The sequence below is a fragment of the Phoenix dactylifera genome, chromosome 3 (genome assembly GCF_051530095.1).
Source record: "Phoenix dactylifera cultivar Ajwa chromosome 3, Ajwa_hap1_PhDact_Kaust_v1.1, whole genome shotgun sequence".
Lineage (NCBI taxonomy): Eukaryota > Viridiplantae > Streptophyta > Magnoliopsida > Arecales > Arecaceae > Phoenix > Phoenix dactylifera.
Window position 1 is genome coordinate 34,837,484 of NC_143192.1, and position 56,062 is coordinate 34,893,545.

The 56,062-nt window shown below is 42.6% G+C and overlaps 1 protein-coding gene across 1 annotated transcript; it reads left to right on the forward strand.

Moving 5' to 3' along the window:
• Positions 1-31,525: 31,525 nt before the first annotated feature.
• On the forward strand, positions 31,526-33,295 carry LOC148714347 (UDP-glycosyltransferase 86A1-like). The gene is made up of 2 exons (XM_088718109.2): positions 31,526-32,170; positions 32,240-33,295. The coding sequence occupies exons 1-2, from the start codon at positions 31,660-31,662 to the stop codon at positions 33,157-33,159; spliced, it is 1,431 nt and encodes a 476-aa protein (XP_088574235.2). The 5' UTR covers positions 31,526-31,659; the 3' UTR covers positions 33,160-33,295.
• The last annotated feature ends 22,767 nt before the right edge of the window (positions 33,296-56,062 follow it).

Here is a 56,062-nt window from a genome sequence, read left to right on the forward strand (position 1 = left end):
TGAAGCAATGAATGAAACTCTCTTGGATTTTCTTTTCTCTTGAATGCACACTTTAATTTCCACCAAGATTGCTTTCTTTGATGAATAATGGCTCTTAAATACTTCTCCAACCTCCAAAGATCACTTCCTAGCCGTTGGAATGGAGAAACTAGCCATTTATAGCCGTTGGGGACTTAAAAAATAATTCTGCAGAACTAGTCGTTGGGCTGTCATCTGTGTTGGGGTCGACCCAAGCTTTTCTGGGGTCGGCTCAAGCTTTTCTGGGGTCGGCTCTTGCTATAGTGGGGTCGGCCCCTGCTACAGTGGGGTCGACCCCTGCTACTCAAAATCCAGTAGCTTGTTTTTCTAACTTTTTAGGCTGGGGTCGACTCATGCTTTCGTGGGGTCGGCCCCTGCTACAGTGGGGTCGACCCAAGCTACAGTGGGGTCAGCCCTCTCAGGTTTCCGGAGATATATTTTTTGAGTTCTCAATCTGGGGTCGGCTCATGTTCTTTTGGGTCGGCTCCATTTGGGATCGGCTCAAGACAGAATTGCCCCTTAACAATGAAACTTCACTCTTAACTTTGTCAAATTGAGATTTAGGTTTTTCTTCAAGTTCTTCTAATAAATTTGTCCTTAGATGAATTCTTGAGAGTTGTTTTAAATGCACAAGAAGAGTGTATCAAGAATGTATTGAGTATGTATCGCTTCTTTCTTCCTTGAGTGTTTATATAGTTGATCAATTTAGTTAATGACATTAGCACTTCCATATGGCCTCAATGGCTTTGTTATTATCAAAATAATACTAGGATCCTCAATCTTCCCCTTTTTGATTATTAGAAAATATTGAGTATAAGCAAACTGATATTCATGTGAGAAGTAAGATTTAATATATAGAAAATGCTTTTGGTGCAAAAGTTTCAAAATAGTTCAATTTAGATAATGTATTAATGAACCAAAAGCTCCCCCTATTTTATCCAAATGGATGTCAAAAGAATTTTAGCTTTGCTCCCCCTTAAAGCAAGAGTTTCAAGTTATGTATCGAGACAAGAAAAATCTTTATGATTATGTGCCAAAATTCAGATTTTTCTGTTTGTCAAAATTCAGATTTTCTTTTTGTCACATATCTCCCCCTTAAGTATATAATATATGTCTCTTAGTTTAAGTATGCAATATATACCTTTTATATTTTCTCCCCTATTATATTTTCTTTTCTATACAGTCTTTTTTATAGAATTTTTTTTCTTATAGAATTTGCTTCTAGTTTATCTCTTATATTTTCTTCCCCTTTTTGTTATCATCAAAAATAATAAATAAAAGGGATAGCATGGTAATGAACATCACAAAGATCATAACTCAAGAGAAGATATTGTATTTCATCCAAACCAAAGGTACAATATTTTAGAGAAGAAATACAAACAATAACAGAGAGTAAACATTTTAAGAACATGCTTTATGATAATACTTTATAGTTAATCAGCTATAACATAATCAACATATTTTAATCTAAGAAGATTTAAAGGATTATGAGCATATACTCAGATATTTCTTTCTCTTTATGATAATATCAAAAAGGTTGCAAAGTAATGAAACATTAAGCACATTAAGGCAATAATGTCAGGATAAGATAATGAGTATAGAACAGAGCCAATTAAGATAGTTTCAAAATTATGATGAGATCACATCAAATTTGATGATTTTAACATTCTTTTAAAGTTCTTTTACTTCTCTTTCAAAAAGAGCAAATCTGAGACAATTTTAGGGATAACAAATATCATCAAAATCAAGAATAAAAAGTTTACCTTTAAGAATGAGACATTTGAGATACGAACCAGAAGAGATCTCGAAATATAGATTCCAAAGATAGTTTTCAAATCAAGTGTAGATGGAATCTTTTTCAAGTTATTTCAAGGAGTATCAAGAATGATATTCAATGAAAGCACGAATGAAAATCCAACCTTTTTTTTTTGAAAGATCATTAATATCATATGAAGTCTTTTTCATTTGAATTTTTTTTAATATATTAAGTATAAGAGCAATCTCATTAATTTTCAGATTATAGTATAAGAGTAGATAAAGATCAAAACTTATATACTCGAAAAACACATGATCATGTTGAATTATTAATTCCTAATGATTTCAAAATTCTTCCATGATATAAAAGCATTGGGGCATAGAAACCAAAACATGAATTCATGCAATTTATGATACATCTTAGAGCATATATAAAATCCTAAGCTTTAAAAGTTCTTTTAGGGCTCTCTTGAAGACTTTCTTTTACTCCTTTAAAGATCATAGCATCAAAATCAATTAAAATAAATTGGCTCAAGATTGACACACTAAAGTTTAAGCCAATGAAAACTCATTAGTAGATTCCAAAGTAAATTTTCAATATTAAGACAAATAGAATCCTTTTAAATTAGTTTTCAAAACAAATAATTTACCAATTAAGTATTGGTGAAAATCCAACTTTCAAAAGATATTCAATGAAGCACAAAGTCTAGTACCAAAATATGCTTAGATTGATATCAGTTTGAAATCAATTAGACACTAAAAGCATACTAAAAGTCCTTTGCCAAATTTACATGGAGTAATCATTAATGATTTAGCTTTAAAAAAATTTATTTCTCTTTCATTTATATAAGGCTCTTGATATCAATTCATGCTTTGTAAGTAAAATAGTTAAATTCAGAAATTGACAATAATGATTATGAATCAAATATAAAACATTCAAGGTATGCATCAAATAAAAGTGACTTTTGAATAAGATGCAGAATGCAAAGAGATTAAATATTTAAAGTTCTCCACCAAAAGATGCATTCTTCTTAAAAAAAAAATTTATTGAATTTTAGATTTTAATGATAAGCATGAATAAAACTGAAATTTTATAATATTAAGAATGTAGGGTGATTTAGAGTTTTTCAAAATTTATAACAATCACTCTTTTTAATCTTTCAAGAGCAAATAATGCTTTCTCTTATTTTTTGAGAATATGTACTGAAATATTAATCAGAAAATAATTCTCTTGAAGCTCAAATTTGTTTCAAAAGTAATTATATTTTCTTTTCTTTAAGAATTATTTGAGTGAGTAGAAATATTTCAAGCTTTAGAATCATTCACTCTCTTCTTAAAAATAGCTTTATTTTTAATAATAGAAGCAATTAATTATGCAAAAAAAATATATAGAAGATTATTCAAGTGTATATTTATAAATTTCAATTTCTTAGTCATAGTTTTTTAGCAATGTATACATGAAGCACAATAAATCTTTTTAATATCAAAATAAAATCATATGTTTAGAAATATTTATTCGCAATCAAGATTATTGAAAAACACATCGTTTAAACCAATTTCAGTATATTTATAAGATAAAAAATGATATGTTTCAGATGCGTATCGGAGCAAAAACCAAAGCATTAAAATTAATTCTACTTTTCTTAAATTATAGTTTTCATCTAGAAATCATATTGAGTTATTCTCCAAAATGATGCAATAATTGAAGATAGAAGTATTTTTAAATTAAGTTTAAGCTTTTATACAAAATTAGATTCTGAATTTTATAAAAATTTTCAGCGAAGCTTTCAAGATTATAATTTGAGATATGCATCTTTTACATTGTAGCTCATCTTAAATTAATAAGATTGAAAACACATATTTCAAAAATATCAATGCACATCCAGAATCTTTGTAATTCATATTGAATTTTAGTACAAATTGGAGGACATTATGTACTAATATTAGGCAAATTGAATGATAAATTAGAATCAATATATTCTGCAAATTTGGATTATTCTTTTTTTATTTTTCATAAGATATTCATTAAAATAGAAGTGTCCTTCTCTTCTCCTTTTTGCAAATATATTCAACTTTTAGATTTCAAAGGTGATCATGAACGACAAATCTGAAATTTCTTTCAAAAGTACTTTAGAAGAATTCTTATGTAATTTTTTTTAAATATTCAAGCATTTGAACCGATTTAATAAGAAGAGTTTTGATCATAAGGGTATAAGAGAAATCAAAAATATCATTGATAAGTATGGAATGCAAGTGTAAATAATTTTCATTCAGCTTTGGAATACAAGTTATTTCGAAGTCAAATGTAAAGCAAAAACTTGTGTGCAAAGTTAGAGCCTATTTCAAATTATGAATGTCATAAAATGAAAAATGAAATTGCTATTAGTAGATTCAAATAGATTATTCAAGCATGGAGCATTACATGTTATTTTTAAAGAAGATATTTGTTATTTGAATACATAATTCAAAACATCATATCACATGCAAAACATAATATGCATTTCATGTATCAAAATCAATTCTTTTCAAGTAAACTCTCCATATTTAAATATAATTCTACATTGATTTTATCCTTAAGGTGTGTTTTCAAATGATTGAAACTTCATTTGAACTTCATTTGATTCTTTTTATATACTTTTATTTACCTTGTCATTCATTTTCTATTAGTTTTTTTTTTATTTCTTTCTTTAACCAATCAATGAACATTTCGATTTTCTTCATTTGTTTTTCGGTTTTACTTTCTTATGCTCTATACTCTATTTGCTCCCTATCTGGTGGAATTGGAAGGGGCACGCGGTACTACCACTAGCCTCCCTCTTGTGCCATCCCTAATATGTCCTACATCGAATAGTTGGGTCAAATAGTGCCGGGTACTACTACTAGCCTTTCCATTGGCACCATCCCTATGATGAGCAATATAGAAAGGTTAAATCGTTCTCTTTAAAAATGTTCACTCCAAGCTCTCCCTGTTTAAATATAGTTTATTACAAATTTTATCCCTTCCACAAGAATGCTCACACAAGTCTGACAAATGTTTAGAATATATTATGCTTGTTTTGGTTTTACTTAAGATTGGAGTATTTACTTAGTTTTTATTTACCTTGAACAATGTTCTTTTTCTTCTTATTTATCTCTCCCTCTCTCTTTGTTATTTTCAAGTAATTTACATGAAAGAGCAGAATAAAGAATTAATCTAATATGATGTATATATATGTATATCATGCAAACAACATTTTCATTATGCTCAAGGATTCATAGCTTATCACAAGTTATTTTACATCAAAATTTGAAGCATAAACTTGTGTATTTCATGGTTATGCATCACATAGGCAAGGGTATATTTCAATTTAGGCAAACCATAAAACAATTTTCAAAAGCATAAGTTAGTCAAAATATATGTAGACATGATATCAAGAAATTAGTAATTAAAGACTTTAATCATGCCACAATATGACTTTGTTCAGCTAATTTATGAGAGAGGTATTTGAAATTACCGATTTATTCTACATTCTTTAAGTCAAATACGTACTAGATTTCTCATGTGTAAACTTTTGGCTGAAGAAGATACTCTCTCTTGTTTGCATATGAATGTTTATTGTACCTTATGTGGAGGTGTCCTTCAAGTCGAAATCTCTCTTTTTTTCCTCATAAATCTTGCGTTATTAGCAACATTTTTTTCTTTCTTGAAGGAAAGTCATTAGTTTCTTCAAGGTACAGAACATTCATACAACATATTTCTTAACTAGATGACTCAACATAAGATATGGCAATAATTGAATATTGAGTCACTCTACTCAAGAGAATGCCTAGATATAAGCAAACACAAGTCACTTGAACTAAAGAGATAGTCTCATTAAGCAAGATGGTTCAAGGACAAGCATGTGAGGCAATAGGAAGATTAATCAAGGTCAAATCAATTTTTTATTTTCAGAATCAATTTAGCTTAGATTCTATTTGCTTAAGATAATTATCAATAAGATATACAAGTTAAGTTTTAATCAAATTATCTTAAATAGTTGTTTCTATCAAAATTCTGATTATTATTTAGCTTTCAACACAAATAATCATGTTTCAGGAAGATAAGCAATATTCTTTTAGAGCAAATAAGATTTTTATTTTTGACTTACGAGAGATAGTTCAAAGGAATTAATATTCATTCTTTACAAGATTTTTGTGCTTAAATTAAGCATGATGAGTTACAGTTAATTAGCAGAATTCAAGATAATTTTAGAGAAAGATATTAATCATGGATATAATGATTATGCACAATAAAATTTTAACATTGGCATGAAATCAGCATCAAACATTTATACTCGAGAGAGAATTTAGATTTTGAGAACTTTAAGAAGAAAGTTATACATATTTATTGATTGTTTCATCATGCAAGCACAAGAGAATTTCATGCTAAGATCGTTAAGATAAAATTTAACATACATATAAGGCATTTAAAGCTTTGATGCAGAGAGTATCATAGTTTTAAACAAAAATAATCTCAATACACGATGTAGAACATTAAACCTTATACTAAATTTAATAAATGAATTTAGACTTATCTTTAATTTTGTGTCGACGCACCCATTTGTATGAAAGTTCCATTTGTTTCATGGGTAGCTTGGCACACCTACATCTACATCCTCATATTTTTATTTTAGGTACCCAAACTTGTTTGGGTCTTTGGGGGTTAGTGCGTATGGTTCCTTTTGGAACCCAAATCTGTTTAATTGTAATAATTTTACTATTTGATTTGTTTGTATTGGGACTATAGGTAAAGTTTTTATGCCTATACTTTTCATGTTTGAGATAAGTCATCTTATTTGATGGTTTGCTTGGTGAATAAATAACCCTTTTATTTAAAGGTTTATTGTTAAGTAAAGAAGTCCAGCCAAGTCTTGATTAATCAAAAACAGCATATTGGCTTTCAACCATTGTTTTTAATCTTTCTGAACTTACAGTAAATTTGTTAATTAAAGATTTCAATTGGTTAATTTCTTCACTTAAGTTTTGATTTTTTTTAATTCAATTCTGATTTTTCTGAATCAATTCTTCTGAATTTAACTTTAAGCATTCATTCTTAGAATTTAATTTATCTTTTATTTTAGCGGTAGAATTTCTTTCTTCTGACATTTTCAGATTTAGCTTTTTAAGATTTTTGTTTTTCATAGCTAATTTTCTACATTCATCATACAAATCATGAAAAGCATTTAATAGTTCATCATAAAAGAATTCTTCTTGAAATTCATTCAATGTAAAATCAAATTCAGATTTTACCTTATCTTCTTGTGCCATAAAACACAAGTTAGTTACCTCTTTGAGTTCTTTGGACTGATGTTATCATTGTTGCTCCTAGCTTTCTTGCTTGACCCTCCCTTGGTCAAGACTTTCTTGCCTTTTATTTCTTTCTTCCTTTCTTCTTGCTTCCTCTTCTTCTTTTTCTCTATGAAGCTCTTGAATCTCTTGGAGATTGACGATAAGTCTATGTCTTCATCCCCAATATTTTCTTTTTCTGAGCTTTCTTCCTGATTTGAAGACTTTAGAGTATTTCCTGCAAGCTCAATGTTAGTCTTGCAATTATGCTCAAATAATCCAATATGGGGTTTCTCGAAAATATCATAAGTTGCTTCAAGAGAATCCCATATTTCTTTGGTAGATAAGTATGTGCAAATTTGATTAAAATCATTTTCATTAAATGCACAATAAAGAATGTTCATTGCCTTAGCATTTAGCTCAGCAAAATTCTTGTTGAGCACATTCCATTCGTTTTCATGAACATTTTCAATCAACATAGTGGGTGTGTGTAGGCCATTTGTTAGGATATTTCATAACTCATAATTTTGTGATTGAACAAAGATTTTCATTCTAGCTTTTCATTGAATATAGTTAGTTTCATCAAACAGTGGGGGTCTGCTTGTGGAAAGTCCCTCAGAAAATAATACATTATGCGGGGTTGCCATGATATTTGACTCTAGTCGGTTAAGACTATAAATAACAAGAGAGCACTTGCTCTGATACCACTTGTTGCCCAAGGTGACAACCCAAGAGGGGGGGATGAATTGGGTTTTCTAAATTTTAAGACTTTAAATTAATTTTTAAGTGAAAGTAGTTTGGCCTATGTGATAAATATAGGTGTAGTGGAAGCAATAGTAGTAAAGCTCTAAACAATTGTGACTAAATCATTTTTAGAATTTAAGCTAGAGCAATTTCTTATAAATGAACAATTAATACCTAAGTCAAGTATGCGTTAGTACAATAATGAAACGACAATGCAAGAGTCCTAAAATTAAGCACAACACAAATACAAGAATATATAGTGGTTCGGTGCAACCCAAAGCACCTACGTCCACTTTCCAAGCGTTCCCTTGGAAATTCACTATAACCCCTCGGAATACAGTTGGATTGTTTTATCGGGCTCACAATCCAAAAACCCTACAATTGGTTTTACGGGATCATCAATTAAACCTAACCGTTGGTTTTACGGGCTCACCAACAACCTACGTTGGTTTTACGGAAACACCAACAACCTACGTTGGTTTTACGGGAACACCAACAACCTACGTTAGTTTTACGGGCTCACCGACAACCTACACCGTTGGTTTTACGGGCTCACTAACAAACCTTACAATAAATGAGAAATAAAAGGTTTAAAGCTCCTAAGTGAGCAAATAATACAATAATGCACTTAGAGAAGAGTTAAGGAAATATTTATCGCTTTGTAGGTTGTTCTTCTCTTCTTTGCCAATGTTGCTTCACTCCTCAAGGGGTTGGTAAAGCTCTTTTGAATTCACTTGAAGACTGCTCAACCACCTTCTTTCAGAATTTGAATGAAGCAATGAATGAAACTCTCTTAGATTTTCTTTTCTCTTGAATGCACACTTTAATTTCCACCAAGATAGCTTCCTTTGATGAATAATGGCTCTTAAATACTTCTCCAACCTCCAAAGATCACTTCCTAGCCGTTGGAGTGGAGAAACTAGCCGTTTATAGCCATTGGGGACTTAAAAAACAATTCTGCAGAACTAGCCGTTGGGTTGTCATCCGTGCTGGGGTCGACCCTAGCTTTTCTAGGGTCGGCTCAAGTCACTGTTCATTAATCTGGGGTCGGCTCAAGATTTTCTGGGGTCGGCCCCTACTACAGTGCGGTCGGCCCCTGCTACAGAAAATCCAGTAGCTTGTTTTTTTGACTTTCAGGTTAGGGTCGACTCATGCTTTCTTGGAGTCGGCTCCTGCTACAATGGGGTCGACCCAAGCTACAGTGGGGTCGGCCCTCTCAGGGTTCCAGAGACATATTTTTTGAGTTCTCAATCTGGGGTCGGCTCATGCTCTTTTGGGGTCGGCTCCACTGGGGTTGGCTCAAGGCTTTCTGAGGTCGGCTCCACCTGGGGTCGGCTCAAGAAAGCTTGGGGTCGGCCCTCTCAGTAATTTTCAGAAAGCTGTATTTTCAAAAGGCTGAAGCTGGGGTCGGTCCGAGCTTTTCTAGGATCGACCCGAGGGGGTCGGCTCCAGCTTTTCAGATTGTGCCAGGATCGACTCCAATTCTTTGGGGGTCGACTCTAGCTCTGATTTTCTGCATCTTAAATTTAGTTTCACACATTAGGCCAATAAAAATATTGCAATTGATTTTGAATGCTTGGCACATAAAAAATTTCATCTCTTTGACTAGTAAAAAGATAGAATTGCCCCTTAACAATGAAACTTCACTCTTAACTTTGTCGAATTGAGATTTAAGTTTTTCCTCAAGTTCTTCTAATAAATTTGTCCTTAGATGAATTCTTGAGAGTTGTTTTAAATGCACAAGAAGAGTGTATCAAGAATGTATTGAGTATGTATCGCTTCTTTCTTCCTTGAGTGTTTATATAATTGATTGTTAACCCCCTAATGGATTTTGATGAATACAAAACACTAGAGTAAAATTTCATTATATCTTAACAATTCAATTGAGAAATTCATGTGTTTTATTTAATTCATGAATATTGTTAAGAAATGTCTAGGCAAGTTTCCATAATTTTTATGAATTTATTGAAGAATATTTTGAGCTAAAGAAAAAGTTCAGGGACAGCCGAGACGTCTCCTGATAGTTTCAGAGACGTCTCTGGCACAAACAGGAAGAACTGGCACACTTGGAGACGTCCCCGGCTCCTGTCGAGTCGTCCCCGCGTTAGCGGAGTCGACTCTCTCAGTAGCGGAGTCGACTCTCTCAGTGGCGGCAGAAAGACGCTTTTCAAGGGATATGCGCGAGACGTCCCCGCTGTACGCGGAGTCGTCCCCGCAAGCAAAAAGGAGACTTCCCGAGTCGTCCCCAAGATGGCGGAGACGGCTCTCTCAGGGTTTTCCAGAGAATTTTTTTTTCGGTGATAAGGAAGCGGAGTCGACCCTGAGAAAGCGGAGTCGTCCCCACGCATAAAGTGCAGACAAGCGGAGACGTCCCCTGAAAGAGCGGAGTCGACTCTCTCAGGGAATTCCAGAGGACATGATTTTTGGAGATAAAGAAGCGGAGTCGTCCCCAAAGCAGCGGAGTCGTCCCCACTCAAAAAGCGCTAACACGCCGAGACGTCCCCGTAAAGTGCCGAGTCGACCCCAGATAAAGTAAAAAGTAAAATCCTATAGGCGAGACGTCTCTCGTTATAGCGGAGACGTCCCCGGAGCGCCTGGGACGCGACTGACAGCTTTTCAGGTTTGATTTGAATTTCAAATCTTCTCTACTTTATCTCTAACGGCTATATTTGCTTTTTGGGCTATAAAAGGAAGCTCTTAAGTGCTTCTCAACAACTCTTAACCAACCAAAAAGCAAAATCAATCAAGAGAGAAGTTAGAAAGAAAAGCTCAAGGGAGTGAGTGCATTCAAGAAAGGAAATCAAGTGCTTTCAAGTCTCCCAAGCGATTTCAAGCTCAACCACTCTCGTGTGCTCGGGATTCAAAGCTCACACCCAACCCTACGCGTCCCACATCGGAAGAATCAACATCTCCCACGCTTCCAACGGCAAAAAGATTCTTCCGGGTTTCATTGTTCATAAGTGCTATATTTGCTTTCTAGAGCTTTTATATCCTTTTGTACACTCTTTTATTATGGTGCTTGTTCCAGTCAAGGGACTTGGAACAAGGGAAAGGGCGTCCCAAGCCTAAGAGAAATTGGGGGTTTTGGGTTTGTTGTGAGCCCGGTGTAAAACAACGAGTTGGGTAGTGAACTCGCAAAACTACCGTACTGTAATCTTGGATTATAGTGGAAATTCCCAAGGCGCTTTGGGGAGTGGATGTAGGAGCGGTGAAGGCTCCGAACCACTATAAAACCGTGTGTTTGTGGTTGTCTCTTCTTATCGCTTTATCTTTGCTTTAGTTCATATATTTGTGTGTTTTATTTTTAAATTAGCCAAAAAGTTTTAAAACACCCAATTCACCCCCCTCTTGGGTGACCATCTCTGGGCAATAAGTGGTATCAGAGCCGGTGCTCTTATATTCCTTGAAAGACCTAACCGTCTTAGCCAAAGATCTAGATGGCAACACCCTTTAACAATGTTCCAGCCGAGGGGCAAGCAACCAATAGACCTCCACTCTTCAATGGGACAAATTATACCTATTGGAAGACTAGAATGAGAATATTCATTCAAGCACAAGACTATGCTTTGTGGAGGGTTATAGTCAAGGGACCACAAGAACCATCACATGTGGTCAATGGCATTCGAGTTTCCAAACCTGAGGAGGATTGGGATGAGAATGATGATAGGATGGCTCAACTCAATTCTAGAGCCATGAACTCATTATTTTGTTCCTTAGATGTAAATGAGTTTAATAGAGTCTCCACATGTACTTCCGCTAAGAAAATATGGGATAGGCTTGAAGTTACCCACAAGGGTACAAATCAAGTCAAAGAGTCCAAAGTGAACATTCTAGTTCACAAGTATGAATTGTTTAAGATGGAACCTAGTGAAACCATCACATGCATGTTTACACGTTTTACCGAAATTATTAATGGCCTAAAAAGCTTGGGCAAATCTTACACTAACCCCGAACTTGTGAGTAAAATTCTCAGGTCACTGCCAAAAGCATGGGAAGCAAAGGTCACGGCGATTGTAGAAGCCAAAGACCTCAACACCTTGGGGCTAGAACAACTCTTGGGCTCATTGATGACGCATGAGCTCACGATGAAGCAGCATGAAGAAGAGCTGCCAAAGAAAAGGACAATCGCACTCAAGGCCACCTCAAATGTATGTGAAGAAGAGAGCAGTGAGAGTGAAGAAGAAAGTCAAGATGAGGACTTGGGTTTGATAGTAAGGAAATTTAAAAAATTCATGAGAAGAAAGAAACCATTCCCAAGAAAGAAATTTGGAAGGAGAAATGATTGGGAGAAAGAAAAGGAAAAAGAAAGAGACCCAATCGTATGCTATGACTGCAAGAGACCGGGACATATTCGTTCCGAATGCCCTCAACAAAAGAAGCACTTTGGAAAGAAGAAGAAGAAGGCATTGAAGGCAACATGGGATGATAGTGACACATCATCCTCCGAAGAAGAGAAGGAAGAGACCGCCAATCTATGCTTCATGGCGTTCGAAGATGACGAGGTATGTCAAAACCCAACTATAAATTTTACTTTAGAAGAATTATATGATGCTTTTCAAGAACTTATGGGTGATTGTAGTATGTTGGGAGCAAAGAATAAAGAATTAAAAGCCTCCAATCAAAAACTAAAGGAAAACATTGAAAACCTATTAATTGAGAAGGAGAGCGTCAAAAATATGAACACTACTAACCTAGAAATCGAAAATTCAAGGCTTAGCACTGAAAATGTAAAGGCAAAAACACTAATCAAGGAATTAAATCTAAAAGTAAATTTCCTACTCAAGAATAATACCTCACTTGCGCAAACTGTTGAATCTCTTAAAAAGGATATGGAAGAACTAGTTAAAGAAAATGTGAATCTTAAGAATGAGATACATAAGTACAAGCCAATTGTTGAAAAATTCACACAAAGCTCTGAAAAATTAAATCTTATCCTTTCAAATCAAAGAGCTGTTTTCAATAAAGCCGGATTAGGATATAAAACTAATAAGCAACAAAAGTATCTAAAGAATTTCTTTGTAAAAGCAAAAGATGTAAAAACTGAAAAACCAACATGCTTTCTTTGTGGAAAGATTGGACATAAAGCCTACTCTTGTATTCAAAGAAAAATCCAAACTAACAAGAGTACATTTGTAAAAGCTAAAAACATAACTAAAATATGGGTGCCTAAAGGAACCAACTACACTAACCACGAAGGACCCAAGAAAACTTGGGTACCTAAGAGCTTCACATGATCATTTTGCAGGTATGCCTTGCAGCCGGGAATAAAAGGAGAATGTGGTATCTTGATAGTGGCTGCTCAAGGCATATGACCGGTGACAAGAGTCTCTTCGTCACCTTGGAATCGAAAGAAGGAGGGTTAGTCACATTTGGAGACAATGCTAAAGGCCGAATTATTGGTGTTGGTAAAATCTCCATATCACCCTCCTCATTTATTGATAATGTATTGTTGGTTAATGGACTAAAACATAATTTGTTAAGTATAAGTCAATTTTGTGACAAGGAATTTAAAGTATCATTTGAATCATCACTATGCATAATTAGTAGTCCATTTGACAATGAGGTCATACTCACAGGACATAGGCATGGAAATGTTTACATGGTAGATCTTGATGATCTCACCATGAAGGATGGCCAATGTCTTGTAGCTATGAATCCCAAAGTCAATGAGACTAGTTGGTTATGGCATCGTAGGTTAGGGCATGCTAGCATGGATTTAATTTCTAAATTGATTACAAAGGATCTAGTCAAAGGACTACCGAAAATAGACTTTGAAAAGAATAAAATTTGTGCGGCATGTCAATTAGGAAAACAAACAAGAAGTTCTTTCAAGTCTAAGAACATAGTCTCAACATCAAAACCCTTAGAACTAATTCACATGGATTTGTTTGGACCCACTAGAACTGCTAGTCTAGGGGGTAAGAAATTTGGTCTTGTCATTGTTGATGATTTTTCACGTTTTACATGGGTTTCATTTCTTGCACACAAAGATGAGTCCTTTCCCGCTTTTATCAAGTTTCATAATAAGGTTTCAAATGAACTTAATCTTAAACTAAAAGCAATTAGGAGTGATCATGGTACCGAGTTTGAAAATCAACACTTTGAAAAGTTTTGTGACGAAAATGGTATCAATCACAACTTCTCGGCACCTAGGACACCCCAACAAAATGGGGTGGTAGAAAGGAAGAATCGCACACTAGCAGATATGGCTCGTACCATGTTGTGCGAATCGGATCTACCAAAGTATTTTTGGGCTGAAGCAATAAATACCTCATGTTATATTTTAAATCGTGCTTTAGTTAGATCCATCTTAAAGAAAACACCGTATGAATTGATGAAAGGTAAGAAACCAAATATAAGTTATTTTCATGTTTTCGGTTGTCGATGCTTTATTTTGAACAATGGAAAGGACAATCTCAGTAAATTTAGTGCTAAATCAGATGAGGGGATCTTCTTAGGTTATTCCTCATCTAGTAGAGCATACAGGGTCTTCAACAAGAGAACTCTCGTTGTTGAAGAATCCATTCATGTTGTGTTTGATGAAACTAATGGAGATTCTTCTAGAAAAGAAGAAGATGGTGATGCAGGTATACTTGAAGACGGGATCAAGGAATTCTCCATACAAGACAAACAACATGAGGATGAGATCAAAGAGGATACAAATCAGCAAGATGAAGAAGATCAACCTCCATCAAGAAATCAAGATCTTCCTAAAGAATGGAGGTATGCACATGGTCATCCAAAGGATCTAATCCTTGGTGATCCTTTACAAGGTATAAGAACTAGATCCTCTTTAAGAAACACTAGTAATTATCTTGCTTTCGTTTCACAAATAGAGCCTAAATCACTAGAAGAAGCTGAAAAAGATGATAATTGGATGAATGCTATGCAAGAGGAATTAAACCAATTCGAAAGAAATGAAGTTTGGACTCTAATGAAAAGACCCCCTAATGTTTCAATTATAGGCACCAAATGGGTATATAGAAATAAACTAGATGAAGATGGGATAGTAATAAGAAACAAAGCTAGGCTAGTGGCCAAAGGATATAATCAGGAGGAAGGAATAGATTTTGATGAAACTTTTGCTCCTGTTGCTAGGTTAGAGGCTATTAGACTGCTTTTAGCATATGCATGCTTCATGGATTTTAAACTCTATCAAATGGATGTAAAAAGTGCATTCTTAAATGGCTACATAATGGAGGAAGTTTATGTAGGACAACCTCCAGGTTTCGAAAATCACTTACATCTAGATTATGTGTATAAATTGCATAAAGCATTGTATGGACTTAAGCAAGCTCCTAGGGCATGGTATGAAAGATTAAGTAATTTCCTAATTGAGAACAAATTTAAGAGAGGAAATGTAGACAAAACCCTCTTTATTAAAAGAAAAGGAAATGACTTATTGCTTGTACAAATTTATGTGGATGACATAATTTTTGGTGCTACTAATGATAGTCTCTGTCAAGAGTTTGCCAAGCTTATGCAGGGAGAATTTGAAATGAGCATGATGGGTGAGCTCAACTTCTTTCTTGGGCTACAAATAAAACAATCAGAGGAAGGCATCTTCATCAGTCAGTCCAAATACATCAAGGAAATGCTGGAAAAATTCAAGATGAAGGATGCAAAGGAAATCAGCACACCCATGGGCTCAAGTTGCAAGCTTGACAAAGATGAAAAAGGTAAAAGTATAGATTGCAAATTGTACAGAGGTATGATAGGCTCTCTACTTTACCTTACTGCTAGTAGACCAGATATATTATTCAGTGTTTGTGTGTGTGCTAGATACCAAGCATGTCCTAAGGAATCACACTTGCAAGCTGTTAAAAGAATTTTTAGATATCTAGTAGGGACATCTAATGTAGGCTTATGGTATTCTAAACAATCTGATATAAATTTAACTGCTTATTCTGATGCTGATTTTGCTGGGTGCAAACTCGACAGAAAAAGCACAAGTGGCACTTGTCAATTCTTGGGTGCCAATTTGGTTTCTTGGTTTAGCAAGAAACAAAATTCAGTTGTCTTGTCCACAGCTGAGGCTGAGTACATTGCAGCTGGAAGCTGTTGTGCCCAAGTTCTCTGGATCAAGCAACAACTTGAAGACTTCGGTATTAAAATGGACAATATACCAATTAAGTGTGATAATACAAGTGCAATCAACTTAACAAAAAATTCTGTCCAACACTCTAAGTCAAAGCATATAGAGATTAGGCATCATTTTATTAGGGATCATGTGCTGAAAAATGATGTGATGATTGAATATGTATGTACTGAAAATCAATTAGCTGATATCTTTACAAAGCCCCTTTGTAAAGACAGATTCAATTTCTTAAGGAATGCTTTGAGCTTGTATGATCCTAGCAAATGAATTGAACTTGTATTGCATTGCTTTGCTACTCGAACTAGTAATCCACCTCAAGGCAAACATAAGTGAAAGCATGAATTCATCTAAACTAAATGACGAACTGGTTGACTTTCCGGAGGATGGTTACCCTCCCTTGGACTCTTCATGGAGATATTTTCAGAGCCTATTTCATAGGTATTCGAAATTTGGTCAAACGTTCCTCATTTCAATATTATTAATTCAAAAATCATTATCAAATTTTTATAGGATGTATCATTGAGGGGGAGGATCACAAACAAATTCACTCTAAGCTTATCAAAAGAGATCATATTGATTGGGGTGATTAAACAAAAAAAAAGGAAGAAGATAGAATACAGTCTGAAATTTTTCAGTGCCGGAGACGTCTCTGGCAAATCGCAGAGACGTCCCCCCAAGCGGAGACGTCTCACCTTAGTCGCGGAGACGTCTCGGGGACCGAATGAGGCCTTTTTAAATAGGTCGAAATCGCTCGAGCCGACTCGAGCTTTCTCCCTCATTCCCGACCAAAACGGAAAGCCCTAGCCTCCATTTGCCCTAAATCACAAACCCTAGCCTCCATTTGCCCTAAATCACAAACCCTAGCATCCATGGCACCAAAGAAAGCTAGGACGACCCGTGGGAAGCGACCTAGAGTAGCGGGCGACGGTGAGGAACGGCGGGAAGAACCCTCCGCACCTTCTCCTCCGGTTGCTCTGCCAACCACAACGATTTTCTGTGCAAATCGCACAGTCACAACCGGTAGGTACATAGACTTTGCATTTTTAGATCATGAGGGGTTCTCTATTGGAGAGAGACTCCGAGCCCAAGGGTGGGAGCATCTTTGCACCCTCAATACCTCGACCTACCCCGGCCTTGTTAGAGAAATGTTTAGTGATATGGCTTTAGGGGACTTAGGGTTCACCGCACATGTCCGAGGGACATTAGTAGAAATTAATGAGGACATCTTATCCACTGTTTTGCAAATCCCTAGGGACGGCGAGGCTCCAACCTCACATCCCCAAAGGGAAGTAGCTCTAAACTTAATTTTAGGAAGAGAGGACTGCGGCCCTCTTGATGTTGTCAACTCCCAGGACCTAAATGCAGAGATGAGACTCCTTTTAAGCATTGTCAACCGGGTCCTATTTCCTAAAACCGGTCGCTTCGATTTTGTTTCGGAGCGAGACTTAGTTATAATGCATCACATCCTACTAGGGATCCCTCTAAACCTTCCTAGACTCATGCTAAATTACATTGCCCTATGTCATAGGTATTCTAGATTTAGTATACCCTATGGCATGATCTTTACCTTAATCTTCAAACACTTCAAGGTTTCCATTCCATCAAATGAACCTGCAAAGCCCTTAAGAAACACCGACTATTACAATGAGGGCTCAATGAGAAGAATGGAATTTCACAAGATAGATGGGTCTTGGGTCAAGGTTCCAAAAAGAAAAGCACAAACCATAGAGGCTGAGATCCCACATCATGAGTCTGACCATCACTCTCCTCCACCTAGCAACATGGACATCCCTGATATTCCCTCCAGCTCAGCTGGACCTTCCACATCCATGCCACCACCTCCTCCAGTCAGTGGGCCCTCCTTCCTATCAGAGGAGCAGATGCACACCTTAGCATCTGTTATTTGTCAGCAGATGAGGGAGGAGATGAGATCCATGATGTCTGCAGAGCTGGCCCCCATCAGACAAGAGCTGCAGGAAATTAAGGCTCAAATTGAAGCCCAAGAGCAACAAATAGTTGGGGTGGGTACCACCCAAACCTGCAGATCATTAGAGCTCAAGGACAGCTTGAAGGCCATTTCCAAGAGCCTCAAAGAGTTGACAAAGCCAGATGGCAATGTGGGCACCTTAGTTGCCCAACTTAGAGGCAGAATTGAGATGGCAACCTTAGAGTTTGAAGCACTTGTGGCAGGTTTCCACAAGTCACAGGGAGATCACTTTAAGACCCTCATGGATTCTATCAATGGTTTCATAGATGCAGCCTGTAAGGCTTATGCACAAAGTACAACTGGTAGGCCCCATGAGCAACGACGCCGATGATGGATATCCTGTAGGATCTTCTTTTTGTAAATCCTAGGCCATTTTGAAACACTTTTGTATTAGAAATCAATACTTGTAATGATTTCTTCTTTTGACTATGTACTGACTTCAAAGATCTACAATGACATATGAATGAATACAATTTCTTTTGAAAACCTTGTGTACATTGCCAATTCTGTGTATGTGTTTCTGTGATTGTGTATGTGATTGTGTGATATGCCATAAAAATCCTACCACATACCTTGAGTATTCAAATTTGATACAAAGAAACAATGCACATAAAACAGGGGGAGCACACCTTGAATATGCTGAATTTTACTAAAAAGGATAATTTGTCCCCTTCATGTTGATGACAAAAAGGGGGAGTAGATATTTGTATATTGAAAGGGGGAATAGAAATTAGATATTGTATATTGAAAGGGGGAGTAGACATGGATATTGAATATGGAATGCAAATTTTTTAATCATACTCCAAAGTTGATTTAGAAAAGATAAAATTGAAGAATATTGATTTTAAGATAATTGCCCTTCTGGAAAAGAAAGGGGGAGTCAAAAAGAATCTAGCTTTCAATTATCTTCAGCATCAATATTTCATTCTAACTTGATTCAAATTCAGTTCATATGATAAAATCATTTAAGAACTATAAAGATCAATCTTATGCACAAGGAAAGAACTGAAAATTGAATATTTTGAGTGATGCACATTGTATCTAGTTCAAATCAAAACATTATACTTGTATATCTGATCAATACTGTGTATATGTTTAAATTTCAAATTTTGCATATACTCAGTGTTTTGTCATCATCAAAAAGGGGGAGATTGTTAACCCCCTAATGGATTTTGATGAATACAAAACACTAGAGTAAAATTTCATTATATCTTAACAATTCAATTGAGAAATTCATGTGTTTTATTTAGAATATTGTTAAGAAATGTCTAGGCAAGTTTCCATAATTTTTATGAATTTATTGAAGAATATTTTGAGCTAAAGAAAAAGTTCAGGGACAGCCGAGACGTCTCCTGATAGTTTCAGAGACGTCTCTGGCACAAACAGGAAGAACTGGCACACTTGGAGACGTCCCCGGCTCCTGTCGAGTCGTCCCCGCGTTAGCGGAGTCGACTCTCTCAGTAGCGGAGTCGACTCTCTCAGTGGCGGCAGAAAGACGCTTTTCAAGGGATATGCGCGAGACGTCCCCGCTGTACGCGGAGTCATCCCCGCAAGCAAAAAGGAGACTTCCCGAGTCGTCCCCAAGATGGCGGAGACGGCTCTCTCAGGGTTTTCCAGAGAATTTTTTTTTCGGTGATAAGGAAGCGGAGTCGACCCTGAGAAAGCGGAGTCGTCCCCACGCATAAAGTGCAGACAAGCGGAGACGTCCCCTGAAAGAGCGGAGTCGACTCTCTCAGGGAATTCCAGAGGACATGATTTTCGGAGATAAAGAAGCGGAGTCGTCCCCAAAGCAGCGGAGTCGTCCCCACTCAAAAAGCACTAACACGCCGAGACGTCCCCGTAAAGTGCCGAGTCGACCCCAGATAAAGTAAAAAGTAAAATCCTATAGGCGAGACGTCTCTCGTTGTAGCGGAGACGTCCCCGGAGCGCCTGGAACGCGACTGACAGCTTTTCAGGTTTGATTTGAATTTCAAATCTTCTCTACTTTATCTCTAACGGCTATATTTGCTTTTTGGGCTATAAAAGGAAGCTCTTAAGTGCTTCTCAACAACTCTTAACCAACCAAAAAGCAAAATCATTCAAGAGAGAAGTTAGAAAGAAAAGCTCAAGGGAGTGAGTGCATTCAAGAAAGGAAATCAAGTGCTTTCAAGTCTCCCAAGCGATTTCAAGCTCAACCACTCTCGTGTGCTCGGGATTCAAAGCTCACACCCAACCCTACGCGTCCCACATCGGAAGAATCAACATCTCCCACGCTTCCAACGGCAAAAAGATTCTTCCGGGTTTCATTGTTCATAAGTGCTATATTTGCTTTCTAGAGCTTTTATATCCTTTTGTACACTCTTTTATTGTGGTGCTTGTTCCAGTCAAGGGACTTGGAACAAGGGAAAGGGCGTCCCAAGCCTAAGAGAAATTGGGGGTTTTGGGTTTGTTGTGAGCCCGGTGTAAAACAACGAGTTGGGTAGTGAACTCGCAAAACTACCGTACTGTAATCTTGGATTATAGTGGAAATTCCCAAGGCGCTTTGGGGAGTGGATGTAGGAGCGGTGAAGGCTCCGAACCACTATAAAACCATGTGTTTGTGGTTGTCTCTTCTTATCGCTTTATCTTTGCTTTAGTTCATATATTTGTGTGTTTTATTTTTAAATTAGCCAAAAAGTTTTAAAACACCCAATTCACCCCCCTCTTGGGTGACCATCTCTGGGCAACATTGATCAATTTAGTTAATGGCATTAGCACTTCCATATGGCCTCAATGGCTTTGTAAGCATCAAAATAATAATAGGATCCTCAAATTTCATTTTAGATCTGATATTAATCATGCAATAGTTTTTAGCATAATCGTTTAAATGATCCCGGCATATTGATAATGAGTTCTTGTAGTGGTGTTTTGAGATTTGATTTCTTATGCATGCTAGCATTAAAATGTTTAATTCAATTTTTTCGCAAAAGAACTACGTATGGCTTGATCCCCCTTATGAAGGGGTACGTAGGCAACCCGAACAAGTGCAGCCATTGAATTTTAAATTTCAGCATGCTATCACTGCTAGAACTCATAGGAATCTTTCATTACCGTAGTTGGCGCAGAGCTTCGAGCAGCCTATGAGGATATATCATATGCGAGGCGGGTGCTCGATACCGAGCGGGTGTACATCGAGGGGGACTCATCTATGGTGATCGAGTGGATACGGGGTGCAGACTGGTATGGAGATGGTCATCCACTTATTCGTGAGACACACAGGCTGGTTGTGGAGCTGGGTGAGCACCAGGTAGCATATATTTTTCGGGAGGCGAACAGGGCAGCAGACTGGGTAGCCTCCTATGTTGCACAACATTCTGGAGAGTTCTTATGGACACCCACAGTAGAGCTCCTGCCTCCATTGTACTTTTTATATTCTTCTGACTTGGCTAGATGTACTCACATTAGAGCTATATGAATTGTCGTTTTCACCCAAAAAAAAAGGAGGAGAAGGGGCCAAAACCGGTGACTCCTTCTCGCCCAAATGGTGGCGGCGGCCGTCGGAATCGCTTGGACAGCGGCCCGCCGCCTTCTGCCCATGCATCCGACCGTCGGGTCACCGTCGGTTCTTTTCCTTTCTTCTTGAAGGCTGACGGGAAGAAGATCTCCCCTTTTCACGGTGGTGCGGCCGCTAGGCGGCTCACGGACAGCGTCCCCCACGCGGCCACCTCATGAAAAAAGGAAGACCAACTACCCCAAACCCCTTTCTCCTCTCCTCATCTTCTTCTTACTGTCTTTTTTTTTTTGGTAAAAGCGGCTACTCATTTCATATAACTCTAACGTGAGTACAACCTGCCAGATCACAAAAAAGTAAAAAATACAAAAGAGGAGGGACGTCTGATGCGGACGTCCAAAAAAAATTTCTGGAGTGTCGGGCAACAAAGGAGGCGACCCAGTTTGCTGCCCTATTCGCCTTCCTGAACACGTGTACTATCTGAACATCGCCCATCAACTGAGCCATCCTGTGAGTCTCCCGGATGAGGCGATGACCATCACTATACCGATATGCCCTCCGGAGCCGATCGATAACCACAGATGAGTCTCCCTTGAGGCAGACCCGCTCCATGCCAAGTACCTGCCTCGCATAGGATATATCCTCCCAAGCTGCCCACAGCTCTGCCCCGACCACTGTAAGTCCTGGCGTACGCCGCCTTCCTGCTGCAATCATTCTTACTGCCTTTCATCCGAACATCTCAAAGAAGAGAAAGGAGGAGCGATGGGTTACATTGGGAAGAATTTAATATTTAAGAATCAAAAACAGAGAAGGCTGATTCTCTGACTTTCCAATTACTTGCATGTGGGGCCTATGGGAGGAGGTTGGTTCTCCTGGTTCCAAGTTGGGCAGTGGAAGCAAAGGGATGGGTTATCACGGGTCTTGGTATAACCAATGGCTCTAACAACACACTCTTCTCCTCTATTCTCAAAGAGGGCCCTGTGGGGTGAAGAGTTTAGTCCCACAACGCTGAACTAAAAATACTTCATATGTTTAAATAACATGTGTTGTTAAATTTCAATGTCTTTTAGATATCGAAGGTATAATTTATTTTAGAATCTACCCGTTCGGTAAGTCCATCTTGATATTCTAAGATGTGTGCAATCTGATCTAAAGAGATCTTCTGGAGAAAGAGCTCTTAATGCGTGATCCCGTAAAAGAGTCACCCTTCTCCCTCTATCAAGATAACTCTTTACTACTGCGAAATTACTTTAATACCCTTAAAATCATCAGAATTTATAAATGACACTTGTCAAATGTGGGCCACGAGATCAATTCTTAATTAAATAGGATCCAACATAGATAAGTAAACCCCATGGCAATAACTGGGGTATGCCATTCTTGTTACAAATTCGAGTCCAACGGACAATTTTTCTGTTTCTTAGGTTGTTGTTTCACAGTGAACAAGGTAGTAGTCTATATAACTCAATAAGACAAGGTAGAAGGATTAAAAGCCCATCATCAATCCATTGATGCCCATAGATTGGGCCTGAGTTTTTAATTGACCAAAAGGCCCAGCCTGAGCGCTGCAAAAATCCTAGGTTTCTCACGTTCAGATCCGCCTTATATAAACTGGCCCTTCCACAGTATTTTTCCACTGAATGTGCACATTTACATTTAATTGGAACTTCCAAAGTAGCCCTGGTATGGCATTCTAACCAATAATGAACCTAACCATTGAAAACTTGGTCGCACCCAACTTTAACATTTTGAACTGAAACACAAATTGGCTTGGATTTGGATAAATCATTGTGGATTGATCTATGCAAGGCTTAATTTCCATTGGGGGTTCTTTTAGAAATGAGAATTTACATTGTTGGAGAACAGCTTGGATGATGCATTCTTGTATGGTGCAATTTTTCTTTTGGTATGTATATTTCAGAGAGTTAATAACAAAAAATTAATTCATTATTTGGATTTAACAGGGGTGTATTTGTGAATCTTCTAAAAACAGTACAAATAAAATTTTCATTTATTCAAATCAATTTACTTTATCTATATTTAACTTTCCTTTTTTTTCACCATGTGACATGTTATAATTTCATACAGCCATCATCAAATGCTTCTAGCCGAAAACAGTCCTCTTGCTGTGTCGTTTGTTTGGTAGTGTCTTGAACGTGGAAGGCAGGCAGTGGCAGCCAAAGAGCCTCAGCCACGCCTCTTCTTATCATACTTTATCAGCATTGGAACGATGTTCTTTGCTTGCATTTACGTCCATTTTTGCTTGCATATGCTGATATAGATTGGTCATTGACGTGGCAATCTTGAAATGGGGAAGCGCAGTTGTGGCAGTTGTCGTGTCCCCAAAAGTTAACAAAAGGCCACTCCACTAATCGAACACTTGAGCATAACTCTTGATAAGATTTCTATCATGCCAGCATCACTCAAGAAGTAAGCCAACTTCGCGGCTTCCTCTTCTTAAAAATAGTAAATGGCAAGTGGAACCTGGTAAAAATTGTCATGAAAGAGGAGACTTAAAAACGTATATTTATAGAAGACCATAAATGTGATTGACTTAGCTCCATTGATAGAATTTTTAATAGGCTAGGAAGCTTTTTTTTAATTTTTTAAAAATAAAAATATTTGATAAAAAATAAAAAAACTATTTTAATTTTTTTTAAAAACTAAAAACAACTATTTGAGATAAACTCCAAAATAAAGCTTGTTTTAAGAAAAATATTTTTAGCATGCATTGAAAAGCTGATTTAGATTTATAATTTTTTAATCAAAATATCCATAATAAAATCATATAATTATAGAAAGTGTGCTTTTATATCATAATGCACGAAGAAAGAAATCTACAGAAACTCCGGCAAATAAGAATTTCTAATTAGTTTTAGCTCTCTTTTTTCTCGCACATTATCAAAATATTTTATTTGTTTATTCATCATTTTAATTCTAACGGGTTAAGGCAGCTGTTATGCGGGTCGTCTCCGGAGCCAATGCTGATGATGTTCAGCGGGTTAGCATTTATCCCGAGGTGGAGATGGCTCCTAAGGCCCAGGGGGTAGACGTGCCTGTGGCCGACCTCTCGGACTTTTCTCCATAAAGATTCTAGTATGGAACTGTAGAGGGGCGGCAAAGCCGTCTTTCATGTCGTCTTTCAAGAGGTTGGTGTAAATCCACAGACCAGAGATCTGCTTCCTCTATGAAATGCGTCTGCCCGGTAGTGGGCTCTGCCGAGTACAGCGGCGCTTAGAGACAGACTGGGAGATCTACGTAGTAGAATTCCAAGGGCTATGCAGGGGTATTTTGGCTATGTGGAAGCAGGGTGTGGCGTCAGTAGATGTTTTCCACAACTGCTCTCAACAGATTATTATGGTTGTCTCGAAACTTAATGTAGAACTGTGGGTTTTAAGCGGCGTATATGTGAGTACTGAGTCTATTGACCACAGGACTAGGAGAGTCCTGTGGGACGAAATCACCCATTTAGTCGCCCAGTAGTTTCCGGTAGCGGTGGTGGAAGATTTCAGTTGTATCCAGGATGCTAGCGAGAAGAGGGGTGGAAGGGCTTTTACTGATACAGTAGATAGGAGGGAGTTCCGTGACTTCCTATTGCAGAATGGCCTAGTGGACCTAGGCTTCTTCAGACTGCAGTTTACTTGGTGTAACAACCAGTCCGGTAGAACTAGGATTTGGAAGAGGCTCGACAGGGCCATGGCGTCCACTAATTGGATTATCCAGTTTTCTTCCTATCGAGTCAGCCACTTATCTCGGATTGCCTCGAATCATTGTCTACTGCTAATCTCGACGGCATCCGACTCTAGTCACCATTGCCCCTTCTGCTTTAAGAAGGTTTAGTTATCTTACCCTCAGTCTTGGGACATTGTCCAAGGAGCTTGGAGCTTGCCGGTGCGCGACGATGCTATACAGAGGGTTTCTCGGAAGTTGGAGCTGACCAAGAGGCGGCTGTGCCGCTGGAACCGTGAGGTTGTAGGCGATATTTTTAGGAAGTTGGAGGAAGTGGAGGTCACGATAGCTAACTTTCAAAGGAAAGAGGATCTAGAGGGTGCACTCTCGGAGGCCGACATGGTATGCCTTCGAACTTGCCACTCATCACTCGATCTTGCGACAACATGAGATATTTTGAAGACAGAAGTCCAGAATCCAGTGGGTCAGGGAGGATAATCGAAACTCTAGTTTCTTCTACCGGACTGCAGTCATTAGGAGATAGAGGAATATGATCTGGTCCCTGCGAGACGGGACGGGTCAGCGGGTGGAGGGGGACTCGGCGATTAGACAGGTCTTGCTTGATTTCTTCTGCTCAGATGGTCAGAGGATAGTGAGGGTGACGAGGTCGATTAGCTCTCGAGGGCCGACATGGGAATTGGCATTATAGAGAATGCGTTATTGTTCGACCGGTGGTGGAGGGAGAGGTGCGGGAGGTGATCTGAGCCCTCAGAGAGGATAGGGCTCCTGGTCCAGATGGGTTCCCACCCTTCTTTTTTCGGAAATACTGGGGCATTATCCGGACGACTGTGGTTGAAGTGGTTCCATATTTTTTCAGTCGGGTAGGAATGCCTGATGACTAGAAGGCCACATTTGTCATGCTGATATCGAAGCATCAGGATGCGGCGGAACTAAGTCACTTTAGGCCTATCAGTTTGTGCACAACTTTATATAAAGTTGTGGCAAGAAGACTGGTGGAGTGGATGAAGCCCTTGCTTTCCAGAATTATTTGTCAGGAACAAATAGCTTTTTTAAAAGATAGGAGCCTCTCCGACAATGTCATGCTGGCCTAAGAGATGATGTGGGATCTTCAACAAGCCCCAATACGGCGAAGCCTGATGGCTATCAAGCTGGGCATGGAACGAGCTTATGATAGAATCGGATGGAGCTTCTTTAAGCGAGCCTTGGAGAGTCTTGACTTCCATGAGACGTGGATTGGTTGGGTGCTGGGGTGTGTTCGGGGACCGAAGTTTTCTATTCACCATCCCTCTTTTTCAAATCCACCATGGGGCTTCGGCAGGGATGTGCCCTATCCCCATACCTGCTTATTATTTGCTCTGATGTTTTGTCTCGGGCACTATGAGCTACGTGCGCCGCCAGAGAGCTGGAGGCTTACGTCCCAGCTCTAGGGACCCAGCCACTATCTCACTTACTCTTTGCCAATGACTGTCTCTTCTTGACGAGGGCACGAGTAGAGGACGCATGGACCCTCAGGAAGGTGTTGGCCGACTACTAGGTTGCATCGGGGCAGAGAGTGAATGCCCAAAAGTCCACCATCTCCTTCAGCCCTAGCATGTCGTCTGGGGTTCGATGGGGGATCCGGAGGATTCTAGGGATACCAGAGCAGGACGAGATCTGGAGCTACCTGAGTGTATCGATCATAGGTAGGAGATTGCGGGTATCTAAGTGTACCGGGCTGTTGCAATGGGTCCAGAGCAGGCTGGAGGGATGGCGGGCAACGTCTCTATCTATGATGGGTCGATTGACGCTGATCAGATATGTACTTGGCTCCATGCCCATCTATCTCATGGCAAACACGGTGGTGCCAAGGACAGTGCTACTAAAGATTGAGCGGCTACTTCGAGGCTTCTTATGGGGCTCGTATGGAGGTGGTCGGCGGGGTGCAGTTGGTGGCTTAGGAGAGCATTTGCTTCCCATTTAGTGAGAGTGGCCTTGGGATTCTATCTCTCCTAGAGAGATGAGAGATGCTCATTTCCCGGCATGCAGTCCAATTTCTTTGGGAGCCGCAAGAGATCTGAAGTCGAACCATGGTAGCCCACTATGGGCAGGTGGGCCCTGAGGCACTGGCACGAGGGCGGAGATGTTTCTTCCTGTGACGAGAGATTGCAAGGTATCTGGTTACTGCTATGATGCACACTAGATGGCTGATAGGCGATGGGCGCATTATTGATGTGGTTGGGAACTCGTGGGTAGATGCCCTCTCCTTGTGGCATTGGCCGACTATGGTCTGTGTCGAGGATGCAGAAGGCTCGCGGGTCTGTGATCTCCTTGTCCCTAGAAGGGCTGCATGGGACGAGACTAGATTGGTTCAGCTTTTCGGGGGACACCCAGCGGAGAGGGTTCGATCCCTTCCGTTACCTAGGTGTGCAAATCTTGACGTGCGGGTTTGGAGCACCTCTACCAGGACTAGCATCAGGGTGGATGACCTATCCCGCATTCTCCGGCGGCAGTATGAGCCTGGGTCAGACTGCACCTGGATCTGGTGCTTGGGACTCCATCCGAGGATAGCCCTGTTTCTCTGGAGGGTGGTCTGGGACTGTCTTCTGACGAGGGCAGCACTTAGTGGGCGAGGACTGAGAATTTTTTTGGTATGTGGGGATTGTGGTGTGGACGAGACGGTAGACAATGCCTTATTTCAGTGCACATGGGCCAGGGCGACTTAGTGACTGGCTGAGATCCCGCAGGAGGTTCGGGGCTGGAGGGACTAGTTTTTACAAGCCATCCGCTGATGTTTGGAGTCCCCACTGCTTCGCTAGGAGGCAGCCTGAGCGATTTGCACGTCCTACCAAATTTGGCTAGCTAGGAATGCTCGTACCTTTAGCTAACGCAGTATGTCGCCGAGACTTGTAGTGGAGAGTACCTGTGTGCAGGCGGCAGAGCTCAGTCATATCATACATGTCGAAGGGACCTTAACAGCTTAGGACATCTGGAGTTCCCATTTTGCTTTGGCAGTATTCCGTACAGTGTTTTTCACCTGGGAGCTCCTACCTCCGGGTTTCCTCAAGATCAACTTCGATGGGTCTGTCTTGGACGGAGGTACATGGGGCGGTGCGGGTTTCGTTATTCGGGACCCGTTTGCCAGGGTCGTGGTTGCAGGGGGCAGTCGACTCCTCGACATTTCAGTTTCGGTTGCAGAGCTAAGGGCCGCTTGGGCGGGCTTCCGTCATGCCCTGTGTGTTTTATGGGTGAGTTCCATTGTTCTAGAGGAAGACTTGGCCACAGTCATCAACTGGATCCGGGGGGCCCAAGGGGTAATGGTTGCGTCCACCCTTTGCTCCGAGACATCTGGGCATTGGTGAGGGACAGAGGGGCCTTACAGGCCAAGCATGTTTTTCAAGAAGCCAATGGGCTACGAGCTAGGTGGCTGATTATGTAGCCAGACACTCTAGCAGTAGTACCCTGTGAGCTGGAGATGGGAAGATGCCCGTGGCACTCCAAGGTATTTTGTTTTTTAATTTTATTGGGTGTATCTGTACTCGTCAGGTATGATCCATCCGCCTTAGCAAAAAAAAAAGAAAAAAAAACCATACTGAGTAATTAAAGGCGACAACATGAAACATCAAAAGGATGGTTCGAGGAGGAGGGCTTGGACAGTGGTCTAGCCTTCCCTCGCCCGAACACGGTAGTGGGGTCGTCGAAGAACGCAGTGCTGACGAGGAGGTGACAGAGGTAGAGATCAGGAGGACGGTCTGGGCCGTGGGGGAAGACAAAGCCCTGGGGCCTAATGGATTCCCCCTTTTTTTTCTTTAGGAGATACTGGGGCATTGTCGGGAGAGTGGTGGTAGAGGCAGTCCAGCTCTTCTTTAGTTCAACAGTTATGGCAGATGACTGGAAGGCAACCTTTATCACCCTGATACCGAAGAGATGCAATGCGATGGAGCCCGGCCATTATAGACCCATCAGCCTTTGCACCACCCTTTACAAGGTGTTGGCAAAGATCTTGGTGGGCATGATGCAACCCCTTTTGCCTCGTCTCATTTTCCCAGAGCAGGGGGCTTTTGTTGGTGGACGGAGTATTACCGACTATGTCATAATAGCCCAGGAGATGATGTGGGACTTGCAACAAGCTCCGTGGCGGAGGTGTTACATGGTTGTGAAGCTTGACATGGAGCGAGCCTACGACAGGATCCGTTGGCCTTTCTTGCAGAGAGCGCTGGCGAGCCTTGGTTTCCACGAGACCTGGATCTCCTGGGTCATGGGGTGTGTGTAGGGGCCATCTTTCTCCATCTTGGTCAATGGCACGCCGTCGCCTTTCTTCCGGTCGACTATTAGGCTGCGCCAGGGTTGTCCCCTATTTCCATATCTTTTTATCATATGTGTTGATGTTTTATCCCATGCTTTGCGACAAGCGTGTGGAAAGCGGGCGCTAGAGGCCTATGTCCTTGCGCCTGGTGCCCTGCCGATCACTCACCTTCTTTTTGCAGATGATTGCCTTATTTTGGCTAGGGCCAGACCCAGGGACGCCACTGCTCTTTGGAGGGTCTTGGAGGATTATTGCTTGGCTTTGGGCTAGAGGGTGAATCTCCAAAAATGAACCACTGTTTTTAGCCCGAAGACTGAGGTGCGGGTACGACAGGAGATCAGGGGTCTTCTTGGTATGAGGGAGTAGGAGGGTCTGTGGAGCTATTTGGGTGTTCCTATCACGGGGAGGAGGTTGCAGTTCTCGGACTACCAAGATGTGGTGCATCGAGTGCAGCAGAGGTTAGAGGATTGGAGGGCGGCCTTGCTTTCTATGATGGAGAGGGTCACCATAGTCAGGTATGTTCTCTATTCCATGCCTTTGTACCTGATGTCGAACACCGCGGTCCCCAAGACGGTGTTGTTCGAGATCAAGAGGCTGGCTCAGGTCTTCATTTGGGGGTCGCAAGGCGGTGGCCGTGGGGTGCACCTGGTGGATTGGGAGCCGGTTTGCCGACCGACTAGGGCTGAGGGCTGAGCATCCAGTTCTTGCTGGCCAAGAGGGAGGCTTTGATTCTCGGCATGCTGTCAGGGTCCTCTTGGAGCCGCAGTCTCTTTGGAGTCAGATGATTGTTGCCCGGTATGGCCCCGTTGGGAACGGTGGGACCCCATCTGGGGGTAGGAGGGCTTCTCTAGCGTGGCGCGAGATCAGCAAGTACATGCCTATGGTCCTTTCGAGATGCAGGTGGTTAATCGGTGATGGCCAGAGGGTGGATGTGGTGGGGGACGCATGGGTAGACGAGTTCTCGATGTTGCGTTGGCCGACCCTAGTTACCTTGGAGGCTGGGGACGGAGTCCGGGTTTGTGACATTCTTCTACCCGAAGATGGGGGGTGGGACACCCACCGGATCGATCAGTTGTTCAGGAAGCCACTTGCGGAAAGAATTTGGTAGCTCCTAATTTCGGGAAACCCATGCCCTGATGTCAGGGTGTGGAACTCTTCCTGCAGCCCTAGGGTCAGAGTTGCCAACGCCTGCAGTGTTGTCCAAGATGAGGGGCAAATGGAGGTGAACCTCGGATGGATCTGGCGATTTGGCTTGCACCCCAGAGTGGCCTTATTTCTCTGAAAGGTCATTTGAGGGAGGCTACCGTCTAGACTCCTGCTGTTCGGGAGGGGCAAGGGTTATCACCCCTAGTGCCCTAAGTGTCAGAGTGATGAGTCGCTAGACCACGCTATCTTCTAGTGCCACCGGACTAGGAGGGTTTGGAGGCAGTCGGGGCTCCCTACGGTGCTTTGGCGTCACGTGGCGACCCTTCTCTAGGTTATTCGCCGATTGGCCGGGGCCTTGCACTCCAGACCGGAGGCAGTGCGGGCGACCTATACTTCTTATTAGATATGGCTTGCAAGGAACGTGTGGACGTTTGGGGAGAGATGCCCCCCACCGGGGGTGCTGGTGGAGAGGGCGCGACATTTGGCGGTGGAGGCCTCTCAAGCGATCCAGTCGGATAGACCTTTGACAGTTCAGGATATTTGAGGCTCCTCATCTGCTCATGGAGCGTCTTACTTGGTATTTTTTACCTGGGAGCCCCCACCCCCGAACTTCCTCAAGGTCAACTTCGATGGATGTGTGCTGCAGGGCGGCAGGAGGGGTGGTGCAGGCTTCGTTGTTAGGGGCCCGGACTTCAGGGTGATCGCAGCTGGGGGCTGCTATTTGCTCGACACCTCGGTGCTAGAGGCGGACTGGAGAGCAGCCTGGTCTGATTTGTGCTACGTTCGACGTGCCTTGCAGAGGAGAGAGGTCCTGCTGGGGGTGATTCTGTGACAGTCATCGGATGTGTTTAGAGAGGCTAATGGGGCCACGGATTGGGTGGCGTCCTTTGTTGCCAACCACTCCAGGAACCATTTCTGGATGGGAGAGGCCGAGTTGTCTAGTGCTTTATGAGATTAGGAAAAAAAAAAGAGAAGAGACAAGTCGCTCTCTCGCCTAATAATGAGGCGAGGGTGTTTCCGTCCATTCAAACCTACGACAACGTCAACCCTCGTCCGCCACCTCTATCTCACCGTTCAGCCAGCCCAAAGTCTGGTGCCCCCTTCACTCTCTCTCTCTAACTTTCTATATTAAATCTTACCTCTGTGAAGCAACCGTCCGAGAAACAATGGCGGAACAAGGCCACAAGCCCCACGCCCTTATCATCGCCTATCCCCTCCAAGGCCACATCATCCCCGTCGTCCACCTCGCCATCAAGCTGGCTTCCAAAGGCTTCACCATCACCTTTGCGAACACAGAAGCCGTCCACCACCAGACCACCCAAGCCCACAGCTCCGACGACATCTTCGCCGGTGCCCGTGCATCCGGCCTCGACATCCGCTACGAGCTTGTCAGCGACGGCCTTCCCGTCTCCTTCGACCGATCCCTCAACCATGATCAATTCATGGCCTCCCTCCTCCACGTCCTCTCGGCCCATGTCGAGGAGCTCGTGCAAAAGCTTTTGCATGCCAGCCCCCCGATCACCTGCCTCATCACCGACACCTTCTTCGTCTGGCCCTCCACCATAGCCAAGAAGTTTGGCATACCCTATGTCTCCTTCTGGACCGAGGCTGCCATCATCTTCACCCTCTACTACCACATGAACCTCCTTAAAAAAAATGGCCACTTCGCTTCTCTTGGTAATAAGTCCAACTTTTTCATCTATTGTTAGAATTTGTTGCCAACATCAACATGTTTGTGGATTGTAGAGAATCGGAAGGACACCATAACGTACATACCGGGAGTGCCGATGATCGAGCCAACCGAACTCATGTCATACCTCCAAGAGACCGATACGTCTTCCGTGGGGCACCAAATAATCTTCAAATCGTTCGAAGAAGCCAAGGGGGCGGACTTCGTACTATGCAACACGGTGCAAGAGCTCGAGCCAACGACCATCTCGGCACTGCAGAAGGAGAAGCCATTCTATGCCATCGGTCCGATCTTTCCGGCGGGCTTCACCAAGAGCACCGTCGCGACGAGCTTGTGGACGGAGTCGGATTGCTCTCAATGGCTTCACTCCAAGCCGGCAGGCTCCGTCCTGTACATTTCCTTTGGGAGCTATGCTCATGTGAGCAAGAGAGACTTGGAGGAGATAGCATATGGGATTTTAGGCAGCAAGGCGAACTTTATATGGGGCCTTAGACCGGACATCGTGAGCTCCGACGATCCCGAGCCATTGCCGAGAGGATTCTTAGAGGAGAGTCATGGGAGAGGGATCGTCGTTCAGTGGTGCTGCCAAATAGAAGTGCTGTCGCACACTTCGATCGGAGGCTTCTTGACGCATTGTGGGTGGAATTCGATATTGGAAAGCATATGGTGCGCCGTCCCGTTGCTATGTTTTCCGCTGCTGACCGATCAGTTCACAAACAGGAAGTTGGTCGTCCAGGATTGGAGGATCGGTGTCGGAATTGGAGAGCTTAATGCTGTGAGGAGGAAGGATATCTCGAAGAAAATCGACAGCATGATGGGAGGAGAAATTGGGGACCAAGCCAGGAAGGAGATCAAGAAGGTGAGGAAGGCCCTCGAGAGTGCACTCGCTCCTGACGGCTCGTCGCAGAAAAACTTTGATCAATTTATTAAGGATCTAATGAAGCATGGCTCGGAAATAAAAGCTAATGGAAAATGATATGCATCTTATTTGTAGCTCAATTTCTTCTTCCATGTAACTATGAACATGCAGTATCTAAGGAAGAAAGACAATGAGCTAATTATTGTGAATTATGTTCTACAATAAAATAAGAAGTGTTCACTATTTTAGCCAAGCTAGAATTTTGAAGGACTGCTGTTCTCATGGCGTGGTTAGGTGAAACATTATGGAACATGCTTTGAGACATGGATTCTGTGCACGCAAAAAGTTGTCTGGACGCATTAACGCTCGATTGGTAGCTAAATAATCGAACTTCTGCTGACAATACCAACCTCCCTCTCCCATATTTGGCAAGAAAGGACTTTCCATGAGCATACAATTATTCATGAAAATAGTTGAAGATATATATCCAAATTTCAACATGTAGATTCGGCAGGGCAACTACCAATCAGGTATATGCAACGAGGAAAAAAAAATTCAAGTCCTCTTATAGGGGAGAAGTTAATATATACAAGAATGCATGGAAGGTGAATGAAACAATGTAGATTGTAGCCTTCGATGTTTGCACGTAATTCCTAAAGTAACCGTTCATCTTGTATTTTTACTTACATCCAACAAGCATGCATCTAGCTGCTAACTATGGTTTCATTAATTAAATTGTAATCTACATATTAAAATTCTTAAAGTAACCAATCTTCCAGCTACAGATTATGTCGTTTAGAGGCTAGCCAATTTGAGGCAGAGCCAATTGGGGGCAGAGCTTATTTGACACAGGCATATTAATTGAGGCTAAACTTTACATCTCCAGCGATCGAGCAGCCAAACTTTATTTTGAGACCAAATTATTTAAATATAATTATTTGAGATATGCCAAATGATTGAGGTGTACTAAATAAATCGCACTATGCATATTTCCATATGTTTGCTCGTGGAGAAAGAATTTATTAATTATATTTCATATAAACTATTTACTCAAGATAATTAATTTTTCACTTCCTATTAGCTTCTAGCATTAATACAACTTGATATGCTTCCATAAGACTTTTGGCCGATCTAGCTGACTGAACAAAATATATATAATTTAATAACTAATGACTCAGAAATTCCACTTAAAATTATCTGCATATAGCTTTATGTTTGCTAGTTCTTGCAGTTTATTTATTCATTTATTTTTTGATGAAGAGGGAGGCAAGGCCACCCAGCCTTTATTAGAAAAAGAGATTTTATAGAAACTATTTACAAAGGAACAATTTAATTAATTTAATCTATCATAAAATACAATAGTGTAGTTGTCATCTTTTGTTTATCTAAAAGAAATTATGTTATGAATTCCTAGTAGTGAAAGTTGTCTGCTATGGCCGCCTCTCGCTTCATTCCAAAGATCAAGAAGACGCCTTGCAACAACTTGAAGGTAGAATATAACCAAGATTGGAACAGGTGAGCCAATGTTTTAGTTCTTGAGTTCTTTATCTCAGAGCCGTCTTATTTTAATAGATATCGACAAAGCAAAAGCTTGGTCACGTTCTTCATACAATGGATTGTCTCTAGACCTTTAGTGCATGTCTTGGATCCTCTTAAAAGGAATCCACTTTTCTGAAGATGCTTGTAAATAATTCATCTACTGATTTCTAATGTCAATAATCCATCAAAGAAACGAAATGGGCAATATCCTAGTGCTTGGATAGACCTTTCACCATGGTGGGAGGTTCTTGCCTTCATTGAACAATCCATCCTTATCTTCTCAAGGGAATTGTCTTCTTCTAAACGTCGTTAAGTAATCAATCTAAAGATGCCTTGAGTACACCCTGGACTGTGCATATTGATCTGTCCTAATCTCCTGGAACATAAGCATGAATCTCTTTGTCCAGAGCTTGCCTAGCATTTTACTTTTTTAATTAAAGGAAATAATGAAAGAATCATCTAAAAATATGAAGGTGCACTTGCCAATTCACCTGCATTTCCCAAATCATGTATACAATAGAGACCGAAGCAGTTGTAAATATTCATCAGCTTTTAATGGTATTTGTGCCAAGTGCCATTTTCATTAATAAGAATAAAGATACAAAACAAAACCACCAAACTCTTTGCAAAGTTAAGTGGAAAAGTTTGATGGAAACAAGTAAACAGAAAGAAGCCAGAATTTTTAAAGAAATAATTGGCTTCCAAAATGAGAGAGATGGTAGTAGCATCAGCTATGATGATTTACCTCATGAATAATCAAAATAAGAGTCCATATACTGACATTGTTGCACAACGAATTTCTGGAAACTTTTCAATGATGCCAAACTACGAACACACGGACAATCTTTCTCAAAGCTTGTGGTTCTGATACCATGTAGAGTCACAAACATCTAAATCATCAATTTCAAAATCTATGGCTCTTGTACCATATAGAATGTCACACTAACCGGTGTAGATTGGATGGGCCAATCTAGGATCCAAAATAGAAACCAATTAAAACAAGTAAAAAAAATTTGGAGAGATATAAATTACACACACAAAAAAAAAAAGAAGGGCTAAAATAGTCGTTCTACTCTCTTTCACAGAGACTGTCCTATGAAAAAAATCTCCCACCCCAACTTAAGTAACTTTCTTTCTTTCTTAATAAAACTAAAGTTTTTCTCCTACTAAAAAATAAAAAATATCAATATGGCCTATTGGAGGTTGAAAATATCTATCTCCAACTATGCAATAAACTTTAATATAGAGCCTAAGACTCAACTTAACTAACATAGGCCAATGTAAAAGACAAAAGTAAAATATTTAAATTATTTAACCGATAAGTTGGAGTCCGAAACAAGTCACCTAACAATGCCCGAAGATTACAAATGCTCAGCTAATGTTTAAATAGTAACTTATTTATTCAGAAAACCTCTCATTTCCTCAAGTCAATGCAACGATCCAATCACGTGTTGTGACATTTATAGCCCATACCTTACCATAGCTGGTTGAAAACTGGCATGATAAAATAATATATTAGAAGATAACTTCATCATTAAATAATCCAATGCTTTTCCAAATTATCTTCATGGAAATTGTTGTTGGAAATTGGACCCGGGGGCGACCGTCGGCTGAGAAGGATGAGCTCCGGTGCGGAAATGGCGGGTGGCGGTCCGTCGGCGAGCGGCGTCCTCCGGGAGACCTGCAAAAAGCCAGTGGCCGGGGTTTCCGGCGCTGGCCCTCCGATGCTTAAGTCAGAGGAGGCTAATGTGTAGAAGAAGGGAGAAAATGTGTTTCTTGAGTTTCAGAGTCCAACCCCCTCTAAGGAGGAGGGGTTTTCCTTTTATAGAGGGATACAGGTGTACCTGCGATGTAGCGGGACGAACGGATTACCGCCATGATCGAGCACGTCGTCCGAATTAATGCACGATCGTGTGAATTATTGCGTTGCCGTAGGAGATCAGGCCGGAGCCAGTGAGTCATCGTGGCTGATCGGACGTAGCCGAGTGAGTTAGCTGTTTGCCATGAAGGGCTTGAGATCCGTAGGTGGTATTAATTGTTGAGTGAACCGGAGATCAGCAGAGGCCATGCGCATTAATTGTTGAGTGAACCGGAGATCGGCAGAGGCCATGCGCATTAATTGTTGAGTGAACCGGAGATCGGCAGAGGCCATGCGCATTAATTGTTGATGGTGGTAGCAGAGCATGGCCCCTGGTCGAACTTCTGAGGGATGTGACCGCAGTAGGTGGGTGGTAAGGTCGGGCTTCCGAAGTTAGGCTCCCGAGGGAGATCAGGCCGAGGTCGAGTGCTTGGATGGGGCGTCTCGGAGTTGAGCGCCTGGTCGGACGTCGGGCCCGGCTACTCGTCTTCAGGTCGGGCACCTTCAGGCACGTGGTGGTCATGCGACCATGTAATTCAGGACAACTTGTTTTTCCTCCAACACTATCCTCCAACTTCCGGGTTCGAGCCGTTTGCAAGCTCGGACGCGGGAAGTAGCTGTCTTTACCGTATCGGTGTGGGCCAGGAAGTTTTGAATTATTCCGGCGCTCCACATGCTTTGAGGCATTCTTAATGAGAGAAGACGGGACGACGCCTTTTCGCCTTTCGAAGCGGCCTCGCGTCGTGGGCTCATGATGGGGCTCCACGATCCGATGGGACGCCGCCTTGATTCGGTATTCAAAGCGTCAATCTGAATCGGATATGTCGTTTCGATCCCCGGGGCTGACATGTGGCACGATTTGGACGGGAGGCGGAATCCTGTCTCGCCGATCCGGGCCGTTGGAGGGGTCTATATAAACCTCTAACCTGGCCCCGAGGGCTTCTATTTGGCCGCCGCTATTGTTGCTCCTTCTTTCCCTGTTTTCTTGTTCTCCAGTTTCTTCCGGTGGCACTCCGAGGCGTTTCCAGGCGATCGTCTCGGTTTCTCTCCTTCGAATCGTCGATATTTCCGGCGGAAATTTCAGTAGGTGCCTTCCCCCTCGTTTGCTCGGAGGTTTTTTGCTTTTTTTTCCTTCTTTCTTCTCTTTCGTCTTTTCTCTAGGATGGGTCGTGGTCCGAACGAAGTCGGGTCCACTCTGAGTAAGGAAGAGTTGGAAATGACCGATGAGTGGTTTTTCTCTGAGTCCGGGTTTCGTCTTGAATCCACGGGGTCGGAGAATCGGGTGACGAGGCCTCCCCCAGGTCGAATCGGAGTGTACTTAGAGACACTCTGGGCCGGCCTGCAGTTTCTCCTACACGGGTTCGTGAACGAGCTCCTGGTGGCCTATCAGGTCGTCCCAGCGCAGCTTGCTCCGAACGCGTGGAGGACCATTGTCGGTTTTTTGTCCCTTTGCATTTTGCACGGGATACCGACTTCGGTCAATGTCTTCCGGCGGTGATTCTTGCTGAAGTCCAATCCGGGGGACGGGGAGTGGCTTTACCTTGCCCTTCGGGGCGGTCGGTCACTCTTTCGGGGTGCTCCTACGTCCATTCATGAGTGGAATGAGAAGTTTTTCTTTTTATCCTCCGAGCGTGCGTGGGGGTTCGACCCCAGGTGGGGGCAAGCCCGGCTCAAGACCGCCAACAAGCTCCTCAGAATTTTCGAGAACGAGCAGGGGATCCTCGACACCCTTTACGGCCTCGAGGAAAATATTCTTTTGAATGACCTCGTGAGCGAGGATGCTTTGGTCAATGTCGGCTTGAGCTCGGCGCGCCCCCAGGGTAAGGGTGGTTGTCGTTTTTTGTCTCGTTCGTTTTACTCTTTCTCTTCTTCTCTCGTCTCCTCTTCCCTGACATTTGGGCTTTTTTTTTTGTCTTTTCAGACGTCCCAAAGATGGTGACCAGCAATGCGACTCTCTATGCCTGATTTAGGAAGAGGGCAGCCGAGGCTGGTGGGGTCCCGCTCGAGCCCAGGAAGAAAGCCAGATCTTCGGCGGGCACGGCCGCCGAAGCAAGTGCTCCCAAGGCCGGGTCTTCCAGGCCTGCTTGGAGAGAGGCCCGGAGCACCGACCGCGGGGGGTCAAGCTCTATGGCCCCCGCTTGTCCAGCTCCGATCTCCCAGCATCCCAGTCGGCAGCCGGTCCAGTTGCGGCGCTCGGTTCCCGAGCCGAGGAGCGGCCAAGGGGTCCCAGGGCCATCCTCGCCGAGCCCAGCGAGGCTCAATCTCCCGGGTCCTTCAGGGGGTGAGGCCCGGCAGGAGCGGAGGGCTTACTTCCCTGAGTGGGCAGTCTTTGAGGGTGACTCGGCCCTCCATGACGCCCAAATAGCACGTCAAATCTTCCGGGTCGCTCTTCTTCCGGCCGATCGGGCCGAGTTCCAGTCCGCAGACTTCAACAGTCTCGTGGACGGGACCCACTGCTCCGCCATTTGGGTAAGTTCGCTTTCGGCCCTAGCTCTTGTATTTGACTTTTGGCTTTGGCTTACTCTTCCATTTGTTCTGTTTGCAGCATCTTCACGAGATCGACATGCTGATCTCCGTGGCGGCAGACTACCGGGACCGGGCCCGAAGATGTTTGCAGGGGAAGGAGGAGGCCGAGAGGAGACTTGGCGAGGTCGAGTTCTCATGGCGGGAGCTTCTCGCGAGGGTGGAGGCTGCCGAGGACGAGCTTCGAGCTTTGACTGCGGAGCTCGAGGAGGAGAAGGGCGCACATGCCCTGGCAAGGTCGGAGGTGCGCGCCGCCGAGGCTCGTCTGGCCGAGGCTCGTTCTACGATCACCGTCCTCCAACACGAGGCGAGGGGCACCCAATTGAAAGTTGAGCAGCTCGAGGCTCGGGAGAAGAGGGCCTTGGAGCAAGCTCAACATGCGGTGCAACTCTTCCGGGATTCGGAAGAGTTCCACGAGCTGCTGGAGGAGGAAGCCGTGGATGGACTCATCCGCGGCTTTGAAGACTTTCGGAGGTAGCTGAAGCAGCTCTGTCCTGAGTTCGATCTCAGCATGCTCCAGACCGGAGGGGGAATCAACGAGGACGAGGGCGGGCCCGAAGGCCCGGCTGGAGTTGGGGTCGAGGCAGCCGAGGAGGCTGCTCGGGAGGCTTCTGCCGGGGAAGCTCCTGAGGGAGTGCCTTACACCGCCCCCGAAGCCGCTGGCGACGCTCCGGCCGAGACCTCTGCAACCGGGGCCGGGCAGGCGGGAGAACCCAAGGAGGCTCCAGCCGAGAATCCCGAAGTGGTCGCCGTGGACGACCTCAAGGCCGGTGCCGAAGCTGCGGCCGAAGCTGCGATGCTCCTTAGGACTTAGTCTTTTTTCTTCTTTTTTCTTCTTTTTGTAAGTGAGGTCGGCCATTGGAATTAATGTATGGCTGAACCTCAATTTTGTACTTAGCCTTCGGGCTTTCATTAATGAAAAATTTTCTTTTTCTAAATTTGTGTCTGCTTCTGTTTGTATTTGAGCTGCTTGGGCTGGATTCCTTTTCGGTGAATTTCTTCAAGTCTTCAAGCTCAGCTAAGTCTTTAGACCTAGGTTCCGATAGTATTCGCTAAGTTGTTAGACTTAGCTCTGGGCTCAAGCTTTAAGAAAACTCGCTAAGTCTTTGAGCTTGGGCCCTGAAGGAGTCCCGTTAGGCCTTTAGGTCTGTCTTCTGAAAAATTTTGCCAAGTCCTTAGGCTCGGCTTCTAAAATAAGCTTATCAAAGCTTTAAGGTCGGACTTCAAAGAGATCCCGTTAGTCATTTAGATTCATCCTCTGGAAAATCTCGCCAAGTCTTTGGGCTCGGCTTCTAGAGTAAGCTTGTCAAAGCTTTAAGATCGGACTCCGAAGATATCGTAGACCGAGGTCGGACTACCATCGGGGCTTTCATGCCTTTCGATCTCGAACTTGGCTGGAGTATCAACAGGTGGAATCAGAACTTGCAGTGAGTGACCAGGCGTTTTCGAGCTCGGCCGGAGTACCATCGGGCGGAGCTCGAGGTTGACTCGGCCGAGCCCTCGTTCAGAGGAGTCCGGGGCAAGTAGGGATTAGCCTGGAGTTTAATGGTGAGGAGAATATGTACGGGGTCGAGGGGACCCCGACTTATAGTTGATTCAGGAGAGCATCCCGACCTTGGTCGAGGGGGCCCCGAGCTTGGTCGAGATTTCGCCGACCGTTTAGTGGTATAAACAAGTAGATGCAATGATGTAGGTGCTGGGTGGAAGGTACCTCTTGCACCGTCGAAGCCAGGCACCTCATGTCGAGGTAAGTGACTCCGTTCTGTAGTCGGCTTTTAGGGGCGATCTTTGGCCTGTAGTTCGCTTTCGCAGGTGATGTCGTCTGTTGTAGAAAAAGATGGCGCTTTGATCAGGGCCTTGTGTAACAGCGTAGCTCGCACCAGCCGAGCAGGGGAGAATGCCGTGTCCCCTACGAGGTGTTGTCTGCTTTAGGCGCGCCTGCGCGCTGGGGCCCGTTGTTGAAGGCCTCAGGGGTCCGCGAAGGTACTACCCCATTGTCGTTGTCGGATGCCATGGGGGGCCGCGTAGGTACTACCCCGTTGTCGTTGTCGGGCACCACGGGGGGCCGCGCAGGTACTATCCCGTATATCTTTCCGAGGTCAAGGGAGCTTGGGCTCATTGTCGACTCAATGGGGCATTCCGACCTTAGTCGAGGAATCTAGCACGAGGTCGAGGGAGCTTGGGCTCGCTGTCGGCCTGGTGACGCTTCCCGAGATCGAGGGAGCTTGGGCTCACTGTCGACTCAGCGGGGCATTCCGACCTTAGTCGAGGAATCGAGCACGAGGTCGAGGGAGCTTGGGCTCGCTGTCGACCTGGTGACGCTTCCCGAGGTCGAGGGAGCTTGAGCTCGCTGTCGACTCAGCGAGGCATTCCGACCTTAGTCGAGGAATCGAGCACGAGGTCGAGGGAGCTTGGGCTCGCTGTCGACTTGGTGATGCTTCCCAAGGTTGAGAGAGCTTGGGCTCGCTGTCGACTCAGCGGGGCATCCCGACCTTAGTCGAGGAATCGAGCACGAGGTCGAGGGAGCTTGGGCTCGCTGTCGATCTGGTGGCGCTTTCCGAGGTCGAGGGAGCATGGGCTCACTGTCGACTCAACGGGGCATCCCGACCTTAGTCGAGGAATCGAGCACGAGGTCGAGGGAGCTTGGGCTCGCTGTCGACCTGGTGACGCTTCCCGAGGTCGAGGGAGCTTGGGCTCGCTGTCGACTCAGCGGGGCATCCCGATCTTGGTCGGGGTCTTTGAGGGAGATCGAGACCGAGCTCGACATCGACGTGGCGAGGCACTCTGGCTTGGCTGGGGCATCCGAGCTTGGTCGGGCATCCGAGCTTGGTCGGGCATCCGAGCTTGGTCGGGCATCCGAGCTTAGTCGGGTTTTCTGAAAATCACGAGCGTCCCAATATCAGGAAAAATGTGGAATAATTAAGGGAGAGCTGTAAACAAATTATCATAAGTAGGGGGCGAGAGTTGTATTCCCAATCATTGAGGACCCCTGGGGGCTTTACTGGTAGTACATCCGAAGATTTTCGGAGTTCCAACTTCGTGGAACGGGAGTTCCTTCGAGAGACTCCAATTTGTATGCTTCGGGCCGCTAGACTCGCTCGATCCGGTAGGGTCCTTCCCAGTTTGGGGCAAGCTTTCCCTGCTCGGTGGGCTGAGAAGCTTCTGCTCTCCTAAGGATGAGATCACCTGCCTTGAAAAGCTTGGCTTTTACTCTGGAGTTGTAGTACTGTGCCGTTTTTCGTTGATATCTCACCATGCGAATTCGGGCTGCCTCCCTTGTCTCTTCAACGAGGTCCAAATTGTTCCTGAGCTGAGAGGAGTTAGAGTTTGCATCATGGTGCTCTACCCTTGGCGAGGGAAGTCCGATCTCCAAGGGGATGACAGCTTCTATTCCATACGCCAGATTAAAGGGGGTCTCGCCAGCGGGAAGTCAGAACGTAGTCCTGTAAGCCCAGAGAACATTGTATAGATCCTCGACCCATTGGCCCTTGGATCGGTCGAGCCTAGCTTTGAGCCCCTGTAGAATGGTGCGATTCGTCACCTCGGTTTCTCCGTTTGTCTGTGGATGGGCAACCGAGGTGAAAGGGTGGTCGATGCCGAGCTCGGAGCAGAATTTTCTGAAACGGGCGTTGTCAAACTGACGGCCGTTGTCAGATATGAGGATGCGGGGGAGTCCGAATCTATAGATTATCGACTTCCAGACAAAATTCCGCATCTTCTGCTCGGTAATCCGGGACACCGGTTCAGCTTCGACCCATTTGGTGAAATAATCGATGGAAACCACCAGAAATTTCCTCTGTCCGGAGGCCAGGGGGAATGGCCCCAGGATGTCGATCCCCCATTGGGCGAATGGCTAGGGGGCAACGATCGAGGTCAGCGGAGCCGAAGGTCGGCGTTGGATATTGGCATTCCGCTGACACCGGTCGCACCTTCGGACGAAGTCCGTTGCATCCTTCTGAAGTGTGGGCCAGTAGTATCCCTGGCGCAGGATTTTGTGGGCCAATGCCCGGCCTCCCAAATGGTTCCCGCAGATCCCTTCATGAACCTCTCGCATAGCATAATCTGCCTCTGATGGGCAGAGACATTTAAGGAGGGGGGAGGTGAACGACCTGCGGTAGAGCTTGCCTTCATATAGTATGTACCGAGGAGCTTGACGCCTAATTCGGCGAACCTCGAGCTCATCATCAGGGAGGATTCCATCCTGCAGATAGTTGATGAGTTCATCCATCCAGCTCGGCTCGGCCTCGATGCAAAGGGTTGGCTCGGGCTCTTCGGTGCTGGGCGTTTGGAGATATTCGAGTACCGTCGTCTTCGGGAGCTCACTCATGCGGAAAGTTGCCAGCTTCGACAATTGGTCCGCTCTTAGGTTCTTCGTTCTGGGAATATGTTGGATGTTGAAGGAGCCTAGGGTGGATATGAAGTTCCGCACCTTTTGGAGATATTTCTACATCGATAGCTCTCTAGCTTCAAAAACTCCCAAAATCTGGCTCACGACCAGCTGGGAGTCACTGAAAACCTTTAGGTCCTCCACTTTCAGCTCCTTCGCCAGTTTGAGCCCGACGACAAGCGCTTCGTATTCTGCCACATTGTTCGAGGCTGGAAACTCAAGGCGTAGGGCCTGCTCCGCAACTACCCCATCCGGGCTTGTAAGGATAAGAGCAGCTCTGCTACCCCCCGAGGTCGAGAAGCCATCCACATATAGGACCCATGGCTGCCTCGGGGTCTCCTCCACTGGCATGAGTGGGAGCTCGGGATCATTTGGCAAAGTGCACTCCGCGATGAAATCGGCGAGCGCTTGGGCTTTGATCACCGGCCTCGGACGGTATTCGAGGTCGAACTCCCCGAGCTCGACTGCCCACTTCGCGATCCTCACTGGGTGATGAGCCAAAGAACAGGGGAGGCCCTATTTTCCGAGACGAAGGAAGAAAAAAAATGTTATTTTAATTTTTCTTTTGTTTAGGTGTTCAACTGAGTTACTTGTTCCTTGTTTTTTTATATTTTTTTTTTCTTTCTTACTCTTGTAAGCACTTGTCCTTTTTTGCAATTCATAAATTTATTTTATGCAATCTATATTCTAGTCTGCAATTTTCCTAGCACTGTTTTCATCCAATTTATGCTAAAGCTTTAATTTCTATTGTTTTTAATCTCTGTATTTTTAAGTTCCGTTCTTCAACTTCTGTAATTTTTCTTTTTATGCAATACAATTAAATCTTCCTTCATGCAATTTGTGTTCGCTTCAATCTTCTTGTTTTCATCCATTTTAATTTATGCCAAAACTCTTCTTTGATTAATTAAATAAATGCTTTTCAAATCTGAGTACCTTTCTTTTAGTTAGTTTCAATTAGAAAATCATATCAACATCCCCGACATAATGCTTTTCTTTTGTTATTCAAAAATCGCTTTTGAATCCGAGTGAACATTTTTATTTTTAAGCAACTCCAATCGCCTCCCTGTGGATCGACCTCTTACAACCACTATTCTTCGAGTAGAACAGGTAAGAGTAAAATTAATTTAAACTTTGTTTGTCGGTTCTAACAACGATCTGTTTAGCATATTTTTAGGTAAACAGAAATCGGACAACAAAATTTTGGCGCCGTTGCCGGATAGGCAAATCGAGAAGCAAGAACGATCACGAAGATCAAATCGGATTTTGGATGCCCGGAGTGAATGCACTCCGATAGTAAGTTTTTATTTTTATTTATTAATTTTTCTTATTTTGATAATTTCTAGCTAATAATTTCGTAGTTATTAAATTCTGAAATTTGAAATTCAAAATTTAAAATTCAAAAAAAAATTGACAAAGAAAAAAATTCCAAAATTCTAAAATTCAAAAAAAAATTAAATTGAAAATTTGAACTCTGAATTTTGAAATTCGAAATTTAAAATTTTGAAAAAAAAATTAATTAAATTAAAAAATAAAAAAATATTATTTTTGTTAGTAATTGATAAGATGCAATCCTCTGAGGTTATCATACCTCTATTGGGACTCCTCATGGAGTAATCTCCAGAGCTTATTCAACGGGCATTCGGAGATTGACTAACGCATAAGGATTGTGTTTAGTTTACATTCAAGTTATTGCTATATAAAAATTAAAAAAAAATTAAAAAAAAATTTAAAAAAATAGTAAATTAAAAAAAAAATTGCTTGCTCATTTAATCAGTACAACCTAATGACATTGCATAAACTTTAAAAAAATTATTGATTATTTGCTGCATTTAGTATTAAGCATTTGCATAAAATAATTTAAAGGCAAAACCCATTAAAAAGATAAGGTCGGAAAGTCATTACTTGTCCTTAGCCCAAAAATCACCACCTTGCATACATATCCTAAGCCAAATTAAATTAAAATCAATTAGACGTTGGCCTTAGGATTTTCGAGCTCAATTAGGCTCTTGGAAAGAAGCGGCTGAAAGCCACTCCAGTGAGGATTTAGTAATTGGTGATGTCTAGGAAAGTTTTACAACAATGAAAACTGTTACGAGTATTGTGGTATCGATGTGTATCCCTTCTGGCACCACCACACACCCCGGGACTTTTCTGGTCACTGGTTACTGGATCGCTTAACTGGTAAGCTCAAGCTTAATCTGAAAGGGAGATTAGGAGCTGTCTAATCTAGAGAGAATTTCAGAAACTTTTTAACCTGATAAATCTCTGTGCAACTAGATTTAAAAAGCTACTAAACCTCACTTAATTCTAAGACTAATAGGGTCAAATTGTTGTGTGGTGTTGGTTGTGGTCATCTGTGTCTAGCCCTTCTCTTCTCTTAGGATTTCGTTCATTGTAGGAGTCAAACCTAATGAATTGTTGATAATGTATGCATGGTAGAAGGTCATTAAGGGATAAGTTAACCCCATTTGATCCTGAGATTGACAGAACTTTTCATCACAACTTGCGAACTGTAAGCCAACCGTCAATCTCTACAATGGGTGAACATATTAGAACTTTGAATGAGTTGTTTGCACCCGCATCTACTAGTCCCCTTACTTGCATAGTATTACCAATTAATAATACAGTCCAATTCGAGATTCGGGCGGCAACAATAAACATGTTACCCAAGTTTCATAGGTTCGAGAGTGAACAACCCTACATTCATCTAAATAAATTTTTGACAATCTGTCAAACATTTAGAAATCAAAACTTAGATGAAGAGGGTATTAAATTAAGGTTGTTTCCCATGACTTTAGAAGATCGTGCTGCTGCATGGCTGTATTCCCTTGCTTCAAATTCCATCACATCATGGGAACAACTATCTAGGAAGTTCATGGCTAAGTTCTATCCCATGGTAAAAACTGAAAAAATTAAGGATGCCATCAGAACTTTTAGAGAAAAATCTGAGGAGGAATTTTCCCAACTTTGGGAAAGATTCCATGATCTTTTGGTCAAGTGCCCGCACCATGGGCTTGATAAGGCCGATCTGGTCCACTTCTTTTATAAAGGACTAACTCCGGCACATAGAAACATGATTGAGTCCACGCACAAGGGTAGGTTCATGAACCAAATCCCAGATCAAGCCTATGAATTTCTTGTTGACTTAGCTGAAAATGCCCAAAATTGGAGTAGCTATGGTGAGGAAGTAAATAGAGATGAGTTCGGATCTAAAAAATCAGGTAATTATGAAATGAAAACAGATCCAGAACTCAAAAATATCATGTCTAATCTGGTGACTGGAATAAACAACTTAAGTAAAAAGTTTGATGCTTTCACTGTTTCCACTAGTTCGAGTTCATACAAAGTGTCAAATCCCGTCATGAAAGTGGATCACGAGTCATATAGTTTGTGTGTCTTATGTAACAGTCCGGAGCATCTAGTAGAGTGCTGCCCTAATCTGCCCACCATAAAGGCCTAGCAAGCAAATGCTCTAAATTCATATAGTGCCTTTAAGAAGCCCACTCCCAACTCATTCAGCCCAGTTTACCACCCTGATAATAGGTTCCACCCAAATTTCTCATACAAGCAGAATGAACCTATTCAGCATCAAGGTGGTCCACCAGGTTTTCAGAACAACTTTCCTAGGATAGGTCCATCACAAATGAACCAACCATTGGTTCCATCTGTACCTCCTTATAATGCCCCTATCCCACAACAACCTTCACAATTAGAAACCATGATGGCTAATATGATGAAACAACAACAAGATTTTATCAAGCAACAACAACAGACCAATACAGCCCAAGCCCAGACTAACCAATTCCATGCGCAAGCAATTGCAAAACTTGAGGTTAGTCTAAGCCAAATAGCAAACTCTCTAGGGGATAGAAAGAAAGGTGAACTACCTAGTCAACCAGTGCCTAATCCTAGTAGACAACAAAATCAAGGTCAGAGAGGTCAGTATCAAATCGATTCTAATAGAAATTCGATCTATGAAGTCCAGGCAATTACCACTTTAAGGTCTGGCAAGCAAGTGGACAATAAAGTCCAACTTTCTGAACATGAAAAAGAAAATAAAAATGAATCCGATAAGAATCCTATTCAGAAGAGGGATCAAGAACAGGATAAATCAGACAAAAAGAAAGAACCCATAGAAACATACAAACCTAAGGTTCCCTTTTCCAGTAGACTTCAGGACTCCAAGAAACAATCTAACTTTGATGAAATAATGGAAGTCTTTAAAACTGTTCAAATAAATATACCTTTTCTCGATGCCATAAGACAAATTCTCTCCTATACAAAATTCTTGAAAGACCTCACCACGGTCAAAAGAAAAACCAGTATTTCTAGGCAAGCTGTTATGGCTACACAAGCCTCATCTCTCATTCAACAGTAGATTGCCCCGAAATTCAAAGACCCTGGTTGCCCCACCATTGAAATAAAAATAGGAGAGACGATCATCCAGAGAGCCCTATTAGATTTAGGAGCCAGTGTGAACCTACTTCCCTACTATGTATACCAAAAGTTAGGTTTGGAAGAATTAAAGCCCACAAATATTATCCTTTCCTTAGCTGATAGGACGGTGAATTACCCCAAGGGGATTGTAGAGGATGTAATAGTGAAGGTAAACGAGTTTTACTATCCTGTGGACTTCGTTATCCTTGAGACCGAACCTGTAATACATCCAGACATTCACACACCTATAATTTTAGGGAGACCTTTCTTAGCCACAGCAAATGCTGTGATCAATTGCCGAAATGGCATGCTGAACTTATCTTTTGGCAACATGAAAGTCGAGCTTAATGTCTTTAACATAAGTAAACAACCACCAGGCAATGAAGAAATCAATGAAGTTGACATGATTGAAAGTCTGGTTCAGGAGACTTTCTTACAAACTTATAGTAAGGACCCTTTAGAGGCTTACCTTGCCCATTCTAATGAAGGGGTCGAGCATGCACTCCCTAATTCTGTTCCCCTAATGAGCATAGATTGTCATCAGCTGACTATTCTTCTTCGGACTCTTCCAAAACCATTCTTAGATAATGGTTGAAAAAAAATGAACCTATATTTTGTCTGGCTGAAGACATTAAACTTAGCACTCTTGGGAGGCAACCCAACATGTAAATATTATTAAAAAATAATAATAATAATAATTAAATTAAAAAAAAATCAATAAATTACTAACATGCAGGTTTGGAGATTTTTGCCCCAATTGTCAATTTACCTACCCATATCAGGTAACTTCTCCTCTGTCCTATTACTGCATTAAATTTTCTTTAACATTGAAGACAATGTTAGATTTAGGTATGGGGGTGAGAATATTTTTGATTTTTCTGCCTAAAAAGATTTGAAAAAAAAAAGAGAAGGGATTTCAAATTTTTAACTCAAGTTCTAATCTTTTTGGCTGTATAAACTAAGAATTGCTTTGACAATAGCTTTGAGTTGAGGAATATGATAGCAGTTCTAGCTTGAGTTTTCATCCCACCTATCCTCTGCTAATATGATAGAAGACGATTTAGCACCTACAGTTAAGCACATGAATAGTGGGGTATGTAAACTTACAACCAATATGAATTACTTTAATCTTCTAGATAATTTAAAGTTATATGTGTGATGAACACCCTATTATTATTAAAAAAAAAAGAAGAGAAGAAAATAAAACGAGTTTATTTTAAGTCTTCTCACTAATTATAGTCTTCTCCGAGCCGAGATGACTGATGAGAGCACAAAAGTGCAATCGTCATACCATCTTAATTAGTATTATAGTTAATCTTTAATAATAAAATTAACTAATTAACGTTGTATTTGTGTTTGAGTGCAAGTAATCCAAGAGACCCAATAACATTCCCAAGGCCCGGCAGCCCAAGCTCTAGTCAAGCCAGCGTGCCAGCAACGCCCGCGTGCCAGACTTCCTCCCTTGATCGTGCCAGCCGCATGCCAGCTTCCGTGCCAGACCGTCCGTGTCTCCAGTGCGTCCCCACCATGCCTTACAGCCATCCAGCATCAGTTGATTCAGCCGCTTCCGTCCGTGACGCACCGAAATCCCAAACCCCCCAGGAACCACATTTCCAGCCTCCCAACGCGTTCATCCTCCCCTGTTTTCTCATCTTCCCGTCTCATCCCGCATCCGCGACCCAATCCCAACTGTGCGCCCATTCTGAAAATCCAGCATCAAGCCGCCCGCATCCGCACCATGATCTTCAGCCCCTCTCCCGTGATCCCGCCTCACAGATCGCCCCCAAGCAAGCGTCGGTGAATGGCGTCTTCCGACCGCGTCTCCTCCATTCCAGCCGTCGGCATTCAATGCCCACGTCCCAGACTCTACCGTGATCCAAGCTCCTCTGGAACCCCAGCGGCCATCGTCCCGAATCCACGCTCCCAGCTCATCCCGTGATCAAGATCCAGCGTCTCAGCCCCTCTCCCATGGATCCGCTCCTCCCATCATCGCGCCCAGCCGCTCGCTTGCATCCATCTCCTCCAGCGATCCCGCGTGCATCAGCTCCTGGAATCCAAGCCTCCCGTGATGCTAGCAGTGGTCCCAGCAAAGATCCCGCAGCGCCCTTTCATCCAAATCCCATCCCCCGCGTCCGAGCTCCATGGATCGTGCCGCAGTCAAGCCTCCGAGTCCGCCCCTTCCGGAATCCAAGCATCCTCACTCGACCTATAAAGAGGGTGGCCATCGGAAGAAGAAAGGGAGGGGAGCTCTCGTGCGGGCTGGGTGTTGAGCCAAAGAACAGGGGAGGCCCTGTTTTCCGAGAAGAAGGAAGAAAAAAAATGTTATTTTAATTTTCTTTTGTTTAGGTGTTCAACCAAGTTACTTGTTCCTTGTTTTTTTATATATTTTTTTTCTTTCGTACTCTTGTAAGCACTTGTCCTTTTATGCAATCCATAAATTTATTTTATGCAATCTATATTCTAGTCTGTAATTTTTCTAGCACTGTTTTCATCCAATTTATGCTAAAGCTTTAATTTCTATTGTTTTTAATCTCTGTATTTTTAAGTTCCGTTCTTCAACTTCTGTAATTTTTCTTTTTATGCAATACAATTAAATCTTCCTTCATGCAATTTGTGTTCGCTTCAATCTTCTTGTTTTCATCCATTTTAATTTATGCCAAAACTCTTCTTTGATTAATTAAATAAATGCTTTTCAAATCTGAGTACCTTTCTTTTAGTTAGTTTCAATTAGAAAATCATATCAACATCCCCGACATAATGTTTTTCTTTTGTTATTCAAAAATCGCTTTTGAATCCGAGTGAACGTTTTTATTTTTAAGCAACTCCAATCGCCTTCCTGTGGATCGACCTCTTACAACCACTATTCTTCGAGTAGAACAGGTAAGAGTAAAATTAATTTAAACTTTGTTTGTCGGTTCTAACAACGATCTATTTAGCATATTTTTAGGTAAATAGGAATCGGACAACAATGACCAGAGCAAAGATTGTTTTCTCCAGTTTGGAATATCTCGTCTCAGCATCCCTCAGGACCCGGCTGGTGTAGTACACTAGTCTTTGGAGCTTGTTCTCTTCTCGGACTAGGACCGAACTTACTGCAGCTGGGGAGACGGCCAGATACAAATAGAGGAGCTCACCCTACTGGGGTTTAGTGAGCAGTGGAGGGGAAGCAAGAAGGCGCCTAAGTTCTTCAAAAGCCTGCTGACATCCTTCCGACCATAAGAAGTCTTTCGGTCGCTTGAGGATTTTGAAGAATGGGAGGCACCGCTCGGCCGACCTGGAGACAAATCTTTCCAGAGCCGCGACCCTCCCGATGAGTCGCTGTACTTCCTTGGCCGTCTTTGGCGGTACCATCTCCTGTAGTGCTCGGATCTTCTCAGAGTTTACTACGATTCCCCGTTGGGTTACCACGAACCCAAGGAATTTGCCCGAGGTGACTCCGAATACGCACTTGGCAAGGTTGAGCTTCATCCGATACTTCCTGAGTTTGGAGAATGTCTCATTGAGGTCAGCGACATGGTCCTCTGCTGTTCGGCTCTTCACCAGCATGTTATCCACATAGACCTCCATGTTTCGGCCTATTTGGTTTTTGAAAATCTGGCTGACCAGCCTCTGGTATGTTGCTCCGACATTTTTGAACCCGAAAGGCATTACTTTGTATTAATAAATGCCTTTGTCGTTGATGAATGCCGTCTTCTCCTCGTCTTCTGGCGCCATCCGATTTGATTGTATCCCGAGCGTCCATGAAGGTCAGCAACTGGTGCCCCGAAGTGGAGTCAATGAGCTGGTCGATGCTGGAAAGTGGAAAGCTGTCCTTTGGGCAAGCTTTGTTCAGGTCGGTGTAGTCCACGCACATGCGCCACTCAGGGGCAGCCCAATACATCTGGGGGCCTAAGGCGAATTCAGTAAATGAGGCCTCTTTTTTTAAATAATAATTTTTTTTAATAAATATAAAATACTTAAAAAAATGTTATGGAAATAGATTGCTGTCAAGTACACTATTTCAATAAAGGTGCATGAACCTAATAAAGGTAGAGAAAAAGCCTCTTCAGTTTAATATAATTCTTGAATAAAAATATTAAAAAAAATACTTAAAAAAAAAAGGGCCCATGAAACTGTTCTTGGCAAAACTGTTTACCATGTGAAGCAAGAGCAGAATAGGAAAAGGGCATCCCATGGCGCTTCATGGTCAAAGAATTTGTCCAGAAAGGGACCTCTCTATAAGAGAAAGTAGGTCATTATGGAAAATTCACTCCATCTAATTAATAAAAGTCCCATCCCACCATCTCCCCTTCAAGTGAGTACCCAAGCAGCCACTGCAACATCACGGCACAGCAGCCATTCAACCTCCCCTCCCTCCTCTTTCTCTACCCTCCTTTTCTTTTGCTAAAGACCATCTCCCCCTTCAAGTGAGCACCAAAGCTGCAACTGCAACATCACGGCACAGCAGCCATTCAACCCCCTCCCTCCTTTTCTCTCTCTACCACCCAAGAGGGGAGAAGAAACCGAGAGGAGAAAATTAGAAGAATCTCCACCCTCCAAGAAGTCCATCTCCAATCCCCCTATCTTTCTTCCTGATGGCCCAGCTGGATCAGGAGTAATGACTTGTGAGGGAAGGAAAACCAAGACCAAAACCAAAAAAGAGAAGGGATGAAAGATAAGAGTGGCTTCAAGCATGTATCAAGCCAACCAAATCCCTCCTCTCTCTCTCTCTCTCTCTCCACCCAAAATAAAACTACTGTCCCCAACTTCCCCAATTGCCCCTCTGCAGGCCAGGAAACCCTCCACCTCCCTTCCATCAAGGGGGAAGACCCGTAGCCAGCTTCTGCTCCCGGAGGCCTTCCATTGGCCCGAGGCCTTAGGCGACCGCCTCGGTCGCCTAGGGCTCGGGCCGGCTCTGGCGCCACTTCCCGTTGGATTTCTTTACGAAGACCACGTTGGCGAGCCAGTCTGGACAGGAGACCTCCCAGATGAAGCCGGCCTCGAGAAGTTTGTCCACTTCCTCGGCCGCTGCCCGTTGTTGTTCTGGGGCGGAGCCCCATTTCTTCTGCCGCACGGGCCTGCAAGTCGGCTTCACCTGGAGTCGGTGAACCATAACCTCATGATCGATTCCCGGCATGTCGGCGAGCGACCAGGCGAAGACGTCCATGTTGGACCGAAGGAACTGGATCAGGCAGTCCCTTTTGAGGGAGCTCAGGCCGGAGCCGACCTACACGGTTAACCCTGGGCGACTTTCTTGTAAAGGAATCTGAGTAAGAAGCTCACCAGGCTCTACCCGTTCCTTCCTGGGGTTGTCCCATACCTCCAAGGTTTCGATGGGCAGCGCCTGATCTGATGCTTGGGTTGGCGCCTCGGCTGTTTGCTTCTCTTGGCTTGGTACTTTAGCCGGTTGCTTTGTTTTGTGGGTTGCCATATAACACCGCTTAGCTATTGACTGGTCCCCACGAACTTCGCCTACTCCTCAGTCAGTGGGGAACCGCACGAGCAGGTGGTAGGTCGAGACCAAAGCTCGGAGAGCGTTAAGTCCTTGTCGTCCGAGAATGGAGTTGTAGGCCGAGGGCAGACGGACCACAAGGAAATCCGTCCTCACAGTACTTTTTCGGGGGGCGAGCCCAACTGTGACAAGAAAACTGACCTCGCCCTCAACCGGGACCGAATCCCTTGTGAATCCGACCAGTGGAGCGTTCATTCTCCGAAGCTGGCTTTCCGTCAAACCCATCTTTTGATAGGCATGGTAGTGATAAGTGCTTAATAATTTATAATTTAGCTATCTTCCCATAGCACTTATCAATGTTCTTAAACTGATAAATACATATTTTACCATGAAATTGAATAAACATTGAAATAAATTTAAATTATGGTAAGAGGTAAATAATTCTTTTCTTAAACCAGATTCTGAACTTGTCTCTCTCTTGATTGCAATCTTTCATGAAAACTACAGAAAAACATATAAGGAGATTGTGTTGACCCGGTTAAGGTTATAATTAAATGGGCTTTGGTCTTGATTAGATTAAAAGTTATAATTGTATAGGAAAATATTTGATTAACCCTCTTATTAAGTCACGGTCCTGCTTTTAGCCTTGTTGAGTCCGGTCTGAAGCAGTTTAGCAAAAATTAAATTTAAACGACATTGGGTTCGAGAGTAAGTTCAAGCAAATCAACGATCATGACCCACCTCAAACCCAAAGTCAATTCCCAACCAATTCATTACCTGCCTTCACATAAAATTGATAAATTTAAAACAAGAAAAAAAAAGAAAATAATGAATATAATAAAATAAAAATAATTTTGGAAAGAATCACTGAAAATACTGTTCATATGAACAGTGTCCCGTGAAAACACTGTTCATATGAACAGTGTTACAAAAAAAAATATAATAACAAATGAGTTCACTGTTTATCTTCTTCCCCCCTCCCCCGCAGTGCATCACGGCCGAGATTCCCGTCGATTCTCCCATTCCAGCCACGAGATGGCGTCGCCTAAGAAATCCTCCACGCGGTGCAGCCAACCTCCCGTTCCTCCGCCTGCGCCTGCGCCTCCGCCTCCGCACAGCGGCCACTCGGAGCGATCCTCCCAGCCGCATCAACCGCATGCCATCCGCCGCCCGTTCCACCTCCCAGCAGCCGGAAATCACTCCTCCATGATCAACGCTTCCAGCATCCCATGAAATCAAGCATCTAGCCGTCTTCCTCTGCCGGATTTGAGCCATTCCAACCGTCCGCAATTCCATGGAATTGGCGAATCCTTCTTCTTTCACTCCACATTAATCCCGCAGCCAGCTCCCATCGGATGAGCATCCGGGATTCGCATCCTCACCAGCGTACTCCCAGGGGATCCATCACCGGTGAGAGGGTCTATATGAAGAAGACATCGGCAAAGAGAAGGGGGGGGGGGGTTGGAGGAAAATAGGGGAGCCCCTGTTTCGGTAGAAGGCCGAATCAGTGAAAGAAGAAAAAGAAATTAAAAAAAAAGAGAAAGGAAGGGAGGGGAAAGAGAATATTTAGGGATATTTTGGGAATAGAGGGAGCGGGCTTCGACAGAAACAGGGGACCCCCTATTTCGGTGAAGAAAAGGAAGGAGAAAGCCGTGCGTGGAAGGGAGTGAAGAGTAATTTTTTTATGAAGATGGGAAGACTTCCGGCCACCATGAGCAGCTAAATCTTGGTTTAGGGGTTTGATGAAGCCGTGGATGAGTATTTATGTTGCATTTCTTTGATTTTTAGCATTGTAAGACAGTTGCATATTTAATGAAATTATGATCTTGAAATGTCTTGTTTAATTTGTGTAAGATGTTTATCTTATAGAAAGCCTCTGCATGAATTAATATAGTTTATCGAAATCGAATTCAATACTTGTGGTTTGGAGGAGATTGTTATGCAACTATCAGATTTATCTTTGAGAAATTAATCATCAGATGAATCATGCTAAATAGGACAGACCATGCCTATCCTTAGAGAAGATGGTTTGTACCAGGCTTAGATGACTCATACTGTGGGTTAGATTTCAACTTTTTATATGATTGCCCTAACTTGTAGTTAAGAGCAGTCAGATCATACACGCATCTAAATCATTGAAAGCATCATATTTACAAATCCATCGGCGAATTCTAACCCTAAACATCTCTTCCCGTAAAATATTCCTACTACTGCATTCATCTTACTTTTAGCTCCCATTAATCGATAACTTAAAATTCTTTTTACTCTAGCTTATGCCCTTTGAATTAATTTAGTTAAATCAAGTTAGCAAATTCTTCTTCTTGATTTACTTTTAAAAGAAAAATAACTTATTCGTCAATCCCTGTGGACCGACACCCGTAATCACTATCCTACAGAATATGTGCTATTGCGTGGTTTATTTTCAAAATTGAAAGAACCGATCAATTTTTGGCGCCGTTGCCGGGGATTGCTAGCATAGTTATTTTTTCCTATCATTAAAAAAAATTAATTACAAAAAAAAACTTTCAAAAAAAACGTATATATATATCTAAAATAAAATAAAAAAAATTATTTTCTATTATTGTTACTTTTCTTATCTCCTTTTTCTCTTCTACTAATTTTTTTTAATTTTTCTTTTGGTCTTATTTGATCAGGAATCGAAGGAAAAATCTGGGATAATCAAAAAGAAATGCTGTAGAGGTTTGGCTAAAAAAAAAAAAAAATTGCTGGGAAAATTCCCTTTGGTAACCTCTAAACCTTTCTTATTTAAACTAAATATTAGCTTGAAATTTTGTGGTGATTGTTTGATTTTAATTTCAGCAAAAGTGTGAATGCATGCTTGATA

Coding starts and splice junctions, on each gene's coding strand:
- LOC148714347 (XM_088718109.2), top strand. CDS start 31,660: ATGGCGGAACAAGGCCACAAGCCCCACGCCCTTATCATCGCCTATCCC. Junction 32,171..32,239: donor TGGCCACTTCGCTTCTCTTG/GTAATAAGTCCA, acceptor TGTGGATTGTAG/AGAATCGGAAGGACACCATA.